Source organism: Nicotiana tabacum, chromosome 9 (genome assembly GCF_000715075.1).
Source record: "Nicotiana tabacum cultivar K326 chromosome 9, ASM71507v2, whole genome shotgun sequence".
Lineage (NCBI taxonomy): Eukaryota > Viridiplantae > Streptophyta > Magnoliopsida > Solanales > Solanaceae > Nicotiana > Nicotiana tabacum.
Genome location: NC_134088.1, coordinates 48,537,716 through 48,609,804, shown reverse-complemented (window position 1 = coordinate 48,609,804; position 72,089 = coordinate 48,537,716). Strand labels below are relative to the sequence as shown.

Sequence of the window (72,089 nt, the reverse complement as noted above, 5' to 3'; positions counted from 1 at the left end):
TATATATATATATATATATATATATATATATATATATATATATATATATATATATATATATATATATATATGGGTTATTGTGCAAAAATTTAAACATGATGCAAATTCACTTTGGACCATGAAGGTTGTCTTTGGATGATGAGGATGATATCCTTAGACCATGATGTCTTGGGCCCTGAAGCGTGTGATAAGGGATTCGCAGGCCACGAAATGGTGTCCTCGTGCCATGAGAATGATTCCTTCGGACTATGATGCCTTTGAATAATGATATGCAATTTCGAGAGATCCTCAGGCCATGGCATGGTGTCTTCAGGCTATGAGGATGATGCCTTCGGACTATGATGTCTTCAGACAATGTGGCGATGTTTCAGCCCATGAAATGCAAGTAAGTGGTAATATCAATTGTTTGATAGAGGAGACAGGTAATGCTCTGTTGCATGCGATAACTAGACAAGACAAAGCTTAGTCTTGTATATAAAGAATGGAGACAATGCTTAGCCTCATGCAAGGAATGAAGACAGTGCTTAGTCTCATGCAAGGAAAGGCGATGCTTATCCTTATGCAATAATGGAGACAGTGCTTAGTCTCATACAAAGAATGGAGATAGTGTCTAGTCTCATGTAAGAAAAGGCTATTCTTAGCCTTATGAAATAATGGAGACAGTGTTTAGCCTCATGCAAGGAATGGAGACAGTGTTTAATCTCATGCAAGGAAAGGCAATGCTTAGCCTTATGCAATAATGGAGGCAACGCTTAGCCTCATGCAAAGAATAGAGACTGTGTTTAGTCTCATGCAAGGAAAGGCAATGCTTAGCCTTATGCAATAATGGAGACAGTGCTTAGACTCATGCAAGGAATGGAGACAGTGTTTAGTCTCATGCAAGGAAAGGTAATGCTTATCCTTATGCAATAATGGAGGCAACGCATAGCCTCATGCAAAGAATGGAGATAGTGTTTAGTCTCATGCAGAGAAAGCAAGCATGTAGCCTTATACGATGATGAGGGAAGTGCTTAGCCCTATGCAAAAAGAGCAATGATTAAACGCTTAGCATCATGCAAAGAATGGAGACGGTGTTTAGTATCATGCAAGGAAAGGCAATGCTTAGCCTTATGCAATAATGGAGACATTGCTTAGTCTCATGCAAGAAATGGAGATAGTGTTTAGTCTCATGCAAGGAAAGGCAATGCTTAGCCTTATACAATAATGGAGGCAACGCTTAGCCTCATGCAAAGAATGGAGATAGTGTTTAGTCTCATGCAGAGAAAGGCAGCGTTTAGCCTTATGCGATGATGAGAGCAGTGCTTGGACCTATGCAAAAATAGCAATGATTAAATGCAAGTGGGAAAAGTATTTCTTAGCTTGATGTGTTTGCGTTTGGCGACTTCTGTCGGTGTGAAGATAGTGATCTTGTTGTATGTATATATTTGCAGACATTTCTATTATGTCCATTGTGCCTGCATCCAAAGAAAAATCATGGGTTTTAGAGAGGGGGAAAGGTTGGTTCGTGCTCTCGATTCCTTCCTTTGCTTTTGCTCTAGTCTTGAGGTCCTATTTGAGTCACCCCGGGTAACGTCTGGCTACTATAAAAAATGAAATTTTCAAAAAATATGTATTTGTGATAAATCGTTCATATAAAAATGTAGTTCTTTGAAATATGTGATAACGCATGAGAGCAAATAGTTTTGTCGAACTGGTGTCTGTGACATGCTTTTGAGACATTGCAACCTCCTTAACTCGGAATTTTGAGGATCCTCCTCAAAATTCCGCCCCAGTTTAAGTGCATACTTTTGGAGATGCCCGATGAGATCGGGCAAACTCGAGATCTTGCCCCCGTTTCTAACCATATGGGGGAATGAAGAATTTATTATGATGTGACCGAACCCACAAAGCTACCTACATATCCTATCTTAAATGGGAATCAGGTCAAGCGTAGTTCAGGTTGCATCAAATAGAAAGTGCAAACATAGTCTTAAATATAATATCTCTTGATTGCGTCCGAATTGATAGGTTTTGGCCAAATATCTCCATCCATCTCTGCAAGTATAAGTGCTCCTTCTATTAGTACTCGGTGAACTATGTAAGGGCCTTGCCAGTTGGGTGAGAATATCCCCTTTGCTTCATCCTGATGCGGAAAAATTCTTTTCATCACCAATTGCCCTGGTGTGAATTGCCTTGGTCTAACCTTCTTATTAAAAGCTCTTGCCATTCTGTTCTGGTAGAGTTGACCGTGACATACCATGTTCATTCTTTTACCATTAATGAGAGATAGTTGTTCATATCAGTTCCTTACCCATTCTGCGTCACTGAGCTCGGCCTCTTGTATGATTCTTAAGGAAGGAATCTCCACTTTGGCAGGGATAACGGCTTCGGTACCATAGACCAGTAAGTAGGGAGTTGCCCCAGTTGATGTATGAACGGTGGTTCGATATCCGAGCAAAGCAAATGGTAGATTCTCATACCATTGTTTATAGTTGTCCACCATTTTACTCCAGATCTTCTTGATGTTCTTGTTGGCGGCTTCTACGGCCCCATTCATTTGCGGCCTGTATGATGTAGAATTCCGATGCTTGATCTTGAATGTTTCACACATGGATTTCATCTATTCACTATTGACATTGGCGGCTTTGTCAGTAATGATTGACTGAGGTACTCCAAATCGATAAACAATGCGGTCTCGGACAAAATCTGCTATGACCTTCTTAGTTACAGCCTTAAAGGACACAACGTCAACCCATTTTGTGAAGTAGTCTATAGCCACCAAAATGAACTTGTGTCCGTTTGAAGCAGTGGGTTCAATTGGTCCGATAACATCCATGCCCCAAGCAAAGAAGGGCAAGGGTGAACGCATTGGATTGAGTTCGTTGGATGGCAATCGTATCATATCAGCATGTATCTGGCATTGGTGACACTTTTGAACATATTTAATGCAGTTTGTTTCCATAGTCATGCAGAAATACCCTGATCTTAATATCTTCTTGGCCAAAACGAAACCATTCATGTGATGTCCGCAAGTTCCGGCATGTATTTCTTCGAGCAATCTAGATGCCTCCTTGGCATCAACATATCACAACAGTCCCAAATCAGGAGTCCTTCTATACAGCATTCCTCCTCTTTGAAAGAAATGGTTGGCCAATCTTCGAAGCGTGCGTTTATGAGTGTCTGTAGCATTCTCTAGATATTCTCCCTTTTCCAAGTATTTTTGATATCGTGGAACCAAGGATTTCCGTCGAACTCTTCTACAATATGAGCACAATAAACTGGCTGCTTATCAATTCCTATTGGGATAGAATCGATGAAATTCTTGTTTGGATGTTGTATCATGGAAGACAAGGTAGCTAACGCATCACTCTGAATCCTTGGAACATGTTTGAATTCTATCTTTGTGAACCTCTTGATCAACTCCTGTACACAATGCAAGTATGGCAATATTTTGGTGTTCTTAGTAGCCCATTCTCTTAGTACCTGCTGTACCAATAAATCGGAATCTCCGATTACCAGCAACTCCTGAACGTTCATGTCGACGGCCAACTTGAGTCCCAAGATGCAGGCCTCATATACTGCCATATTGTTGGTGCACGGGAACCTAAGTATTGCGGATACCGGGTAATGTTGACCGGTTTCTGATACTAAGAAAGTTTTGATACCCGCTCCCTTGAAGTTTTCCTCTCCATCGAAGAACATCCTCCAACCTTCGTATTCTTTGGTAATATCTTCACCTAAAAACGACACCTCCTCATCGGGAAAATACCTCTTCAATGTTTCATATTCTCCATCTACAGGAATTTCCGACAAGTGATCGGCTGACGCTTGCCCCTTGACTGCCTTTTGAGTTACATTGATGATGTCGAACTCACTTAGAAATATCTTCCACTTTGCTAACTTGCCCGTAGGCATGGGTTTCTTTAAGATGTATTTTAGTGGATCCATCCTTGATATGAGATAGGTAGTGTACGTACATAAATAATGTTTTAACGTCTGGGCTATCCATGTCAAAGCATTGCAGGTGCATTCCGACAAAGAGTATCGGGCCTCGTAAGGCATGAACTTCTTGCTCAGGTAATATATCACTTGCTATTTCTTCCCAGTTTCATCATGTTGTCCCAAAACACAGCCAAAGGCTCCGTCCAATACTGATATATAAAGCAGCAGAGGTCTTCCTGATTCTAGCGGGACCAACACGGGTGGTTTAGATAAATGCTCTTTGATTTTATTGAAGGCTTTCTAGCATTCTTCAGTCCAGCTTATTGCGGCATCTTTCCTCAGCATCTTGAAGATCAGCTCACATATCACAGTTGATTGGGCTATAAAACGGCTGATATAATTGAGGCGTCCTAGAAAACTCATCACATCCTTCTTATTCTTTGGCGGTGGCAAATTCTGGATAACTTTGATTTTTGACGAGTCAAACTCAATACCCCGGCGGCTGACGATGAAACCTAGCAACATTCCAGCAGGGACTCCAAAGGCACATTTTACGGGGTTCAACTTCAAATTATATTTTCGAAGTCGGTCGAAAAACTTCTTCATGTCTGCTATGTGATCTGAGCTCCTTTTGGATTTGATGATAACATCATCCACGTACAACTCTATTTCCTTGTGATCATATCGTGGAAGATAGTCATCATGGCTCTCATGTAGGTTGACCCAACATTCTTCAAACCAAACAGCATCATTTTGTAACAATATATTCCCCATGGTGTGATAAAAGTGGTCTTTTCGGCATCCTCTTTGTCCATCAAGATCTGATGATATCTTACGAAATAATCCACAAAGGATTGGAGTTCATGCTTGGTACAATTGTCGATCAGTATGTGTATGTTAGGCAACGGGTAATCATCCTTGGGACTTGCTCTATTTAGTCGTTAATCGACACATACTCTAACTTTCCCATCCTTCTTCGAAACTGGCACAATGTTGGCTAACCAGGTCCGGTATTCAACCACTCGAAGAACCTTGGCTTTGATTTGCTTGGTGGCCTCCTTTTTTATCTTTAGACTCATATTTGGCATGAACTTTCTGAGCTTCTTCTTTACCGGTGGACATATGGGATTGGTAGGTAGCTTGTGAGCTACTATAGATATGCTTAACCCAGTCATGTCGTCGTAGGACCATGCGAAAATGTCCTCATTTTCTCTTAGGAACCTGATATACTCTTCTTTCTCTGAAAGTGATAGATGAATGCTTATACGAGTTTCCTTGACTGTTTCAAAATCCCCTAAGTTAATGGCCTCAGTTTCCTCCAGATTACACTTTGGTGTATTTTCAAAATTCTCTACTTCTTTAACAATTTCCTCAGGTATTATATCATCTTCTAGATCTTCCGAATCATTGTCCTTATGTTGCGTTGTCTCATTACATGTTACAGTCGTAGGTTCATCGGGATACGTAATAATTATGCTGAAAAGAATATAGAAAGATAATAATAAATACGAAAAGCAATAATGCATTAATAAAACTTTAAAATGTCAACAAGTAGGATTCGACGGCTTGAGTAATTATTCCAAAACAAAAGATTGAAAATGTCTTAAATGCTCAAAAAAATTTGAAAACAAGTCATGCTAATATGCCAGGCTATAAGGAACTCGGCGAGCCCGGGATGGTGCAGCGGTCCAGTTCTTGAGAACAACTCCTTCTTACATTGTCTGAATAGTAAGATCCCCCTCCCCCTCCTCAACAATTACACTACAATCCATGTCTTCTTCGTCCAGAAACAGCTTCCTCATACCGGCCAATATCTCATCTTCCTCGGATCTCCACCTTATGTCAGCCTGATGGAATGTCTGGTGCAGAGGTGGTATGGGTTATTCCAGCGGATAATAATGGGCGCGCCTTGGGGGTGTCCAATCCTGATTTTATTGTACGGTATATTTATACCCGAGTCCAAAGGTCTTGCCATGATACTGTGTTGTATGGGTTTAGTGATCCCCTTAAGCGTTTTGCTGAGACCCTTGCCTGGTTCATATCACGCCCACAGCAATATGATTTATATATTCTTGCTCCACCATCGATCCTTTTCAATTAAGTTAACCTACTCAATGTGATGATATGTTTCTCTGCCCAACTTCCTCCTGTTTTCGATGACTGGAACAGTCTGGTTGGTATAGATTGGGTTGCTTCCATCTCCATGAATGATCACCTCCTGATGATTCCACTTGAACTTCACAAACTGGTGTAGAGTAAAAGCCACTGCCCCAGCTACATGTATCCATGGTCGTCCCAACAATAGGTTGTAAGTAGCCGATATATCTAGCACTTGGAACTCAATATCAAACCAAATCGGACCCATCTGTAGATCAAGGTTTATTTCTCCGATAGTGGCTCTCTGAGATCCATCGAATGCTTTCACATTTATGCTTCCCATTCGTATCTCGTGCAGGCCTTTACCAATATTTTCAGAGTGGTCAGTGGGAATATGTTCAGGCTCAAACCTCCATCTATCAGGACCCTAGTAATGAACTTATCCTTAAATTGCACTATGATGTGCAACGCACTGTTGTGACTCAACCCTTCTGGCGGTAACTCATCTTCGTGGAAAGTAATTTTGCGACTCTCCAGTACATGTCCGACCATGTTATCCATGTCTCCACTAGTAATAACGGTGGTTACATAGGCTTCACTCAACACTTTCATCAAGGCATTCTTGTGTGCGTCTAAGTTTTGCAACAGTGATAAGATGGATATCTGAGCAGGAGTCTTGTTCAAGTGGTCAACAATTGAGTATTCCCTTGCTTTTATCTTCCTCCAAAGGTCGTCAGTGCCAGTCTCAACAACAGGCAGCTTAGGTGCAGCTTCTTTGCTCATTCCTCCCAGATTCTCAGGTGTGTACACTCTGCCAGTTCTAGTCATACCTTGCGCGGCACCTGTTTCTTCCATCTTGGCTTTTCCATTTCTTCTCACCTCCGCGACATAATCCCATGGGATGGTGTCATACTTGTAAGATGGTGTGGGAGCCACCATTACAGTGAAAGGTGTAGCTACCTCGACTTCAAATGGTGCTTGGGTTTGTACCACAACATGCGTAAGGGTGACCAGATATGTTTTAGGAGTGTCTCCTTCTCGAATGAGTCTGATGGACCCTTCCTGATCCCACTCTTCATCAATTTCTATTACGTTCACCCCCCACCCCTGTGATCCGAGAGAGGGTTATTACGGACATTCGGTGTACCTTTCTTTGCTTGTATAACCTTAGTATCGATCAGTGTTTGAATCTTGTCTTTCAACATACGGCACTCTTCAATGGTATGACCCTTAATGCCTGAATGATAGGCACATGTTTTGTTGGGATTGTTCTACTAGGAAGGATTTTTAACAGCAATAGGATGAATAGGGGTTACGTAACCAGCGGCCTTCAATCTCTCATATAGTTGGGCTATGGATTCAGCAATTGGGGTGTATTGTCTGGGGGTTCTGCGGTCAAAATTCAGACGTGGCTTTGGGTAGTTTTGGTGGGTGGGTGAAGGTGAATGGTAATATGCAGGTTGAGTGTTGTAGGTATGGTAGGTGGTGGAAGGGTATTTGTATTTTGGAGGGAGAAGAACATATGTGGGTGGAGGTGTTTGGTATGTGAGGGGAGACTTAGGGCCCTCGGCTACCATCACTGCACCCACTTCTTTCTTTTCCGAGATACCGCCTGATTGCAAGACTTTATTTGTGGCTTGCAGCGCATCGAAATTAGTCACCATCCCATTCTTGATTCCTTTTTCTATCCTCTCTCCTAGCTTAATAATGTCTGAGAACTTGTGATTCTCGATGACCATCAATCTTTCATAATACTGTGGATCTTGAGCTCTAACAAGGAATTTGTTCATTTGTTATTCTTCAAGTGTTGGCCTTACCTTTGCGGCTTCTGACCTCCAACGAGTACCATACCCGCGGAAGGTTTCTGTCGGATTCTTCTTGAGGTTTTCGATATAAAAAATGTCTAGCGCGTTCTCTGTGTTGAACCTAAATCTGTCCATGAAATGTGATGCCATACTTACCCTTCCCACTTCTTTGGGTTTTGACTAATATACCAAGACATGGCATCTCATGTAAGACTCCGCATGAACAGTTTCATACGGATTTGTTCATTGTTACCTACTCCCACAAGCTTGTCACAATAGGTTCTCAGATGCACCTTCGGATCACCAGTGCCATCAAACATTTCGAACTTGGGAGGTTTTGTAACCCTCTAGCAGTTCTGCATCTTGATGAATACACAAATCTTCATAATTCATACCTTCAACGCCCTTCCCACCTTTAACACTCTAGACTCTCCCTATAAGTTTCTTAAGTTCCTCTACCATGTTTCAAATGAGTAGGTCCTTCTTAGTCGGTTCAGGTATGTATAGGGTTTGCTGCGGGGTATGAGGTAAGGTTTCCACATATATCGGATTACTTTGATGAGTTCCTAGAACTTGGGTATATGGGTGATCGTTGGTTGAGTTTTAGGGATCGGGAGTAGGTTGTGGTACATTTTGGGGAGTGTGATAAGTAGTGGTTTGTGGGTATTGAGTTAGATGATGGTGATGTTGTTGAGGGGTTTGCACTGGCGGTGGGTTAAGGTCCTGGGGAGGTGCAGGATTATGATACTAGTGTGGTGCGGGAGGATTTGGAGCTATGGGTGGTGGATTCTGGTTTTGTGTGTTTTGTGGCGGTGTTTGGTTTTGGGTAGTTAGGTTTTGCTGGTTGATATCGAGGACATAGAGAGTAAGGGAATGGTTTGCCAGATTTTGGTCTTGCTCAAGCTCACCCTGTAACTCCAGGATTTTCTGCTCCAAACATAAGACCAAATCATTTTTCCCCTGGGTGCTTCTACCATCCAAAGTTTCAACATTTTCCGCCACAATAGCGTTATCTTTCCTGATACCACTTAAATCATCAATTTTCCCTTTGCCCTTTCCTTTGCTTTATGGGTCTCTAGGTGGAGGAGGAGGTGGAGGAACTATAGATCTAGTGTGGTATGCTGATGATGCCAGTATGCACGAACCAACCTTTGGAAGTGGGAATAAATAAAGAAATAAAAAACAAAAGGCAACCAAGTGAGTAAGCTGAAATAAAAGAGTGTTTGCAATATTTAAACATGTTTCACAAAGTCATGCAATAATTTGTGTCCTAATTTGGGGACCTCATTGCGCATGAGGTAGACCTAAGTGACACATAGACTTGGAGAAAATTGATGCCAAAATTTGCTTCATTTCATTAATGGGAAAATAAGCCAAAACAAACTTTCACTAAATCGACAATAATAATAAAGTCACTAATGGTATTAAGCCTTATTACATCGAAATCTAATCTAAGCTAGAAAGTAGTAAAGATCATCATCTCCTTATCTACTTGGTCCCTGAAGGACCTTCTCCATGCTTGACTCTCTTGACCCCATCAATCATGTTTCCAAGATCGCGCATGTCCAGCAACAAGTAAGCCTTTGCCATCTTTCCTCCTTCATCGTCGTCCATGCCTTGACAATCCCAAAGTCTCTTTCTCATCTTCCCTTCTAGCTCCATCAGTCCTTGCTCCAAGTATTCTAATCTTTTCGTTGACTTAGTGGCAATCTCCTTCCATTCCCTTATCGCCTCCATGTTAACTTTGTGCTACTCCAGATGCTTAGCTTCTAACTCGAACACCCTTTTGTGTAGCCTTTTGTACTTCACTTGTGCCTCAGCCACTTCATCTATGATCCTATCCTTCAAATTGACTCCTGGTTTGACGTCCCCCGTTATGTTGTCTTCCATCCATGATAGATAGTAGTACATATAACCGACGTGTTACCTATATGGATCAATGGTTTCTCCTTCCACGATGATCTTTTGGTTCCACATGTGTTGCGCTTCGAACTTGAACGGGATGACGTCTCCCTTGAAATTTGCCTTGTACTTAACCATGTTGGAAACCCGAGGTATGACTTGTTTTCTTCCAGCTTGTCTCATTACCCTTATAGGATCGTAAGGATAGATACCTCGCAGCCCGATTAGTACCAAATGAATAGTCCCTTTTGACCTGATGATGAACTCACTACTAGGAAACCATTCAAACATCTAATTCACCTCCTTGTCTGTCAGATTGCTGAAAAATGCACCCAACCTATATCATTTCCAGGCTTTGCAAACCTAACGGGAATAAATGTCATTTTCTTTGGGTGATGGTTGGCTATGTAGTCATTCAGTGGCCCTCCAAAAGCTGTTGACGATACTCACCCCTCTGAAAGTGTTCCAACAGCCAAACTTGTAGCAATAGATTGCAACCCTCAAAGTGTCTGAACCCATGCTTGCACCGATCTAGAGCACGTTACATCTCAGCTAAGATCATTGGGATGATAGTAAAAGTTTGTCCTTCGATGCCATCCATTAAGGTCCTGGCGACCATGGCTAAGCGAGTATGAATCCTTCCTCCTTGCATCGGAAAGACTAACAACCCCTAGAAGAAAACAATGAAAACATAAACCCGGCGATGCACCCATCCTAAAGAAGTAATGAATAGTTCATCATAGTGAAGGCGACATGATTTGCTATGCCTATAACGCTTTTAAAGAAACTCAAATGGATGTATGATTTATTTATACAGAGCAATTCATCATTCTTCTTACAATCCAGCATTTTTAGAAAACCGCAAGGAGTGCGATTTTCTAGCACTAGCAATCCCGTACTATCCCATGGTAACTTGGAGAAACCCCCTATTTCTTCCAGGAGATAAGTCCTTTCTATATTGCCAAATCAAAAAATCGCTCTTTTCTCGTCCCAGAACATGGTAGCAGCCTCAATCAATTCCCTATTTGGTCGAATGTTCACAAAGATGGCAGGTCACCAAGTACTCTCCTCACATGATTTTTATCACAAGGTGCGAGGTCATTCCACCAGTCAAGTATCAAAGGCGGGATATTCTGGGCCATACTGAACCTGGGGATTTCGTGCTTCATTTTCGGCAAACAAATAAGAGTTATCCCTTCCCCCTCCAGATTCGACTACTTACGCAATAATGATCAACATGTTGTCACATTTCCTCCAAGTAATGCACATAATATAATAGTGTCTATTGGGACGTCTCAATCCGTACTAGGTTCAACATAATGCACGTACATTTCAAATTGGAGTGTAGTTTCTAGAACGGTCTAGACTGGTACTCTCAAGTGGACAACTTGAGAGGGAAAGGCACAGGACCGTCGACTGCACCGTTAATCGACTAGTCTACCGCAAATAAGCCTTTTTGATTTAAAAGGGTGAATTCAAGAAAGCGCGAACACTCATCAAGCGCCGCTATGTTGATAATAGGCACGAGTGAAGTATGATGTCGAGCATGCTTTATGTAGAAATAATAACACACTGTCAAGTATTTTTATGATAAAAGTACGTAAAAAAATATCAGTTATGATAAAGATGAACAAGAGTAGAAACAAAAGAGAAAGAAAAGACAAAAAAAAGTAGTCAGTTTAACTCATGAAAACATGCAAGAATGTAATAAAGCAGGCAGGAAAATAGGGACGGGAGAGTCATGATATAGAAAATTTAGACCAGATGAAAAAAATGGAGAGGGCGTACATGTCATAGCAAATAAGGAGAATAAAGGAAGGGATTTGCATGTCATAGCAATTTAAACAAATATAGGGAAACAGGGAAAGGGATGTGCATGTCATAACAATTTAAGCAATATATAGAAAAACAAGGGAGATAATCCACATAAGTCAAGTTTGTTATGGTAAGAGCCTAAGTGTAAATCCCCAGCAGAGTCGCCATGCTGTTGCGCCCCGTTTTCTTGTAAAAGCAGGTTTCAACGTGTGACAACTCTTTTAAAGGAGGTATTAAAAGAGAAAGGTCACCACCTAATGATTTTTAAGGTGCGTTAGGGAACCTACTTGCAAATAACTCTGTTTGACTAGTCTACGTCACCAAAGATGGGGTAAGGGCTCAAATTACCTCAAAGAGAAGGTGTTAGGCACTCTTCGAGGTCCACAACTGTGGGTCCCGGCCGAATATTAAACTATGGGGATTATGTAATTAGGCTAGGTGATCAAATAAGCAAAGAAAAATATAGAAATTGAAGATTCTTATTATAACACATAAGAATAAATAATCGGTACAAATCTTTAATGATTACAAGTGTACAACCATATTGGTCTATATTAAATGACTAAGTGTAAATAACAAGCATATAAAGAAAGTGAGGGCTAAGTTATTTAGCCTAAAGGATCACCTCGTGCAACATAAATAATACTTCGCAACTCTCTTAAGGTAGGGGTTTCTCATACTATTCAGCAGGCACAGACTATCATCTCCTGCTACCCAATTACTATATTGAAGTTATTACTTAAAGGCGCTCTAATTCAATTCAAAAATGTATCCTATGCGTGCACTACTCGTCCCATACCTATGGTCCAGGAGGCTTTGGACCTACTATGAGGTGGTTCTAGACTCAACTTAGGTTGCTAAAAATGAGAAAGCTAGGCGACATTCAAAACAAATAGGACTTCATGTAAAGACAATTAAAGGCCCAAGTTAGCCTCCACACATAGACAACAAATGCACGCGGAAGAATAAGCAATAGATGATTTCAAAATTAAGACTTAGAGTCCTATAGGCATGGTTTCTAGGTGATTCTGAATTCCAGCATTGTCTATGCAACGTTATTGTTCTAAATGGCTTAGGCGAGGAGGCAGTAAACTGTTTGCAAACTCAGAATTATTAGCGCTGATTTTATAAATATGTGACTTAGGCGGGTGACAATGTCCTATAGGCATGAATTCTAGTAGTTGCATGATTAAGCAATGAAGCAAATTTGAGAATCCAGTATTAACAACGTTGATCTCATAAATAATTTTTTAAGCGAGTGACAATATCCTATAGACATAATTTCTAACCATTGGCAATCAGACTTGATTTTATAACGATGTACTCTTATAGGCATGTCATATAGGCATGGCAGTGTAATGAAAATAACAGAAGTAGTTGATTAAACGATTAATGTCCGATAGTCAGGATATCTAGATGGGCAGCACACTAAGAGTAATAGAGACCAATTGATTATTTGAAGTCCTATAGGCATGGTATCTATGATTAACAAAGCATATGTTATTACATCCTATAGGCATGCTATCTAAATGCACAATAGTAACATAGAATCGAGTATGGTAAATACTTGAACTAACGTGTTTGAACAGTATACAAGTGACATGTGCATGATTCCAATAAACATGATTTCTATTGATGTGCAGAAATAAAGTAAGTTATACAAAGTAGCACATAAAACATGTAGACCCTATAGGCATGTTTTCTATCCTTTCATGCAAATATTAGAATACCCCAATCCCCTTTTATTAATCTCCCCATTATTCGTTATCACAAATTGTTACATGCCCAAATGACATAGCATAGACCTAAATATGACTAGTTACAGGATGAAACAACTACAAGCCCAATAGAACAAACACAGGCCCAATGCAGAACAACCCAGGGATGTCCCCAGGCCTTCAATGGTCTTAATCTTCGTACAACAGTGAACCCATACACCGCTTACCATAGAAAGCTGAGTTCCATGCTCAAACCCAACATGTAAGGCCCAACACTAGGCCTAACGAATAACCTTACTTACCCAAACCATGCGAGAATCAGCCTTACATGTGACAGAATACTCATGGAATTAACTAAACAACTTAAATACTTAGTTCTTAGAGTTGTAATTAACAACAGCTCTAGCCAAGACCCAAACCATATCAGGTTACATTGCAAGGCACACAAGGCACGTATAAGGCAAGTTTATGCTTATAATGCTAGAAATAAAGTTTAAGAGTGACATGATAATAAACCATAGGATAGTAAATCATTCCCAAGAGTTACAAAATAAAGGATGATTCAGAATCAACCTAGGAAAACTTAGATGAAGGTGTAGCAGGATCAGACAAGAAACAAACAAAGCACAACCATCACATGAAAGTATCCATCAGGAAAAGCCCAATGAAAGGAACAACATAACAGAACAAACTCATGAACAAGCAATTGCTTAATCGATCAGGGAAAAAACTTTAACATGCTGAACATTAGTCACAATATAAAAGACATGTCAATTTTCAAAAGCAAGATAGGCTAGTATTGAACCTCATACTAGTTGGCCATATATGAGAGGAAAGACTAGTTATGAGGTTTCCTAAGGTCTCAAATAGTACAGAAGAGCTCAGGATTGCATAAGTACAAGCATACATTAGAACTTAAATGGCATGAAAGTAGGCTTTAGCTAATCAGTACATCATCAGGAACTTAGCGGGTTGGACATGAATGACTTAACAAGGTCTGAAACACATGAATTAATTTATCACAAAGATACAAGACAAGGCAGGGTACATGCATTAGTTTACATGTAGCAGGGAAAGCAGGTTTGGGCTACTAACATGATGAGGACTTAACTCTAGAGAAATATTAAGCTGCACATGAATGACTCAACAAGAATTAGAACAGGTTCTGGGCATGACTTGACTCATCACAAGAGTACAGAACAAAGTAAGAAGCTAAACTCAAAATAAGCAACAATGATAAGTATTCGAACATACATATTAGAGTAAACAGGCTTAAGAAAATACAATCAAGGCAACAAATAGGCAGATTCAATTACTAGAAGGCATAGAGCCTCAAGAAGAACTTTAGAGCATATAATAGTATGTTGAATCATAAGAATCTCAGAGACATAGATATGCAGAACTGGAACTCAAATGAAAAGAGAATGGAATTGCAAAGGTCATATGTACTTACCAGTTACAGATTAATGAACAAGTAAACAAGAGAAATAATTTTAGCAATACTCCAATGTCAATAGCAAAATAAACAGTAGAACCCAGGAATCTCATTGCGTCAGAGTTCCCAAGGGTTTTGAATGAATCCCGGGCAGTGCTCACACAGATAAAGGTTTGATAATCGAATTTCGGTGGCCTTGGCTTTCCGCCGGCAAAGAAATTGAGCTTCAGAGTAATATGAGATGAGTAAGAATAAGAGAGTAGTAGTAATTTTAGGGATTAAGGTCTTGTCTAAAGGGGAAGTTAGGGAGGGGTTATATAGTGGTAGAAATCGAACAAAGGAAACATGAAAAATAATTAATCAAACACAAATAAAGAAAAAAAATATCACATGCAATCGATAATGGAACCGGTAAAAAGGTAAAGTTGATATTTCAAACCTTTGTTCGACAGAAATCAATGAATCGACCAAAGATCTTGGTGATGCATATAGAAAAAAACCCGTCAAGATCTTGAGGGTCTGGAGATAATTGTGCTTGATTTAGGACCGCATACTTGCCAAAGATAGGAAAGTATTATGCGATACAAAAACCGTATAAATAATGGAGAGATCGAGCATATATGGAAGAAAAATCATGGCGAGATTCCATATTAGAAGTAGAGTTGGGAGGATAGAGGAGGTGGCTACTAGGGTTTGAGAGGAGAAGAGAGTAGAGAGGGTTCAAGGGAGGCCGTCTCAGCAGAATGAGGATATGGTTTGGGCGGATGTAATTAAAAAGGGTGGGGTTATCGTGGACCGTTGATCTTGAGAGATCAACGGTCTGGAATAAAGAATAGGCGGGGCAGGTCGTTTAAAGTGGGTCGCGACCGGGTTAGTCACATGGGTCGTTTGGATTGGGCTTCTAAAGGGTGGAATGCATGGGCCAGGTGCCTTGGGCTTGTTTTTGGTCCGAAAATTCACTTTAAAACTGGGCCATAATTAAAATAAACAAAATTATATCAAAAATAATTTATAAAAAGTAATTTACAAATAATAAAATATTATTTATGTAGTAAAGTATTTGAAAATAATAGCTTAATTTTATAAAAGATAAAAATGCTATTTGGGCACAAATAATTTAATAAAAATGTAATTATGCATAACGTATAGGTTATTATTGCAAAATTGTGTAAATAGCTAAAAATACAAATAATTATATCAAATGAAGTAAAATATTATGAAACATATATTGTGGATGCAAATCATAAATTTGAATGATTAAGTCCTCACAAAATAATTTAAAGGGGTAATTAATACATATTCAAGTAATTTAAATGTAAGAAAATTAATTTTAAAGCGCATAAAATTATGAAACATTATAGAAAATACTTATATGAACCATGTAAATTAGGTAATAATGCAAAAATGATATTTTGAAAGTATACATGACATTTATAAAAACATGAGGGCAAAATTAGGTATCAACAGTGTGTAATCCTTATAGGCATGATTTCTATTAGTATGCAACATGATAAACAAAATAACATATAAGTCATGCTGAACGAGATAGCAAACAAAACACGTAGATCCTATATGCATGTTTTCTACCCCTTTTATGCAAACATTAGAGTACCCCAACCCCCTTTCATTAATTTCTTCATTATTCGTTATTACAAGTTATTACAGCCCAAATAGAATAATACAAATCAAATATTAACAATTACAGAAAGAGACAACTATAGGCCTAATGATAGGCCCAATACAAAATAACTAGTGTTTTTTTGGGCCTTCGATAGCTCCCTTTCATACGACCAGTAGACCCAAATCCCCAGCTCATAGGACAAGTGTAGTAAGTCTGAATCCAACAGCCAAACCTAATAACATATAAAACCAAACAGTAGGCCCACATAAATGACTTACATTCCAATTAAATTTCAAACATTTACTAATTGACAAGCAATAAACTATTAATTAAACAGAGAAGGAAGTCCATCCACTTAGTTCTTAGGACTGTAAAACTAATTATCACTAAGACATATAGACAAATTCATGTGCATGCTGGCAGGGCACACATAAGGCAAGTATTTTAAAGGTTTAAGGGATATGATCGATCATCATAGGATAGCAGACTCTTTCAAAAGAAATTTCAAACACTAACATGGTCAAAAACAACTTAAGGCAATTTTCAAACAGGGCATCTACTCGTGAAAGCTAAGGGATCAACAGAGAACAGCCTTAATATAGTAGGTTTAACATAAGGAGTGACAATATAGGTTCATGGTCGAGTAATTACTTAACAGTAGAAAGTTATAATACTGAACATTAATCAAAGTATACGAGACAATATCAAACTTCAACAATAAGAGAAAAACAAGCATCACATCTGATACTATTTGTCCATGTGTGGTGAAAGAATATCAACTGTAAGATTTATTCCTAAAGTCTTAACTGAAACTAAGGAATGCACACAACAGAATCACAAATGCATTATAACTGGTACTCATAAATAGCAGGATCAGTTAAGCATGGACTGAATTAGTTCCTAAGCATGAATAACCCAGAACAGGGTAGAAGGCAAACTTATGATTGACAATAAACATCAACATAACATAGTAGACTAAACAGGCTTAGTAGGGCCAGAATTCACAATAGGCAAAGACATATTAAGAACTAGATTGTCACATAAAGGCTGGATGTTGCATTTAACCTTATAGACTATAAGTGGTATTAAATAACACAGGATTGACTTAAGTATAGAACACACATTAAAGCTCACAATTGGCTGACATCATAATTAGGAATTTGTCATATTAAAGTATCAGATACAGTAGAACATATGAGTTGGTCTGTCGTAAGGATGCAGAACAAAGTAGGTACAAATTCAAGGAGAATAGCAGGTAAAAAGCATTCGATCACACATTGGGGTAAACATGCTTGTGAGAGAGCCAGAGTCAAAGTTAAAAAATTAGGCAAGTTCAGATACCATGGAAGTATGGAGCTTAAATAATAACATCAAAACAGACAAGGATACGAGTAATAACATGTTGGTTCACAAAAGTTTCAAGGATATAGACATACAAAATAGGAACTCAAGCAAAAAAGAATGAAATTGCGAGGGCTAAAGGTACTTACCAGTTACTAATTAACAAGCAAGTGGACAAAATAACAATTTCAGCAATTTCTCGAATGTTAGTAGCAAGACGAACAGTAGAACCCAAAATCTTAGTGCGTCAGATTTTCCAAGGGTTTCGGATGAACCGTGGGCAGTGCTCGCACTGAGAGATGTCGAATAATTAAATTTCGGTGGCCTTGGCTTTCAACCGGCCAAGAGCTCAAGTTTCAGAATAGTATAGGGCGAGTAAGAGTGAGAATCCAGTGATTAAGGTCTGCCCCTAGGGTACTAGGGAAAAGGGGTTTATATAGTATTGAATCAGGCGAGTAAACAAGGAAAGAAATCAAGAAAACATAAACAAGAAGTAAAATATCACATGCAATCACTAGAGTAACCAGAAAGGAAAGAATTCAAACTCCAAACCCTAGTTAGGGTTCGATACTCTAGAATCGGCCAACTAGTATAAAGAATCAGGCCTTCCTTCATGTATATGGACGAAATTTTGTCCAAATCTCCAAGATTGAGGTTGATTCCAGTCCGAAATAGAGATGGCACTTGCAAAAATTGGGCAAGTACCTAAGTAATACCATAAACAAGTGACCAGTAGCGGAGAAACATAGATATGATAAGCAAATAATGGTGGAATCCCATTATCAATGGGATTAGGGAAGGGAATTAAGGGGGAGGCGGCTAGGGTTCTTCAGAATAGAGAAGAGGAGAGTTGAGGGGATTTGGGGCGGTTGTTAGGTGGGAAATGAGGTAGGGTTTCCGGGTTTGGTTAATTAAAAGAGCTTGGGTGAGCGAGGGTTGGGTCGTTTAAACGGGTACCGACTGGGTTTATTAAAGGGTCGTTTGGTTGGGGCCAAGGGTTTTGGGGTATCTGGGCTGCCTATTTGGTCCAAACATTGGCTTGGGGATTGGGCTAGATTTTTAAATACAAAACATTAAGGGAAAATAATTTAATAAAATAATTAAATCAATATAAAAATATTATTTATGCAACTTAACATTTTAAAATAATATATGAAGGATATATAAAAATATAAAAAATTATTTTGACCCTGAATTAAATGACAAAAAATGAAATTAATTATAAAGTATAGGCTATTATTGCGAAGAATGCATAAATAATTTTACAAATGCAGATGTTATTATATAAAATGAAGTAAAATATTATAAAGCATATATGTAAGTATGAACAATACATTTAGATTATTAAGTCATCACAAAAATAATTTGAAGGAGTAATTAATAAATATGTTCCATACTTGGTGACAAATGAAGTGTTTTCCTGGTCTTCCGGGTTCATTTGGATTTGATTATACCCGGAATAGGCATCAAAAAAAGTAAGGATCTCGTGGCCGGCCGTGGCATCGATCATGCGATCGATGTTGGGCAGTGAAAAGGAATCTTTGGGATGCTTTGTTCAAATCCTTATAATCTACACACATTCTAAGTTTGTTCCCTTTTTAGGCACTACAACTACATTGGCTAACCATTTAGGATATTTCACCTCCCGAATGGACCCTATTTTGAGAAGTTTGGTTACCTCGTCCTTTATGAACGCATCCAATTATTCGATCGTTGATTGGGTGGCATCAGAATCATCGGGAAGCACGAAGGACCGAGGAATCCTATGATCATCCTCTTTATCGATCTTCTGATTTTCTAGGTGGGTTAAAGCTGGTGTCTGTGATTGCTATTTGGCATCTTGTTCCCCTTTTAATCTCAATCCCTTTATTGGCGAAGGCGAGGATATCGGATTCGCTTCCTCGACGGCAAACATTTCTCTTGCGGCCGGTTGCTCTCTGTACACTGTTATGACCCCCCTCGATGTTGGGAATTTAAGAAACTGGTGTAGGGTCGAGGGTACAACTCTCATGTTATGGATCCATGGCCTTCCAAAAAGGGCATTGTACCTCATGTCGCCTTTGATTACGTAGAACTTCATTTCCTGGATGGTCCCGGCCACTTTTATCGGCCGAATTATCTCGCCTTTGGTGGTTTCACATGCCATATTGAATCCGTTTAGGACCAAGGTCGCGGTTACGAGCTGGTCCTGTAGACCGAGTTATTGTACGACCTTCAACCTAATGATGTTGGCGGAGCTCCCTGGATCAATTAACATACGCTTAACTTTAGTTTTATTCATAAGTACGGATATTACCAGTGCATCGTTATGAGGTTGTATGACTCCTTCTGCATCTTCATCATTGAAAGACAAAGTTCCTATGGGTGTGTAATCCTGATTTCGTGATCGCTTTTCTCTCAAAATCGTTGTCTTAGTGCGTTTAAGCACCGGCCCTTTAGGGGTATCGACACCGCCGATGATCATGTGAATGATGTGCTGTGGTTCTTTTTATTCGTTCTTCTTGCTGAAATCCCTGTTTTTGAGATGGTTCTTCGCCCTGTCGCTTAAAAAATCTCGAAGGTGCCCTTTATTGAATAGCCGGGCTACCTCCTCTCTTAGTTGCCTATAATCTTCCGTTCGGTGGCTATGGGTGCCATGATATTTGCATATTTGATTGGGATTCCTCTAGGCAGGATCGGTCTGCATGGGTCGAGGCCATTTAGTGTCTTTGATGTGTCCGATAGCCGACACGATGGCGGATGCATCAATGCTGAAGTTATACTCCGATAGCCCAGGCGCTTCCTTAGATCCGGTAGGCCTGTCGATTGCTTATGAGTATACGATACAATCTGTTTTACAAGTAATCAGACCCCCCTTTATATAGAAGTGGAGTCCTACATTAGGTACAACTCTATAAAAGGTAAACAATCTCTTGATTTCCTGATTACCGGTTCCTTATTGATACGTGCCGAGATTCTGCCGTAATATCCGGCCGGTCACAGATATTTCGGTCTTCTGTTATGCTAACAATGCTTCTTCGAGGTCGTTTGAGCCGGGACCGATTCCGGAGTCACGATCTCGGTGTTATCGAAGGCAGGTGTTTGGTCCCGGTTGCTAACCCGGTGGGGCTTGGGGCCGATCTTCTTCCTTTATTTCCATGTCTCGAGCCCGGCCTACCATGTCGGATATTAGGATATACTACGAGCTCGATTTTACCGGTATACACAATTATTTTTCTAAATTACTCGACTGATTCAAGCTACTCGTCCTTGGCTCGATCAAATCTTCGCAAACTAGAGTCGAACTTCGAATACGAACTGACATAGAGAAGTCCGTAGAGTAGGACATAGCCTACGGTGACGACGGCGTGGCCTACGTGTGGTTGTTGTGTCGCCTACGCCCAAGATGGTCTCAATTTGGTGGCTACTAGAAATGACTACTGTATACAGTCGAAATAGATTTTGGCCTTCGTACGATGATCGAGGTCGAAACATAATAGATCGAAGAAAAACTTCGAGATGGGTTCCGAAGATGGTACAAACAAGCTTCAGATTCCAGGTATAGGTCAAACACCGAGTTCGAAGTCATCATCGAGCTCGGGTCCGAATCGAACTGAGATGAGATGATTTCGAGCTTAAGGGGCAGAGGCCAACCGGGACCGAGTCCGAAGCATCACCTGATCCCGAGTCCATATCGAGCTCTAGAAGCACTACCGACCAACACCGAGGCCGATCGAGTTCGAGCTCACAGACAAAAGCCGTTGCAAACACACTAAGGGAGAGAATCTCGACGGAAATTAGGAAAAAACTGATTTATCATGGATTCTCCACTATGTAATTTTAATTATATCTAAAGTAGAATCCTCCACTATAAAGAGGATGGCTACATTTTTGGCTTACATTGTAATTCAAGCACCATATTCTCCTATATTCGAGAGTATTCTTTAAAGCTTCATTAATTGATTCATCTAGTATAGTCCTAAAAATCATCTTCTTTGCAACCTTGTTTACTTCGCATTCTTTGCAATCCATATTTGATATTTCTATTTGTCCTTACGATTTGTATTAAGCTATAAAACATATCCTTAGAACTACGTACAAATTCAAATCTATTCATTTTTTCGGGTAAACAGTTTGGCGCCCACCGTGGGGCTATGAATAATAGTGGTTATTTGATATGAATCTGCAAAAACTCACCGTTTTGCACTTGTTTTCGAAAGTATCTCGGATTTCAGATTAGCAATGACTAACTACCAATCAAATGGACTTACCTATCGACAACGAAGCTGGTCTTCAAGATGAGAACAACAAATTGACACCCAATACCGAAAGACCACTTGTCAACGCCGTTGGAGCTCGGATCGTAGTGCCGATAGATATCAATTCACATGTGGCCATTAAGGCGAACATACATTCTGAACCTGAAAATAGAATTCATGGTGGCACTCAGTCTGCTGCTCGAAACACCCATAATATTGAGGAAAAAAGCGTCAGCTTGGATATACTTTTTGAAATGTTACAAGCCGAATAGGTAGCGATAGCTGAGTTGCAGAGTAAAACCCAGCTACCAAGTAGGCCGGAGCCCAGTCCACCCCGAGAAATTGCCCACATAACGGAGCCAACCATAGTGAGGTCAAATGATCAAGAATCGGGGACTACTCCCGAAATCTCTAAAATACTCGAGGAACTCACAAAGTGGGTCGAAGCCAACGACAAGAAAATAGAAACATATAATTCCTGGGTCGACCAGATCCCGGGGGCTCCACCAATGATAAAAGGGTTGGATTCCAAAAATTTCGTGCAAAAGCCTTTCCTATCGAGCGCGGCCCCAAAACCAATACCCAAAAAATTCCGTATGCACGAAATTCCCAAATATAACAGAACGACCGATCCCAACGAACACATCACCTCTTACACGTGCGCCATCAAGGGTAATGATTTGGAGGACGATGAAATCGAATTTTTGTTGCTGAAAAACTTTAGATATAAGCGAGAGGTTGAACGCGAATGCGAAGAAGGATCTCGAGGTGGTCAGCAGTAACACTTCGCGAACGCGAAAGGCGCTTCGCGATCGCAAAGAAGGCCACCAGAAAATAGGAACAACATTTCAAAAATAGGGGAAAAGGACCCGTAGCCCACCCGAACACACCTGAGGCCCCCGGGACCCCATCTAAACATACTAACAAGTTCCATAACCTAACACGGACTCGCTCGGGGTCTCAAATCACATCAAACAACTTTGAAACTACGAATCACACTATGAATCGAACTTATGAACTTTCAAATCTTCCAACTTCTAAAACCCGTGCCGAAACCTATCAAATCAACCCGGAATGACGTCAAATTTTGCAGGCAAGTCCCAAATAACATAACGGAGTAGTTCCAACTCTCGGAATCACATTCCGACCCCGATATCAAAAAGTCCACTTCCAGTCAAAATCTCCAAAAAATTAACTTTCGCCATTTCAAGCCTAAATCAGCTACAGACCTCAAATTCACTTTCCGGGCACGCTCTTAAGGCCAAAATCAACCAACGGAGTTAACGGAACCGCCGGAACTCCATTCCGGAGTCGTCTTCACACAGTTCTAACTACGATCAAAATCCTAAAAATTAAGCTTCCGTTTTAGGGACTAAGTGTCCCAAATCACTCCGAATCATCCGGTAACTGAATTCAACCACGCATGCAAGTCAATACACATAATACAAAATTGCTCAGGGCCTTATGCCGCCGGCCGGGACCAAAATTCTCAAAAAGACCGGCCGGGTCATTACATCCTTCCCTTCTTAAACAAACGTTCATCCTCGAACGTGCCAAGAATCACCTCGAAGTCTTCAAATTACTGAAAGCACATATCCAACATACACCCGCAGGCAACCCTACGTCACCCCAATCCACATAAGCCTGAAGACACCATCTCAACTGTAATTTATCCCTTCTACCAACACCGATAAGCCTTAGAGCCAAAATTCTCACCTTCCATTCATCTCCAAAAGACCGGATTCTAAATCCATACTCGGAATCGGTCTTAACCAGCTGCAACAACTCATGTCTACACCCATAAGGTACGACCACCCAACATGACACACCACACATAGGCCCATAATAACATTTCTGATCATAATAGCTGCCCGTATTCAAAACCAGCACCGAAAATTAGCCTAATAACTGTTAGAACCCTATTTCAAACCTCCACAACACTGACAACGATGCAATAAACATGAAGACCTCTTAACTATACAATCGAATCAACAAGTCTCAACTAACACCACCGGGCACACACCCCGCAAGCTAAAACTCAAGAAGCACAGAACGAAAATGACTGAATGTAAGAGAAACACATAAGAGAAATATCAAACAAGCCCGACAGGCATAACTCTCTATTAGTACCATACTATGAATCAATTTAAAAGGAAAAATCAAAGTATATGAACAAATCACAAGGATATCATCCTGATATAACTTCCACCGCGGCATGTAGCCCGGCTCAAATATATCAAATCACATGGAATCGTGAGGGTCTAGCCCTCAACTCTGAATCACAAGTCGAATACACATCATACTAATGGAAATCTTCCACTTACTCAATTCTACCAATAAAATCACAACACTTACTAAACTCTCACCCCGGTAGGGTATCAAATCACAAATCGTAACCAAATTACTCAGGAATCACATCAACCTACCATGATAGACAACAGGAATTCACTTCTAGCCTCGAAACTCTCAATAATGAATAGAAACAAACGATAGACATGGGCTACCACCCACATAGTCTCCCAACAGGGGCAACCACATATACAGAATACTAAGTCATGAACTCACCCATAGGTGGAGCAACAAATAGATGACTCACCTTGATAAGAAGAACTAAAACAAAATATGAATGGTGCCCCTCTGTAACAAATCATAAGCATACCTGTATGGCATCATCTGGCATGATGGCTTCGAGCCTACAATATGAAACACATCAACATGCCGGGTCTTCCCCTCTTGGGTTCCCTCTACTCAAGTCTAGGATAATCTCTCACCCTGTGGCTGGTATCTCCAAACTCGAAGCAACCTCTCTACTGACGTGGCTGTGGGAACTGTGTGGTACGGGTACTCTGAGACCCATGAGCACCTGAAACACTGTGCGAAGCCAGAAATGCAAATTGAACTGGCTGACCCACAAAACCCCTACCATGTCGTACCCTGCCTCCAAAATAAGTACCAATAGATCTCTCTGGTCTACGAGGCCTCCTCGACTCCCTGTCCTCTGTCTCCTGACCTCGCCTGTCCTCTCTCTCATGGCCTCTCCTGTCTCCTCTCTCCTGATCCCACATGCCCTCTACTTGGCGAGCGATCCCTACTACCTACTGAAATGAAACATCCGGCTATAACTCTCAAACCATGCTGAACCGAATATCATGATTGAGCCCCTCAATAAATCTACAGACACGCTCTCTAACTGTAGCAACCAAAGGAGGTGCATGTCTAGCCAAATCACTGAATCTCATGGCATACTCTGATACTGACATAGTGCCCTGGCACAGCTGCTCAAACTCTGTGCGCCATGCATCTCGAAGGGACTGAGGTACAAACTCTCTCAGGAACATCTCTAAAAATTAAATCGATGTAAGTGAAGCTGACTCGGCGGGAATACCCAATTCATATGCCCGCCACCACTGATAAGCCACTCCCCTAAGCTGGAAGGTAGTAAAAGCAACCCCGCTCGTCTCCACAATACCCATAATACGAAGAATGCGGTGACACTCCTCCAGAAAACCCTGGGCATCCTCTGTCACCAATCCACTGAAGGTAGGAGGGTGGTACTTCTTGTACTTCTCAAGTCTAAGCTGCTCCTCCTCAGATGTTGCTGCCCTGACCACGGGCTGAACTGGAACCATAGGTTGTGTCGCCATGATACCTGGAACCTGACCAACATGAACTCACCGCTCTGTAGTGTGGGCAGTGGGAGTCTGGGTTCCTCCCCCAGTCTGCGAAGTAGCTGGTGCAACCGGAATCAACCCCGCCTGAGCCATTGTACCAAACATGCTCAGGAACTGTGCTAAGGTCTCCTGAAGTCCGGGGGTAATAGCAGGCACCTCCGCTGCTTGTCCCTCAACAGGAGCTACTGGCGGCTCCTCAACTGCTGCTCTAATGGATGCTCTAGCTGCGGCGCATGCTCCTCTTCAGCCTCTGCTTCTACCCCTAGAGACATCTGCTTCGGGGGCAGTGTCATCAGTAACTGCAGCTCGTGTTTTCACTATCTGTGAGAGAATGGAATGATAAAAGCTTCAAACTTTGAGATCAATAAACTCGCACGATAGCAATGAAGGAAGTGAAACTGTCCTAATACTTTCGTAGCCTCTCAAATCATAAGTACAGACGTCTCCGTACCAAACCGCAAGACTCTACTAAACTCGCTTATGACTCGTAGCACCTATAAACCTAGAGCTCTGATACCAACTTGTCACGACCCAATTTCCCCTCTGTTGGGTAACGTGATGGCACCTAGTCTTAGGAACTAGGTAAGCCTAACATTTACTGAATAACAACAATAAGAAATAACATCTAAAAACTTTTGAAATAGAAATCTCTATAAACTTACAATTCCCAAAACCGGTAGTACAAGTCATAAGCTCTACAGAGATTGCTACAAATTTCTACATACAGCTGGTTGGAAATAGGTAAAACAGTGTGAATATAAAATATGAAGGTGACTCTGAAGCCTGCGAATGCAGCAACAGGTTTACCTTGAGTCACCACAGCAACAATCCGCACAGCTAGCTAATGATCAACCAACTTCGAAATACCTAGATCTGCACAAAAATGTGCAAAAGTGTAGTATGAGTACACCACGACGGTACCCAACAAGTATCAAGACTACTCAGTGGAGTGGTGACGAGGAACAGTCAAGACACCTACTGGACTAAACAACCTGAACAAGTATAAGTATAGAAATAACAGAGTATAATAACTACATAAAGACTACGCGATATGACTAACAATATAGTAATTTCAATAGAAAAGGACAACAACAAGTATCAACGGAATACCATGATAATGACACAGAAGGGTGAACGTAAACACAACTTAAATTCAAAATCACAAATACAGCAAGGACAATTAATAACTCAGCAACAACAACCGCTTTCGCAGCAGATTTTAGTCTATAAACTCCACAAGGTACTGAACCTCGGGCTAATCACAATTCACGGGTCTCAATAACTGAACCCTAACACTTGGCATCCTGTGCCCTCATTACACTTCATAACCGCACTGACGACTCACGTGCCAAATAGATCCATTCTCACATAAAAGGCAAGTAAACAAGGGTGTGCATCTATACTCAACAATATCAAGAAAACCTCTTATCCGATAAAGGTGCTTAACTACGTGTATGTTTGTGCAAGTGTCCTAACATAGTTCATACCAACTAGTGAGCATAAGGAAAAGAACGGACAACATATAGAATATTTTTCTCACAACTTTCTCAAGATAAAGCTCACACAGATTAGTGTACCACTACATAAATATCAACAACAATAATGCCCCCAAGCCATCACAAATTATCGCAAATCAATCCCTGATATAGCCCACCTTGTCTCGCCACATGTGAAATAGTAAAATAAATGCCCGCCTTGTCTCGCCACACATACATAATAATGTTCCCACCTTGTCTCCCCACATGCGCAACCCACATATATATATCCCGCCTTGTCACGCCGCATGCGCAAATATCAATAGTAACAATAGCACAACAGAAAGTTCGTGCAACCCAATAACAAAGAGATGTCAACAAAGGGCACTCCCGAGATACCGTCTCGTAGTCCCAAAAGTAAATGCTCAACGGGGGATCTCCCGAGGTACCTCCTCGTAGTCCCAAAAGTAAATATGGAAGACATGAGGATCTCCCGAGGTACCGCCTCATAGTCCCAAAGTAAATATGCAAGACAAGGGGATCTTCCGAGGTACCGCCTCATAGTCCCAAAGTAAATATGCAAGAACAACTAGTACAATAGCAACAATAACACTAATACAAGGGTACGACAAATAAATCAACTCAAGAACCTTCGATCGTAAGAAATGGTAAAACTAGTGCGCAAGGAATACCCAAAATAAAGAATAATGGGCGTAATAAGAACAGCTCAACAGGGAAGAAAATAATATGTAACAATGATCCCACAATCTACGGTTCAACAACAAGAAAACTAACACGAGTCAAATAATTCCAAATAAGGGCAAGTCAACTAAGGCATATGATATCTAAGCTTCTTTTAAGTTTGGACAATTATGAAATAGATGCAACAAATTCAAATAAAGGTAGGCGGCGGAAAGATAACCATAACCTCAATTAAGGGTGAACATTTACACAAGGGATAACTATAACTTCAAATAAAGATAAACAGTTAGGGGAAAGATAACATGGCAATAGAAGAGATAACAATTACAGTTAAGGCACAGATGACTCAAATAAGTATCAAGGGCTGATCATGAAGTAATTAATTCTAATTAAAACAGGTAGAGGTAAAACTAGTAATTAATCAGTGGATACAAGGACTTAAGAACCCTAAAAGGCCAATTTTCCATAAGTAAGTCCGAGCACGTACTCGTCACCTCGCGTACGCGGACTACAAATAGCATAAAAGACTCAAATCCTAAGGGCTAGTTCCCCCGTACGAAGTTAGGCAAGATACTTACCTCAAAAAAGAAAGACCGATACTCTAAAATGAACTTCGCTGGTGAAATGACCTACGGGCGGCTCAAATCTAACCAAAATAACTTCAAAGCACAAATAAAACTCATAAGAAACTATTCCGGGTCATTAAGCCTCAATCTTTATCAAAATATAAAAATAGACCCAAAAGTCGACCCCCGGGCCCGCACCTCAAGACCCGACAAATTTCATAAAACCCGAACACCCATTCCGATACGAGTTCAACCATACTAAAATTATCAAATTCCGATACCAATTCGTCCTTCAAATCATGATTTTTCATTTTGAAATCTTTCTTCAAAAACCACCATTTTTCTCAACTCAAAACACAAATTAAATGTTAAAAATAAAGATAAAATCATAGAATATATTAAATTCTATGTGAAGAACACTTACCCAATCGTTTTTCTTGAAAAACTCACAAAGAATCGCTCAAAACCGAGCATGGAGAACGCGGAGAAAGGCTCGCGTTCGCGAAGAAGGAAAGTAAGGCTATCCAGAAAAACCCTTCACTAACGCGAGGGAAGGAGTGTGAACGCGAAGCACAAGGGACGGAACGTACGCAGAACGCGGGCGGCTAATCGCGAGCGCAATGAAGGGGAAAAGCAAACCTTCGCAAATGCGAGGGGTTGAACACGAATACGAAGAAGGATCTCGAGGTGGTCAGCAGTAACACTTCGCGAACACAAAAGGCGCTTCGCGATCGTGAAGAAAGACACCAGAAAACAGGAACAACAGTTCAAAAATAGGGGGAAAGGACTCGTAGCCCACCCAAAACACACCCGAGGCCCCCGGTACCCTGTCTAAATATACCAACAAGTTCCATAACCTAACACGGACCCGCTCGGGGTCTCAAATCACATCAAACAACGTCAAAACTACGAATCACACCATGAATCAAACTTATGATGTCAACTCAACCCGGAATGATGTCACATTTTGCAGGAAAGTCCCAAATAATATAACGGAGTTGTTTCAACTTTTAGAATCGCGTTCCCACCCCGATATCAAAAAGTCCACTTCCGGTCAAAATCTCCAAAAATTTGACTTTTGCCATTTCAAGCCTAAATCAGCTACAGACCTCAAATTCACCGTCCCAACACGCTCCTAAGTCCAAAATCACCCAACGGAGCTAACAGAACTGCCGGAACTCCATTCCGGAGTCGTCATCACAAAGTTCAAACTACGGTCAAAATTCTAAGACTTAAGCTTCCGTTTTAGGGACTAAGTTTCCCAAATCACTGTGAATTATCCGATAACTAAATTCAACCACGCACGCAAGTCAATACACATAATACGAAGCTTCTCAGGGCCTTATGCCGCCAATCAGGATTTAAATTCTCAAAGCGACAGGCCGGGTCGTTATAATTTCATTCTTCACCACTTTAGAAACTTGGGAGCTCGATTTTGAAGGGTTTCAACCTAGACCTTCCTCTACAAGCTTGGGTTAAGTGATTCTAACATATATCTATGAGATTTACATGAAAACAGCACTAGATTTAATATCAAAACATGGGATTTAACAAGAAAAATTGTGTAAAAATAAAAATTTGAACCCGGATTTGGAGTCGGTTTTAGATGAAACTTATATATTTGGACTCATATTCAAATGGGTGTTCGAGATTTGTGAGTTTGTTGGGTTCTGGGGTGCGGACTCGAGTTGAATTTTTTAGTTGACTTTGAGCATTTGATTAAAAATTCAACCTTTATCGTTTGGGTTCAATTCCTATGGCACTATATGATATTATTGAGTTAATTTTAGCTTGATTCTATCTGTTCGGTGGTCGATTCATGCAGGAAGATATTTTTACAGTATTGATTTGGCTTGTTTAAGGTAAGTATCTTGCCTAATCTTGTTTAGGGAATAACCCTTAGGATATGACTTTGTTTGTCTAATTGAAATGTGTGATACGCGACGTATATGCAAGCTGACGAGCGTATATACGGGTGCTATGTATGATTCATGACCGGAGTAGTCTTTAGGTTATACTATGCCTTGATTTGGATACTTTGCTTCTTGATATCATGCCTTATATGTTTGAATGACTACGTGAACTTCGTGAATCATGTTAGAGATCATGTGTAGGTATTTATTTCCTGTTGAGCATGATATTTGTCGTAGCGTGGTGTATCCACATGATTTGAGTTGTATTTGTATACTCGCACATGCATACACCTTAGCACACTATCTTTTTCAATCCACGAGTATGTGATTTGATATCCATTATTCGTATACATGAATTCTTCTATGCTTTCTGTGTTATGGACTGGATTGGCAGCACGTGAGTGGTCTGTGCAGGTTGTTATAATAGCACGCGAGTTGTCCGTGCAATTGAGATATGATATCACATGAGTTTTTCGTGTAGTTAAAATATGATAGCATGTGAGTTGTCCATGGGGTTGAGATATGATAGCATGTGAGATGTCCCTGTGGTTGATATATATGGCATGTGAGTTGTCTATGCAGCGTGTGGATAAAGATCCATCCCCCTAGGGCAACCCTCTCATGTTTCTCTCTTGATATTGTACATGCAGGTTGTGAGAAACTGACGGGTTTCTGGTATATGTAGATCTTGGTAAAGTTGATTACTTGTTGGACCATGCATCTCTTCTCTATTTACAAACTCCTTGGATGTATACATGATTTTTCATGCATATCTTTTCTATATGCACTTGCTGAAGGATTATCTGGTATTTCATGCATATCCTCTCTATATGCCACTGTGGAAGGACTATTTGATAATTTACGCATATATTTTTTATATGCAATTGGTGATATGTTATTTGTTATCAGAAGCATACTTTTTTTACATGTTTAACCGTTAAGAGACTTGCGCACATCTTCTCTATGTGCACTGAGTGGTACTTGTATTTCCTGTTTAGACTTGACACACACACACACACACACACACACACACACACACACACACACACACACACACACACACACACACACACACACACACACACACACACACACATATATATATATATATATATATATATATATATATATATATATATATATATATATATATATATATATATATATATACATATATCCTTGACCTGAAACCTCTTCATTACTTCACTGAGGTTAGTCAGGATACTGAGTACATGGGGTCGGTTGTACTCATACTACACTTCTGCACTTTCCGTGCAGATCTTGGAGCTGAGCTGTTATGAATGTCGGAAGCTGGCATTCAAGATGTACCTGCTTTTCAGATATAGTTACCACCTGTCCTTGGTAGCTTTGAATTCGTACTCCGTTTATGTATATTCCAAACAGATGTTGTATTTATTTTCGTACCAACTTTGTAAATCTAAATCTTAGTGGCTCACGACTTGTACTACCAGTCCTTGGGATAGATGTGTTGTAATCTTTTGCAGTTTTTATTTATAGTATTGATGATTTCTCATTTCAGTTATAGCTTATATTGTTTGGCTTACCTAATAGGTTGGGTTAGGTATCATCACGACTTGGTGGGTTTTGGATCATGACAAACCAGTAATTAGAATTTGAAATTTCTAGATCTAATAAAGTTTAGCTCAGCTTAGGCTCACGTTTATAGTCATAGATCCCTTAACCAAGAAGTTTCAGTCTTAAAATCTCAATACAAATTATTTTTAGCAGTTGTACGAGTAACAAAAATAAAACTTCAAAATTCTCATTTCAAACCTACCGATCAGCAACTAAAACATACAACTTATAAAAAATTGGAATACAAAATTATTATTGCATATAACTAATATACAACTTGCATACTATTATATTATTATATGTAGGGATGTTCATGGTTCAATTTTGGTTGGTTTTCCTCTTTAAAAAATCAAACAAATTAAGTCAATTTTTTAAATACTAGAACCAAACCAAACCAATTATAACAACAACAACATACCCAGTATATTCTCATATGTGGGGTGTGGAAGGATAGTGTATATGCAGACCTTACCCCTACCTAGTGAAGGTAGAGAGACTATCTCCAATATACCCTCGGCTCAGAAAGAGAAGGAGAGAAGAAAGAAAGAAAGAGAAAGCAGAAAGGGACAAAAGAATAAGTAGTACCAAAATATTAACAATAGGGAAATACGATAACTGAAATGAACTAAACAACATGACGTAATATAAATCTGAGAATAAGAAAGTACATGCATGCTGCTAATACTACTGGTAAGAAAGGGAAAAATTCTCAACTACCTACTAACTTTCTACCATAATCCTCGACCTCAACAACATCTTATCAAGGGTCATGTCCTCGGTAAGCTAAACCCGCTCCATATCCTAGCTAATCATTTCTCCCTAGTACTTCTTAGCTCTGCCTCGACCTCTTCTCAAACCCGACATGTCCAACCTCTCACACCTCCTAATAGGAGCGTCAGTGCTTATGCTCTTAACATGCCCGAACCATATCAGCCTCGTCTCCCGCATCTTGTCCTCCATGAAGGCCACTCCCACTTTGTTCCGAATAATTTCATTCCTAATCTTGTCTCTCCTGGTACACCCACACATCCATCTCAATATTCGCATTTCTGCTACTTTCATCTTCTGCACATGGAAACTCTTGACTGGCTAACACTCTGCCCCATACAACAGGGTTAGTCGAACCACTACTCTATAAAATTTACCCATACATTTTTGCGGCACATTCTTATCACATAAAACACCGAATGCAAACCTTCACTTCATTCATCCCGCTCCAATATGATGTGTGACATCCTCTTCAATCTCCACGTCACCCTGTATAATAGATCCGAGATACTTGAAAATACTTCTCTTGGGGATGACTTGATTATCGAGCTTCACATCCATGCCAGCTTCAAGAGTCCCGCCACCGAATTTGCATTCCAAGTACTCTATTTTGGTCCTGCTCAACTTGAAACCTTTAGACTCTATGGTGTGTCTCTAAACCTCCAACCTTGCATTAACCCCGCCTCGTGTCTCGTCGATCAACACTATATAATCGACAAATAACATGCACCATGGAACCTCTCTTTGGATGTGCCGCATCAGTACGTCCATGCCAAGGCAAAAAAGAACGGGCTAAGAGTCGATCCCTAGTGCAGCCCCATCACAACTAGAAAGTGTTCCGAGTATCTTCCCACAGTCCTTACCCAATTCTTAGCACCATCATGCATATCCTTAATAATCCTAGTGTACGCTACCAGGACAGAGCTAACCTTCAAGCACCTCCACAAAACCTCCTCTAGGACTTTATCGTACGCGTTTTGAAGAAAAATAAAAATCATATGCAAGTCCTTCTTTCTCTCCTATACTGCTCAACTAATCTCCTCACAAAATGGATAGATTCTGTCTTCAAATGCCCTAGCATGAATCTGAACTGGTTTTCAAAAATAGACACGCTCCTTCTCACCCTAACTTTCTCCACCCTCTCCCAAACCTTCATAGTGTGACTCAATAGCTTTATACCCCTGTAGTTATTGTAATTTTGAATATCGCCTTTGTTCTTGTACAATAGAACCATCATACTCGACCTCCATTCTTCAAGCATCTTCTTTGTCTTAAAAATAACATTAAACAACCCAACAAGCCACTCCAAGCCAGCTCAGCCCGCATTCTTCCGAAATTTCACTAGGATTTTGTCTGGTCCTATCTCTCAGCCCCCGCTCATCTTACACCTCGCCATCTCCACCTCCTCTACCTTAATACGCCTACAATACCCAAAATCACGCTGACTCTCGGAGTGCTTCAACTCACCCAGCACGATGCTTCTGTTCCCCTCCTCGTTCAACAATTTATGGGAGTATGTCTGCCATCTTTGTCTAGCATGTGCCTCGTCCCAAACCAAATCAATTATCCCGATTTTTATAGGTTCGATTTATGTCCGTTTTTGTCGATTTTTTGGTTATTTCGACTTTTTGTCGGTTTTTTTATCTTAAATATGACACATTTGTCAAGCAGATATTTTGCCGACTATATTTTAACATAACACTATTAAACTAATTATTCTTTAAAAGAGTCTTTCATTTACCAAGATATATTGATGATATATAATTAAATTAAATAGTGATGAGTAATTTAAGGTCTATATTAAAGACAAGTTATTTTTAACATGAAATAAATTTTTGGACTTAACGAAATAAAAGTACCATCAAACTAAAATGTAAAGTTTAATTATTATAATGGCAAAGAACTAGACTACCAACTAAGAGTGCAAAAAATTAAATATCCTTAAAAAATTATTAAAAAAATTATGTGTAATAAGAAAGTTTTAACAAAGTATTTCTATAGTCGGTTATGTTCAATTTTTCGATTATTTTTGCTTAAAACAAAAACTAAATCAAATTTGATTAGTTTTTAAAATTGAAAATCAAAACTAAATCAAACCAAAATATTATCGATTTTGTGTCGGTTTGATTCGATTTTTGATTTGGTTCGGATTTTGGTTTTTTATGCTCACCCCTAGTTGTATGTATTTTGTATACCATTTGTATGTATTTCATATGTCATATATATGTTACTATATGTTCAATGATTTAAGCATACAAATTACATGTAAAATACTTACAACTTATTTATACAACATTGTTCTTCTTCTCTTTGAGTTTCGATAGAAAATTCTAACCAAATCCAACTCTCATCTTTACCAAATTCTATAAAAATTAAGATATAAACTAAAAAATATTTCCAATCGTTTGTAATAACACCCAATCCAAACATATAATAATTTTATAAAAATCTATTTTTTAAATTCAAAGCTTCTAAGCTTATTACTGAATGTTAATGGAGTTTAAGCTCTTAAATAATCACATGATTTTGTTTATGTTGTACATAAGAACTAATTCAAATTCAAATCTTTAAATTTCAACTGAGTTTATACCGCAAAAGAAAATTCACTCAGTCTTTCACACTGTTAACATAAGAACTATGTCTTTAGTCCTTAACAACTCTAATTTCCTTTCTGCCCGTCATTTTACTCGTTGCCAATTCCTTTCCTCGACTCTAATAATGGATTTAGTTTTAATGGTGGAATTACTGAATTAGTATATTTATAATTAAATATATTTATGTAAAATTCAATTTAAAGATGGGGACAAAACTTCAAGATCCACTGTATGGGTCCATTCCTGTAACCAGGCGGGAGATGTGCACAGATAGCCAGTAATAACACATGTATTTACTTTTAAATCACTGTTTTAAATGTATTTAGTCTTTAGCCACTGCTTTAATAAACTTTTACCCGTTCAGACAAAAATACCCTTCTGCTATATAGGATTTTGCTGATACATACGCTCCTTATTTACGATCAGCAGCAGCTCAAACTTACGTGCAAACTTGCATGCAGAGAATTGTTGTGATCGTCAAAAATTACAGAAGCTTCTCTTCCGATTTCAAACTTCCAGTTTAAGTTCAGAATTCAACATTCTCGTCCAAAATTCACCATAAAATTACAGTAAGTTCTAAAGTTTCAGATATCTCTATATGCTTTTGTGTGTTTGTGTGGATTTATATTTCGTTACTGAAGAATAAGATGCTAGGAATTTGATTTTTTTTTCTTTTCTGTATTGATAACGTTAAGGACATCGCGTCCTTAACTCTATGATTGTTCAGTAAATATTGAGGACATAATGTTAAGGATTTGGTGTCCTTAACATGACTGTTGTTCTAAAATATATTAAGGACAAAGTGTCATGCGTTTTGCAACTTGTATTAATAAAGTTAAGGACACGATGTCCTTAACTTCATGACTGTTGTTCTAAATATTAAGGACACCATGTCTTTAATATTTTCACTGCACACATCAAAGTAAAGGACACCGTGTCCTTAACATTTTCACTGCACACATCAAAGTTAAAGATAGCTTGTCCTTAACATTTACACTGCACACATCAAAGTTAAGGACAACTTGTCCTTAAAATTTTCACTGCACACATCAAAGTTAAGGACAGCTTGTCCTTAACTATTACAATGCACACATCAAAGTTAAGGACACCATGTCCTTAACTTTTACAATGCACACATCTAAATTAAGGACACCATGTCCTTAACATTTTGACTGCACGTATCAAAGTTAAGGACATAGTGTCATGTTTTTGCAACTTCTACTGATAAAGTTTAGGACATGATGTCCTTAACTTTATGACTACTGTGTAAAAATTAAGGACATAGTGTCCTATTTTTGCAACTTGTACTAATAAAGTTTAGGACATGATGTCCTTAACTTCATGACTACTGTGTAAATATTAAAGACATAGTGTCATGTATTTGCAACTTGTATTGATAAAGTTTAGGACATGATATCCTTAACTTCATGACTGTTGTTCTAAATATTAAGGACATAGTGTCCTGTGTTTTGCAACTTGTATTGATAAAGTTTAGGACATCGTGTCCTTAACTTCATGATTGTTGTATAAATATGTCCTGAATTTCCCATTTTCTTGACTTGCAGGATGGATACAATATGTATTATAGTTGCTTTTAATGGTAGATAGACTGCAGACTATAAGTATCTTGATCATCAAACAGAGCTTGTTCTAGTACCTGAGGCAATTCGATTTGAAGATTTCATTAACCAGGTCATTGAATTTATTGAATTGGATAGAGACAAGTTTGAAGCAATAATATGGTTTGATATCAATCTGGGAACAAGCAAGGGAATGCTTGTATCCAAAGATTTAGATCTTCACATATGTATAGAGTTACTAAATAGTCATTCACTCTTCAAGGGTTGTCGTTTTATTGTTGATGTTTCGCAAAAGAGTTTTTGGTTCTACAAGCACCTTTGAACATGTCAATATAGAAACTCAATAAGACAATCAAGACAAATGCCAACAGATAATGGAAATAGATGTGGTTGAAGCTCAACCAATAACTAAAGAGGTGCTTCAAACATTTGATTCTATTCATGTGGAAGGACAAAGCATTATAGAGATTAACAACGAACAAGCTTTGGGTATTCAAGTCTTAGAGAGTGCACCGGTAATAGAAGAAGTTGCTGAAAAAACCTTTACTCAACTAACTAGACGAAGCTCAAATTCGAAACAAAAAGAATCCCAAACTACGATATTAAGAGAAAATGCTTCGTTGGATGAAATAAAAGTGGGATCAATATTTGACAAAAAGAAGAGTATAATTAACTGTTTTTTCCAATATAGCAATTAAAGGACATTTTGAATTCAAGGTTGTTAGATCAAGCTCAACAATATATTCGTTGAAATGCAATGATGATAGGTGTGGGTGGTATGTGCGTGCTTTCAAAATTAAAGATTCAACACTATTCAAGATAGTAAAGATTGAGAAAAATCATGACTGCTCAGTTAACACTATGAAAACTGATCAAAGGAATGCAACTTCAAAGTTGATTAGTGGTTACATTATCGATAATCTTCGAGACCCAAGGTTTGAAGTTACACTAGCCTTTGTCATGGAAGAAATGCAAAAATTGCATGGACTAGACATTGGTTATCACAAGGCATGGCATGCTATTCAATGTGCTTCAGCTTTAATAAGAGGAACTCCTGAAGAGAATTATGAATTATTGTATTCATACTTGTATATGATGAAAAGTAAAAATCCAAGAACATACACTAACATAAAGATAGACGACAACAATAGGTAAGCAATCAAAAAGGGTTTATTAGTCTGTTTTATAAACTTTAGGATATGGTGTCCTTAACTTGGATGTGTGCAATGAAAATGTTAAGGACATGGTGTCCTTAACTTTGATGTGTGCAGTGAAAAAGCTAAGGACATGGTGTCCTTAACTTGGATATGTGCAGTGAAAAAGTTAAGGACGTGGTGTCCTAAACTTTGATATGTGCAGTGAAAATGTTAAGAACATGGTGTCCTTAACTTTGATGTGTGTAGTGAAAATGTTAAGGACAAGTTGTCCTTAACTTTGATGTGTGCAGTGAAAATGTTAAGGACATGGTGTCCTTAACTTGGATGTGTGTAGTGAAAATATTAAGGACATGGTGTCCTTAACTTTGATGTGTGCATTGTAAAAGTTAAGGACATGGTGTCCTTAACTTTGATGTGTGCAATGAAAAAGTTAAGGACATGGTGTCCTTAACTTTGATGTATGCATTGTAAAAGTTAAGGACAAGCTGTCCTTAACTTGGATGTATGCATTGTAAAAGTTAAGGACATGGTGTCCTTAACTTTGATGTGTGCATTGTAAAGGTTAAGGACAAGTTGCCCTTAACTTTGATGTGTGCAGTAAAAATGTTAAGGACATGGTGTCCTTATCTTGGATGTGTGTAGTAAAAAACTTTAGGACATGGTGTCCTTAACATGGATTAGTGCAATGAAAATGTTAAGGACATGGTGTCCTTAACTTTGATGTGTTCAGTGAAAATTTAAGGACATTGTGTCCTTAACTTTGATGTGTGCAGTGAAAATGTTAAGGACATGGTGTCCTTAACTTTGATATGTGCAGTGAAAAAGTTAAGGACATGGTGTCCTTAACTTTGATGTGTGCAGTAAAAATATTAAGGACATGGTGTCCTTAACTTTGATGTGTGTAGTGAAAAAGTTAACGACATGATGTCCTTAACTTTGATGTGCAGAGTGAAAATGGTAAGGACATGGTGTCCTTAACTTTGATGTGTGCAGTGAAAATGATAAGGACATGGTGTCCTTAACTTTGATGTGTGCATTGTAAAAGTTAAGGACATGGTGTCCTTAACTTTGATGTGTGTAGTGAAAAAATTAAGGACATGGTGTCCTTAACTTTGATGTGTGCAGTGAAAAAGTTAAGGATTTGGTGTCCTGTATTTTTAACCTTATGTTAAACTGTATTTTCAGGTTTCTTTATATGTTTTATGCATATGGATCATCAATAGCTGGTTGGAATCATTGTAGACCAGTGATTGCTATTGATGCAACTTTTTTGAAGTTAAAATATCGTGGTGTTTTAATAATTTCAGTTTCAAAGGATGCAAATAACCAAATATTCCCACTAGCCTTTGGAATTGCAGAATCTGAAAATAACAACTCCTATAAGTGGTACTTTACTGAGCTTCACAATGAAATTGGGAGCCGTGATAATTTAATTTTTTTATCGGACAGGTATCAATCTATTGCATATAGCATTGCAAAGGTATATCCTTAAAGCCACCATGGGATTTGTATCTATCATTTGGAGCAGAACCTAAAGCGAAGGAAAGTAAAAAGTGAGGTCATAAAACTTTTCCAAAGTGCTGCAAGAGTATACAGGCGCAAAGAATTTGATCTATATATGTCAGATATAGCAAAAGTTGATAAGAAGACTTTTGATTACTTGATGGAAGAACCACCGGAAAGGTGGGCACGTTCTTGTAGTCCACGAAGAAGATATGACATGCTCACAACAAATATAGTTGAGTCAATGAATTATGTGCTATTAGAAGCAAGGGAGTTGCCTATATTAAGAATGATGGATTCCATCCAAGTGAAGCTACAACGTTGGTTTTATGAAAGAAGAAATGGAGCAGAAGGAACTTTTTATGACGTTTCGTGTTGGGTAGAAGAGGAATTGAAGAAAAAGATAGATTTAGCTTCTAATTTAAATGTAAGTATTATGTTCTTACTTTAGCTTATTATTTTAATGATAATTTAACATAATATACTAACTTATAGTTTTTCAACTTTGAAGGTCTTCCCTGTTGATTCATGGCATTCTAGAGTTGAGGAAGAAGGAATTAATTTGATTGTTTTCACTCTGGTGGACTTAAACAAAAGAACATGTGATTATTTTCAGTTTTAATTTGATGAATTATCATGTATACATACAATTGCAGTTATCGAGAAGAGAAACATCAAGAAGTCCAATTTCTGCTCGGACTGGTACTTAAAGAAATCTTGGCTGAAAACATATGAAAGACAAATACATCCTGTAGGACATATGGATTCTTGGATTGTACCAGAGAGTGTTAAGTCACAAATTATTAAACCTCCAGATTTCAAAGTCCCGCCAGGAAGAAGACAAAAGAAAAGGCATATTGCAGCTACCGAATCATCAAAAATAACATTCAAATGTGGTCGTTGCAGAAGAATTGGTCATAATAGAACATCTTGTATATATTCTCCGGCAGTCCATCCATTTTCAAGGAAGCATAGAGAATAATAGATATATCCACTTATGTTTATCTGCTCTTTTAAGTTTTTGCTATAAATTGGATTCATTTAGATTGTTTTTATTTGAGCAAGTAAACATTAGCAGATGTTTATATAAAAGATGTCCTGAATTTTCAAAGTTTCTTTATGCTTACATGTTCTTTGTTTCTTTTACTTTTTCTGGGAGTTCAATTTACCTTTGTCGAACCAATTATTGTTTATGGAATTTTATTCTTGCCGTAAGTAAACAAGAAAGTCCTTTTCTTTATATAATTTGATGCCTGCAGCTTGCTACATCTTTATTTTTAAAATTAGATTGGTACAAGTAAAACTTAAGGACATAATCTTTTAAAAGTCCTGAAAATTTCAAGTATGAATCTAATATTAAGGACATAAATTTCTAAAATGTCCTTAACTTCTGAAAATCTCAGATTATTATCTAGATTTCCAAAAGTTCAGGACATTTTAGAAAAATATGTCCTGAATATTATTTTCATCCTTCAACAGATCAGGACGTTTATGAACATAATGTCCTGAAGTTCTACAACAATCAATGTATCTTTTGCTATATCTCTACAGATTTAATAAGAAACTGGCAATTTAAAATGGACAAATTAGTAGTTATAAAACTTGACATCCACATCTTGCTAAACATAGTTTGCTACATCTTATTTTTAAAATACGATTGGTACAAGTAGACTTCAGGACATAATTTTTTGAAACGTCCTGAACATTTAAAGTATGAATCTAATATATAGGACATAAATTTCTAAAATGTCCTTAACTTATGGAAATCTCAGTTTATTGTCTATATTCCAGAAGTTTAGCATATTAAAAAAATGCCTTAAATATTATTTTCATCCTTCAACAAATAAGGATGTAGTTAACAGATTCTAAAGTTCTACAACAATCAATGTGTGTTGCTTTAAATTTCTAAAAACTTCAAGACAATTTAATCAAAGATTGGCCCTTTAAAACTGTGAAAAAATGGACAAATCAATAGTTAACAAAAAGAAAAAAATTAATAACACGATGCCTTTATATTACTGCTGAAACTGTAATTTAGCATAGCTGTGACCAAAAATATTATGCTATGCAAACAAAATAAAGTGCCTTATGACAATTTACAGGATATTTCAGAATTCATATGGATTTTTTACAGCAATTTTATACCAATTCCACTACAGCTGACTTTCTTTACAACTACATTACAGCTCCTTTGGGCAATAAGTTTTATGTTCACTATCATAGTCGTCGCCGACATTTTCTGGTGGTATATCATAACCAGAATTTCTTTTCCACTCTCCATGTGCCCAAAGATTTGCTGCAAGTTCTTTTCTGAAGTTTGATATGTCCTCAGGTTGGAATTTCTCCATATCATTTCCCATCATCAACAACTCCACATACTTGATTAGGAATGCACCACAATCAGTCCTAAGAAAAATGTAAGATATGGAATTAATTAAACAATATCTTTAATAAAATAAATCTAAAGTACATATAAATTATATAGCAAATGACAACACGTACGATCCATTTTGGTGTGGTGATCTTTGCCACTGAATATCAAATTTGTTGAATGCATTTCCAAAAGACTTGTGATTTTTCTCAAACTGTGAGAACTTTAGCAAGTGGGGGATCATGCGTGCATACATTTCAATGTGTTTCATTCCTTGTTCATATGGCTCACTATATATGGAATTGTACACATCAATATTTCTCTCATTCAAGTCCAATACCCCCAAAAGAAAATATGTTACAGCATCATTATCTTCTGAAGGAAGCCGACATGGAAAAAAAATTTGTCAACCTCTGTCCAAGCAATTTCACATCTACGATTGTCACCCCACACATATGGTGTGAGAACCAACTGATTATCATCACACCAAAATAAATCTGAAGCATCTTCATTGAAATCCTTATACACAATTAGCATATAGTTATCAAAAAGTATATCTGTAGTTGTGCAATGAAAAGGATGGGCGCAAGGGTGGTAGCATTCCTTCTTTCTCAAATAATACAGGGCAATGTCAATATGCTTCATAAAAAGGCAAAAAAGAAATAAAATCCATCAGTCATAAATAATTAAAAAATAATAAATTAAGAATAAAGAAAACAAATGCCTTGTGAATTATCAAACCTTATCATCAAGTACAAAGCTACTATCTGCAAGATCAAGGAAGAATATTTTGCTACTGATTTTTTGATGGTACAATTTATATGGATTCTTTCTCACACCATTATCCTCAGCATATATATCAGTTTGTCCCCTAAAAATTTTGAAAATATCAAAGTTAGAAAGTTTATAAGTTAGTCCTCAATTCCTAATTACGACACTTGGTCCTGAACTTACAGTAACAAGGTCATAAGTTTAGGACACTTGGTCCTGAAGTTAGAGTTGCAAATTTAAAATTTAAGGACAGGTAGTCCTTAACTTACAGTTACAAGTTCAAAAGTTAAGGACACTTGGTCCTGAACTTAGACTTACAAGCTCATAAATTAAAGTCCTGAACTTAGAGTAACAAGCTCATAAGTTAAGGACAATTGGTCCTGAAACTTAGAGTGGAAGTGCAAAAATTAAGGACACTTGGTCCTGAAGTTAGAGTTGCAAATTCAAAAATTAAGGACAGAATGTCCTTAACTTACAGTTACAAGTTCAAAAGTTAAGGACACTTGGTCCTGAACTTAGACTTACTAGCTCATAAATTAAAGGACAATTAGTCCTGAACTTAGAGTAACAAGCTCATAAGTTAAGGACAATTGGTCCTGAACTTAGAGTGGAAGTTCAAAAATTAAGGACACTTGATCCTGAAGTTAGAGTTGCAAATTCAAAACTTAAGGACAGGTAGTCCTTAACTTACAGTTACAAGTTCAAAAGTTAAGGACACTTGGTCCTGAACTTAGACGTACAAGCTCATAAATTAAAGTCCTGAACTTAGAGTAACAAGCTCATAAGTTAATAACAATTGGTCCTGAACTTAGAGTAGAAGTTCAAAAATTAAGGACACTTGGTCCTGAAGTTAGAGTTGCAAATTCAAAAATTAAGGACAGGTAGTCCTTAACTTACAGTTACAAGTTAAAAAGTTAAGAACACTTAGTCCTGAACTTAGACTTACAATCTCAAAAGTTAAGGACACTTAATCCTTAACTTAGAGTTACATGCTCAAAAATTTAGGACATTTAGTCATGAAGTTAGAGTTGGAATCTCAATACACTTAGTCCTGAATTTAAAATTACAAGTTCAAGACACAAATATAAGCAATTGAGAAATAATGAATGCATTTAGGGACTTACACTTTTTTGCGACCTTTCCTTTTCTCCTTGCCCAACCACCAATGAATTTCTTCAACAAGTTTTCATCATCTTTGGCACAATGAAAAATACATGTACGAGTATATTTTGATTTTATCCAGCCTGTATATTTTGGAGTATTTTCATTGTGCACCATCAATGTTCCTCTTTTTCTTTTCTGTTCAAAAGGAGATTTCAATTGCCAACTAAGCTTCTTATTCCTTTTCCCTCGACCAAGCTCTTCTTCAACATTTTCTTCAACCTCCATAGACAAACCCTCATCAATGCTCATTTGTGTAGTCGGAGGAGTAGGAGTAAGAATACCAAATGATGGACCATCAAAATCAATACTATCTCTCTTCCTTTTCCTAGTATATTGGTTAACGGCTTCATTTTTGTTTTGCTCTGCAAGCAACACTACATATACATTAGTTTGCTGCAAGTCATCAATTCTATGAATTGTCAAATGAAGAGACAAAAACTAAGGACATAATTTTTTAAAATGTCCTGACAATTTGAATTATGAATACAATATTAAGGACATAATCAATACATGTGTTGGCCAAGTTGCCTTCTTGTATTTCTTTAACAAACAATGGTGTTGACATATTACTTGCATTTTCTTTATCTTGCAACTGTTCTCCATGTTCTTCGATTGCAAGTTCACAAGATTCTACAAAATATTTACAGGAGCTAACACAATTAGTACTTGTTACTAATCTTTGATTAAAACAAACATGTATAAGATAAAAAAAACTCCGTCTAACCTTTTGCAACTGTCAAGATCATGCCAGTTAAATCATTATCTTGACTAGCATTCTTTTGGCTTCCAATATTGTCTGTAAGAGAGAGAGGTGTAGAGATATCATATGTTCCTTCTATATATTTGCAAACAATCTCACTTATGCTTGTTCCTTGGGTATTTTCTATGTCTTGAGATTGTCCTCCACTTCTCTCTTTTGAAATTTCATCATCTTGATAGTCCACTCCATCTTGTGTAGTCGGAGGAGTAGGAGTAACAATAACAAATGATGGACCATCAAAACTAATACTATCTCTCTTCCTTTTCCTAGTATATTGGTTAACGGCTTCATTTTTGTTTTGCTCTGCAAGCAACACTACATATACATTAGTTTGCTGCAAGTCGTCAATTCTATGACAAATTGTCAAATGAAGAGACAAAAACTAAGGACATAATTTTTGAAATGTCCTGACAATTTGAATTATGAAAACAATATTAAGGACACAATCAATACCTGTGTTGGCCACGCTGCCTTCTTGTATTTCTTTAACAGACAATGGAGCTGACATATTGATTGCATTTTCTTTATCTTGCAACTGTTCTCCATGTTCTTCGATTGCAAGTTCACAAGATTCTGCAAAATATTTACAAGAGCTAACACAATTAGTACTTGTTACTAATATTTGATTAAAACAAACATGTATAAGATGAAAAAAATCCGTCTAACCTTTTGCAACTGTCAAGATCATGCCAGTTAAATCATTATCTTGACTAGCATTTGTTTGGCTTTCAATATTGTCTGTAAGAGAGAGAGGTGTAGAGATAGCATATGTTCCTTCTATACATTTGCAAACAATCTCACTTATGCTTGTTCCTTGGGTATTTTCTATGTCTTGATATTGTCCTCCACTTCTCTCTTTTGAAATTTCATCATCTTGATAGTCCACTCCATCTTCTTTCCTTGCAGCTTCAAAAGATTCTGTAACATTTACAATTAATACTTGTTACTAATAGTTTACTAAAACTAACATTGAACATATCATGAAAATTCCATCTAACCTTGATTGGCATCATTTTGATTTCCAAATTTCTCTGTAAGTGAGAGAGGTGTAGATAGATCATATATTTCTTCAACACATTTGCATACAATCTCACTTATACTTGTTCCCATTGGATTTTCTAAATCCTGAGATTGCACTCCAGATTTAAAAATTATTTTTGTTACACTTGTCTCTTTTGGATTTTCTTGGTCTTGACATTCCATTCCATCTTGAACTTGCACTCTATCAAAAGATTCTACGCACATTTGTAATCACAAAAAAGTTTATATGTATTACGCTATTGAATATAAATTTCAATGATAACAAATTCAAAAACTGTATCTAACCTTTCCCAATTTCGATGCCAATATCAGTTTCATCTTCTAGATGCGCATCTCTATAATCGCTTTCATAATGATCTTCTACATGCACATCTATATCATCACATTGATCATCAACTCCATCTTTGCTAATTGGAACACTAGGTTCTCTCTCTATGGTCCTTTCATGAGGTTTGTCAAGAAGCTTCAATAAAGTATCAATCTTTGAGGTTTTTCTTTAAAGCCTGTGAGATAGTATTTAAAATAAGAATTAGAATGTGAGCTGCTTATAAGTTACGGACACTTGGTCCTTAACATAGAGGTACAAGATCACAAATTAAGGACAAGTGTTCCTTAACTTAGAGTTACAAGAATAGAAATTAAGGACATGTAGTCCTGAACTTAGAGTTACAAGTTAAAGAGTTATGGACAGGTAGTCCTAAACTTCAAGTTACAAGCTCACAAATTAAGGACACTTGGTCTTTAACTTAGAGTTACAAGCATAGAAATTAAGGACAGGTAGTCCTGAACTTAGAGTTCCAAGTTCAAAAAATAAGGACATGTAGTCCTAAACTTAGAGTTACAAGTTAAAAAGTTAAGGACATGTAGTCCTGAACTTAGAGTTACAAGTTAAAAAGTTAAGGGCAAGTAGTCCTAAATTTCAAGTTACAAGCACAGAAATTAAGGACAGGTAGTCCTGAACATAGAGTTCTAAGTTAAAAAAATAAGGACGTGTATTTCTGAACTTAGAGTTACAAGTTATAAAGTTAAGGACATGTAGTCCTGAACTTAGAGTTATAAGTTAAAAAGTTAAGGACGGGTAGTCCTAAACTTCAAGTTACAAGATTACAAATTAAGGACACTTGGTCCTTAACTTAGAGTTACAAGCACAGAAATTAATGACATGTAGTCCTGAACTTAGAGTTACAACTTAAAAAGTTAAGGACATGTAGTCCTGAACTTAGAGCTACAAGTTAAAAAGTTAAGGACATGTAGTCCTAAACTTAGAGTTACAAGTTAAAAAGTTAAGGACATGTAGTCCAAAACTTCAAGTTACAAGCTCACAAATTAAGGACACTTAGTCCTTAACTTAGAGTTACAAGCATAAAAATTAAGGACATGTAGTCCAAAACTTAGAGTTACAAGTTAAAAAGTTAAGGACATGTAGTCCTGAACTTAGAGTTACAAGTTAAAAAGTTAAGGACAGGTAGTCCTAAACTTCAAGTTACAAGCTCACAAATTAAGGACATTTGGTCTTTAACTTAGAGTTACAAGCACAGAAATTAAGGAAAGGTAGTCCTGAACTTAGAGTTCCAAGTTCAAAAAATAAGGATATGTAGTCCTAAACTTAGAGTTACAAGTTAAAAAGTTAAGGACATGTAGTCCTGAACTTAGAGTTACAAGTTAAAAAGTTAAGGACAGATAGTCCTAAACTTTAGGTTACAAGGTCACAAATTAAGGACACTCGGTCCTTAACTTAGAGTTACAAGCACAGAAATTAAGGACATTTAGTCCTTAACTTAGAGTTGCAAGTTCAATAAATAAAGACATGTAGTCCTGAACTTAGAGTTACAAGTTAAAAAGTTAAGGACATGTAGTCTTGAACTTAGAGTTACAAGTTCAAAAGTTAAGGATAGGAAGTCCTAAACTGAGAGTTACAAGCTCAAAAATTAAGGACACGGTGTCCTTAACTTAGAGTTACAAGCATAAAAATTAAGGATATTACATTGATGCCATTTTGAATCCTTTTTTCTGATAAAACTATTTTTTGATGTATTCTAGTACATTCTACCTCCATATCCTTTTTGAACTTCTCCGATAATCTCTGAATCAAAAATCATAAAAACAAAAAAGTCTCTTAAGCAAAAATAAGCAAATAAAAAACTAATGGTATTCAAAGACAGAAAACCTACGTTAACAATTTCCTTAAGCAAGACTTCATCAAATTGTGTTGAAGGCATTGAACTTTGATCTTGAGACAATGGCACATGCACACTAGCGGGCTCCGTATCTACTTCAGAAGAAAGAAATGGTACCATCTCGAGCAACTGATACAGCTATTATATAAGAAAAAAATGTAAGTATTCGGAACTAAAACACATGAACAAAAAAATAGCTAGTAATCCTGTTAACTTACTTTTTCATTATGGAAGTACTTTTTACATAGGGTGTCATAATGTGGAGATTTCATATCTGAATAACATAGCATCCGAGGGAACTCACATTCTCTGAAGTTCACAAATTATTTTTCCTAAAAAATTGGGAATACTTCCATAATCCAAACACAGAAGGCGAAAGGGAATCCAAGTATAGTATAACTGTCCTTCTCTTTATCTTTCTCTTTCTCTTTCTCATTCTCATTCTCATTCTCATTGTCTGAAGTATTTTGTTTGGGCTTCAAGCAACTCTTCAATGATTTTAGTAACTTTTCATAACAAAGAGAGATCCAATTGAAAGAAGAGCAAAGTTCATCGTCATCTACGATTTTCATTACCCGCTCAGACACATTCTGATTCTTGCGCTTCCCCATCAACACAGATTCAACAAAATAAATTGTTGCCAACTTCACCGCATCGTCATGGCTGCCTACAAATGATGCAGTTGTACCATATGGGTGACTAGTAATAAAATGCCACAAATCGCCTAACTCAATTCTATCCTTTCCAGGGAAGTAGACTTTCGAAAGCCTATTCTCTCTTTCACGTAATACTTTGAAGTCCACTGAAGAAGAACATTTCAACCTAGTAATTATCTGGAACGCTTCACGTGTAAACTTCACTTCATGATCAAAAACCTTGAATGTCATTGAATGCGAGTCATTGCTTACAATTTCTGAAAGCAACACACAATGAATAAGTCTACCACAGAACTTCACACCTTGTAATCGAAAAAAGTTACCGAAAACACCATCCCTTAACTTCTTCCATTGTGTGTTCGATAAGAAACTTTTTATTGTTTTCTTATACTGAAAATCTCCTTTCCAATAGCTCATCGAATTACGCCAATCATCAAACTCGAAAACACGATCTCCTTCCATTAGCACACTACAAAGAAGGAAATAGAACGTAAATATTAGGACTATTTTTCTGAAATGTCCTTAATAATTAAACTACAAAACTAAAATCCAGGACCTAGGTAGATGAATCTTTAATAGAAGAACAATAAACTAAAATTAGCTTACAAATTCTTAGGACTATATTTCTGAAATGTCCTTAATATTTAAACTAAAAAACTAAAATTCAGGACCTAATTAGATGCATCTTTAATAGAAGCACAATTAACTTAAATTAGCTTACAAATTCTTAGGACTATTTTTCTAAAATGTCCTTAATATTTAAACTAAAAAACTAAAATTCAGGACCTAATTAGATGCATCTTTAATGGAAGCACAATTAACTAAAATTAGCTTACAAATTCGTAGGACTATTTTTCTGAAATGTCATTAATATTTAAACTAAAAAACTAAAATCCAGGACCTAATTAGATGTATCTTTAATAGAAGCACAGTTAACTAAAATTCTTAAACACAGTTAGCTTATAAATTCTTAGGACTATTTTTCTGAAATGTCCTTACATAATCAATATATTGATTGAACCACAAACACATTTCAATACCAAAAGGTTCTCAATAATTTTCTCACAAAAATCCGCACCTTATTCCTCAGTGAATCAAGTTATAATCACTATTTTGGACATTTCATACATACTTGATGACAAACACAGCATTGATCACAATTAGAGATATACAAAAAGAAAAATGCATAAAAGCAAAATGGAAAGCATACCAGTACGCTGGTTCGCTGCAGAGAAGATAACAAAGGAGAAGAGATTAAGTTGGACAAAGTATATGCAGAGAATTGTTGTGGGCTGGGCAGGAACGATATTGAGGGAGCGAAATTTTGCTTATGAAATTTTGGCTCTGAACTTCAATCGAGAGAAGAGAGTTGCATGCAGGAACGATATTGAGGGAGCGAAAGTTTGCCTATGAAATTTTGGCTCTGAACTTAAATGAGAGAAGCGTATAAAGGAAGGGTTTGGGAATAAACGGAATAGAAGAAAGGGTAAAAATGTCTTTTCATATTAATTTTAATAGAGTAGTGGCTATTTTTGCTCAACATTAGAATTGGTGGATAAAAATTAAATACCACCTTATTTAGTGGCTACCACACGCCATTTTTACTAAATATCCCCAGTTATGGACTCTCAACTTGAGCTATGGGCTCGCGCGCTTGGACCACTTAAAATTAGAGATAAAAAAACTATCCAATTTAACTTTTCAGAGTAAAACTACTAGCAATATTAGCCAATTCAAAAAAATATTATCAATATTGGCCAACAATCATAAAATGCTATTAAAGTTGGCCCTAAATCCTATTTTTATTACATAGTTGTGTAGGGTAAAATAATCTATGCCACGTGGTTGCATAGGAGAGTGACACGTGAAGCCGAAAGCAGAGGATACTCAAAACCAAAGATAACTGTTTCATTTGTCACCGGAAAGAATGACGCTCATAAAGATGTAATAAATGGCTGCCACCCAGTAGCATTTAATGAAGAATATTCTACAGCACGTAATACACTGCTCGTTACAAAAGGATATGGCATTTATGCCTGCCGTTACACATTCTTCAATGGCCCTCATAATTGGCATTAAAGAGGGGCTTGATCCTAGGTCCTTATTCCCTAGGTGTAACTATAAATAGTGAGCTCTATTACCATTGTAAAGGGGACTTTTAGCTTAAAAACTCAGGCTATAATTGAACAAAACCTCTATACAATTTTACTTTCTTGTTCTTTAGTTTCATCATTGTTGTACCCGGAAGCTCTGGCCCCGGAATTATTGTTTCTACTATTTTGTTCTCATTTCAAGGCTAAGTATTGCATATTTCTTCAATTATTTCATTATCTCAGGATCGAACTAATTCACTTGTCTAGAAACCACGTATAAATTCAACAGTACCGTTTTACGATTAAACAGTTTGGCGCCCACCGTAGGGCCTGGACAATCGTGTAATTAAGTTTATCCTTGCCTCTTTTACTAACGTATTTTGATTATTTGTCTTAGAAAAAATCATAATAAATAGCAGATAACAGTGTTAACAACACACACAATCTGGAGGTTCGAGGAGACCAACCTCATTTCGAGGATTCAATCAGTGACACCTACAATGAGGGGAACGATGCCATGTCGGTCCAGGCGGTACCCGCGACATATTTGGGAGGAAACTCCCGATGATGCTGAAGAGGAGCATGTTGTTGTTGCGGTAAGGTTCCTACAAGAAACACAAGCGATCATTCTAGACCACCTCACACGGCAGGATAAGGTTATGACGGAGCTGAAGCAGGCGTTATCGGGGGGCTTCCAATAACGTGAATAGACGAGATCCGGTTCCTCCCGGCGCTCCCGCAAATCAAACAACGCAGAGGGTCGACAACAACACCCTGAGTGGCGAGGTTGGTTCCGATGGGGATGGGGGGGGAGCAGATCCGGCCCCAATAACGAAAACGATCCCTTCAAGAATGAACTCTTATGGATTATGAGAGAAGTGAACATCTGCATGGACCAAATCCCGGGCGCACCACCGGTGCTGAAAGGTCCAGATTCAAAGACTATACTCAGTTCCCGTACAAACCAAGTGCGACACCAGAATTAATCCCAAAGCATTTAAAATTGTCGGATGTTCCAGAGTATGATAGAACTTCAAACCCTCAGGAGCATATTACCACATATATAACGGCGGTGAAGGGGAATGATTTAGCTCCCCACGAGATTGAATCTGTTTTGCTGAAAATGTTTGGAGAGACTCTCACGAGGGGAACCTTGACATGGTATTCATTGTTATCGAGCATTCCATAGATTCCTTTGAGATGCTCGCAGATTCTTTTATTAAGGCCCATGCCGGGGCCAGAAAGGTGCAGACTCGAAAGGCCGACATATTAAGAATTGCACATGGAGAGTCCGAGTTGCTGCGGAGTTTGTTAACTAGTTCCAAAAGAAGAGGATGTTGCTCCCGGTTGTTCCGGATAAATGGGCAGCTGAAGCATTCTCCAAGGATCTGAATCCGAGAAGTCCAGACGCTTCTCGAAAACTGAAGGAAAGCTTGCTTGAGTTCCAAGAAACGACTTGGGTGGATGTCCATAACTAGTATGAGTCAAAGATAAGGATCGAGGATGATCAAGTTGGCTTCCCGTCATCGGCAAAAGGACGAGAGAAGAATAAAGAAAAATCAAAAGATGATTTTGACATGGACATACGGTCTTCGAGGGGCCGGCGTTGCCCTATGAACGGACTGAAGGCCGCGGTAGAGGGTTCCAGTCGGTAGACAGGTTCGCTACTATCAGAATGACTGATCATGGTCAGAACAGTAGATCATTACAGGACAACGAAGCGTGAGGTATGTGCGATCCTTCTTACTCCAGGATTTTAGAATACAATTTCAATATCAGTATAGTAGAATTGGTATCGGCTATGAGAAATATCAAAGAAGCACGATTCCCAAAGCTTATGAAATATGATCCCACCAGAGAGAGACAAACTTGTTTGGTGAATACCACGGGACGAATGGCCACCGAATTGGGGGCTGCTGATATCTCCGGGAAGAAGTGGCGACACAATTGAAGAAAGGTCATCTCAGATAATTCTTAAGTGACCGGGCCAAGAACAACTATGGTCACAACCGTGATAACGCGGAACCCTTGAAAGCAAGAGAAGATCCCCCACGCCAGACGATCAGCATGATCTTCGGGAGGAACGAGATCAACGGGGTCACCTTCTCGGCAGCAAAAAAAATACGAAAGTATCAATAACCCATAGCAAGAGACTCCGGGAAGTTGCTGAAGATGACATCACTTTCACGGAAGAGGATGAAGACGGATTGTTGCTACCTTACAACGAAGCACTAGTAATTTCTTTAAATATGCTAAACGTTAAAATCAAACGTGTTCTAGTGGATCCAGGGAGTTTAGCCAATATCATACAATGGAGAGTATTGGAGCAAGCTAAACTCACCGGAAGCATCATTTCGGCCACAAAACTCCTCGCCAAATTCAACCTCGCGAGCATGACAACTCGAGGAGAGATTTTATTGCCCATGAACGCTGAAGGAGTGATGAAAACGACTCTTTTTGAAGTAGTGGATGGTGATATGGGATATAATATTATTCTAGGAAGACCATGGTTACACGAGATGAGAGTTGTACCATCAACATATCATCAGTTGCTGAAATTTCCAACGCCCAAAGGAATGAAACAGATAGGATGAATGCAATTTCGGTCTCCAGTAGAAAAGGGAAGGAGCACGCGGCATAGCAACTATAGGAACCACCCACTCCCGAATCGAATGAAGTTAGCCCGGGGGTAGAAGCGTTGGAACCTTATCAGGTGCCAAGGTATTTTCGGGTACTAGAAGAGACGGATGCAACAAAATCCACGGCAAAAGAGGTCGAGCAAGTTGCATTGTTCGAAGAGTTCTTAGAAAGGAAATTCCACTTGGGGACAAGACTACACCCCGTACTCAGGTCTGACTTTATTGAATTTATTAAATCTAATGCCAATTGTTTTGCGTGGTCGCATGCGGACGTGACAGGTATCCTGATAGAGGTGGTCATACACAAGCTAAGTTTGGATCCTAGCATCCCTCTGGTAAGACAAAAGAAATGCCCTATTACGGAGGCCAGGAATAAATTCGTCAAAGAAGAGGTAACTTGCTTACTTGATATCGGTTCCATCCGAGAGGTAAAGTATCCAGACTGGCTAGCTAATGTAGTAGTAGTTCTGAAAAAGAACGATAAATTTTGCATGTGTGTAGCTTATAAGGACTTGAATAAAGCATGCCCGAAAGACTCGTTCCCAGTGCCAAACATCGATCAAATGATCGATGCAATGGCCGGCATGAGTTAATGAGTTTCCTCGATGCTTATTTCGGGTACAACCAAATTAAGATGAACCCGGAGGATCAGGAAAAGACTTTGTTCATAACAAATTTTGGCACATATTGCTATAATGTGATGCCCTTCGGGTTGAAGCACGTCGTAGACACTAATCAGCGGCTCGTAAACAAGATGGTTGAAAAACAAATAGGGAAAACTATGGAAGTTTATATAGACGACATGCTCGTTAAGTCTTTGAATGTAGGTGACCACCTTAAGCATCTGCAAGAAACCTTTGACATCCTAAGGAAGCATAAAATGAAGCTTAACCCCGAGAAACGCGCATTCGGGGTCAGCTCTGGCAAGTTACTAGGATTTTTGGTATCACAAAGGGGGGTTGAAGTAAACCCCGATAAGATCAAGGCCATCGAAGACATCCCGGACCAGCTGTCAAGCGTGAAAGAAGTCCAAAGGCTCACGGGAAAACTGACCGCTTTTGAGCAGGTACATTTCACGCTTGTTAGAGAAATGCCACCATTTCTTCGTACTGCTCAAAAATAAAAACAACTTCGAATGGACCCCAGATTGCCAACAGGATTTGAGAGATTTGAAAAGGTACTTGTCAAGCCCTCCGTTACTTTCAAAACCAAAGGAAGGCGAAACACTGTTGGTCTATCTCGCAGTCTCGGAAGTAGCAGTAAGTGCAGTTTTAGTCCATGAGGACGAAGGTACGCAATATCCCATTTATTACGTTAGTAAAATTTTAACAAGAGCAGAAACTCGCTACCCGCATTTGGAGAAGTTGGCCTTAGCTCTCCTAATCGCCGCTCGAAAACTGAGGCCCTACTTCCAATGTCACCCGATAGCCGTGGTGACCACATTTCCTCTACGGAACATCCTTCACAAACCTGAACTCTCGGGTAGGTTGGCCAAATGGGCTATCAAAATGAGTGAATTTGACATAGAATATAAACCAAGGACTACGATTAAGTCATAAGTCTTGGCTGATTTTGTGGCCGATTTCAGTCCGAGATTGCTGCCTCTAGCAACCAAGGAGGTAGTAATAGTATCAAAATCGACATTGGGAGTTTGGACCTTATTTACGGAGCCTCCAACGTAAAAGGGTTTGGGCTTGGCATAATATTAACCATGCCTTCGGGAGAAACCCTAAGGCAAGCCATCAGACTGGTCCTTTTAACTAACAATGAAACAGAGTATGAGGCTTTGATTGCAGGACTCGAACTGGCTCGGGGACTTAGACTACGAGGTCATAGAAATCAAGTGCGACTCACAAGTAGTGGTAAATCTGGTCTGCGAGATCTTCGATACCAAAGAGGTGCACATGCAACAATACGTGGTAAGGGTCCAGGCTCTGCTGGCCTGATTTTGGGAGTGGTCGATCACTCATATCCCGAGGGAAGAAAATGCAAAAGCAGATGCATTGGCTAACCTCGGTTCATTAACGGAGATGAAGGGATCAGAGTCTGAGATGGTAGTACAACTGATGCACTCGGTCCTGGATGCAAATAGCTACTACGAGGTAAATACGACTAATTTGGTCTGGGATTGGAGGAATGAGATCATCGATTATCTAGAGCACGGGAAATTGCCCGAAGATGCCAAGGCATCCCGGGCGCTGCATGTCAAAGAAGCACGGTATAGCTTCAAAAGAGGCCAATTGTACAGAAAATCTTTCCAAGGCCCGTTGCCCCGATGTTTGGGAGCATCCGAAGCTAATTACATTATGCGAGAAGTCCACGAAGGGATATGCGGAAACCATTTGGGCACAGATTATTTAGTGTTAAAACTGGTAAGAGCAGGATATTATTGGCCTCGCATGGAACAAGATGCCAAAGCTTTCATACAAAAATGCGATAAGTAACAATGCTACGCACTATTGGTACATCAACCGGAAAAACCACTACATTCGGTTCTGTCTCCATGGTCGTTCATCAAGTGGGGGATGGACATCGTCGGACCAATGTCGCCGGCTCCTGGTAAGGTAAGATTTCTTTTGATTTTAACTGACTATTTTTCTAAGTGGGTGGAAACAGGCCCTTATCAGAAGATCAGCGAATGCGAAATAGTGGATTTTTTGTGGGAAAATATAATCTGCAAGTTTGGAATACCAAAAGAGATAGCATGCGATAATGGGCCATAATTTATTAGTGCAAAGATCACAAAGTTCCTTGAAGATTTGAAAATAAAGAGAATCATATCTTCACCCTATCACCCGAGCGCAAGTGGTCAAGCGGAATCAACGAACAAAGTAATTATACAAAACCTCAAGAAAAAGTTGGAAGCGGCTAAAGGTAAATGGCCTGAGGAACTACCCGGAGTTTTATGGCCATACCTAACAACGGCCAAATCAAGCACAGGAGAAACTTCTTTTTCACTTGTGTATGGAGCAGAAGCCTTAATTCTGTTGGAAGTAGGGGAGCCCACCTTGAGGTACTTTCAAGCAAATAAAGAATCAAATAATGAAGCAATGTTAATCAACTTGGATCTACTCGATGAGCGCAGGAACTTGGCACATATAAGAATGGCAACCCAGAAGCAGAGAATGGAATGATATTATAATCGAAGAGCCAACCTCCATTATTTCAAAGTAGGAGACTTGGTCCTAAAGAAAGTAACTCAAAATACCCGTAAGCTCAACACAGGGAAGCTAGGTCCAACATGGGAAGGCCCCTACCGGGTTTCAGCTATCACCAGGAAAGGTTTATACAAGTTAGAAAATTAGAATGGAGAAAAGTTGCCCAGCAATTGGAATGTGGCACACCCGAAGAGATATTGTTGCTGACAAACATCATCTGTACTGAAAGTATGTGCTGAACTTTTTTTCCCTTCGTCCAGTTTTTGTCCCAATTGGGTTTTTCTAGCAAGGTTATTAACGAGATAGCAACAGAAAGCATACTACGAAGAAAGCTTCAACATTAGCAAAAAGACCTTCTTATAACAAGGCACACAAGAGAAAGAACCACGCGGATGGTTAGTTAATCTTTCGCTCGATAGCAAAAGTCCCACTGGAAAGTTAAGTTTTCTATCGAACAAAGTTACCCGACCGTTCGCAAGTTCACACCACTAGAGGGTTGTTAGATAGTCTTTCGTTTGATAGCATAAATTCCTAAGGGGAATCAAAGTGTGTTACCGGGTTAAGGATTATCTAGCAATTCATTAGTGGGGTCCTTGAAGGTGCAAAACTTCCAGTGTTCCAATTCGCATTCAAACACTAGGGGGATGATATGAGGATACGGCAACAATGACTACCACGCCGATCAGGAAACAAAAACCAGAAACATAGTTGTATCATCGGGACCAGGCACTGCACGGCCAGCCCCGTAGAAATAAGTTGTACAAGTTAGACACAAGTAATGGCAATTTCTTTTTAGCATAACGAATGCTTATGTACTTCTTGAAAATGGAAGGAATAAAGTGAAGTTCTTTTATTTCTATGTTGTTTCTTGTCTGAACGATGAATTGACTTTGTCATTTGAAAGTTAAACAAGTACTTCAAATGTTACTGTCGTAATGAACAGGAGACGTCCTCTTCAAGAGCACCGTAAACATAAGAGGGCCCTCTCTTATGAAAACCCTCACATTAAAGGGTTGATTTCGGAAGAACTTATGCCCGGAATCAAAATATTTTCGGGGAAAAAATACAATCTAAGCCTTGCACAAAAAGACGCAAAAATCAAACTTGCGCAAATACTTATGAAAACCGTCACGTTAATGGGTTGACTTCCAACGAATTTTTGTCTGAAGCCAAATGCTTTTGGGGGGGAAAATACACCCCAAGGCCTTACATAATCAGACGCAAACAGTAAAACTTGCGCAACACTTAGGCAAAAAAGAATGCAAAGGTTAAAATTTGCATAAATGTTCAAACAAAAGAATGCAAAAAGACTCATGCAATTCTTGAGCAAAGGATGTTTTTATTTATAATAAACGTGCCAAAACGGCACAGATACAAAAGTTGGAAAAATAAAGAAAAAGCTAAATTGTTGCATCTCCAGAGCCCGGAGGAAGAGAAGCTTCCGCACCCTCATGGGAAGTGAATAGATCCGCCGCCGGTTCGCTATCCTGGCCTTTATCATTTTGGCCCTCAGCATCATCACCTTCCGGTTCCTCTTCAGTTCCCGAAAATTCAGAACCGGAACCAGAAGAACCAAAAGCATCAGGCCCTGCCGAGAGACCACTTTTAGTAGCTAACTCAAGCTCACGGGCCTTAGCAATTTTAGCACCAAAGTCAATGATACTAGCTTTGGCCTCTTCTAAGGTTTTTCTCCTCATGCTTTACATAACGTAAGTTTTCTCAACAACGAGGGAAGCCGATCGGCGCTTAAGTTCTTCTTTGAGTTGGGTTACCTCGGCAGAAAGGTTTTCCTGGGCGGATCTAATGGAGTTAAGGCTAACGTCAAGTTCGCGGATAGCAGAGCTGAAAATTCTATTATGCTGAATGGTCTTCTTATACTTCTCCTCTAACTAGGCATATTTCATCCCTGCAGCAGCAAGCTCTTCAATCTTGGAATTCAAGGCTGCCTCTAAATTGATCAATCTTTCAACAGAGGCAGCCTCACGATCGGATGCAGCAAGAACGACATTATGAACTTCAACCCATTTGGCCTTAGCCTCTTCAAATTAAACCCTCAACGGGGCGATCTCTTGGCTAAGGGTCTCTACTTCTTGATCGCTTTGCTGCAAATGAGCTTCTAACACAACAGCTCAGCAATTTTGGTTTCCAGTTCCGAGAGGCGAGTAATGGCTTGATCCTGCTCAACCAAAAGTTGATCCCGCTCGGAGGTAAGTTCCTCCTTTTCCAAAATCAACCTCTGAAGGCCCTCGGAAGCAAGAAAGTTGGACTACAAAATAAGAGGGGCAAATTCAGGATATTTTCAGGCAAAAATAGAAGAAATAGCAAAGGAAGTAAAGAATGTACCGCTGCAGCGTTGTGCATGGAATTGTTAAATAAGCACTCGCCCGAGAGATCCTGTGTCTTTTCCCAATCTTTCTCTAAATCCAAATGCTTCAGATAGTTAGCAAGTTCCACTGGCCAGGATAGCAAACTACATCTAGAGGAGACCGAGAAAGTAACGCTCCTCCTCCTTTGCGGATCTTCTGAGGGGGCACCATAATTTTGCCCCAAATTCCCATGAACTGGGGACTGGGGAAGAGGAACATCTTCTTCTCGGGCGGACGCGGCCGGTGGAGATGAAGTAGCAGTTGTTGGCGGAATAGTTGGTGAAGAAAGTGATGAAGTTGGACGTTGAAAGATGAGAAGCAGCTGCGGCGAATATAGTGCTAGTTGTTGGTTGCTCATCAACCGAAGATGGCAAGGGCCCGATGCACAGCTTCACGGCACCGGGCATAGCGACTGCGATCAGGCAACGAGAGTTGACATTTTCCACCATTTCAAACTCCCCCCAGAGCGCCGAGACATCATCCTCGGTTGGTGTAACTAACTCAACAGGTTGAGAATCCTGTTGATATGATAATGATCATCGTCTTCTATGTAGAGAAGCTCCCTCATCACTAGCTTTTCCATCATCATCGATCATCACGGTGTCTATGACCGGCCCAGGTGGAGGGCTCATCACCACGACTTCCGGAGATGACTCGGGCATTTTTTTCCCTCTTATTCTTTCCCCGACCACAGATGAACACTTTCTCCTTGGTTGTTTGTTCTCCGGTCGGGGGCTCCGTGAAGAAACATTTGTACCCGAAGCAGGCCCGGAGACACCTGTTCGAGTAAGCGCCTCCTGAAGCAGCCTCGCTGAATCAGCAGGATCAGCCAAAACGTCCTCCTCGGGGATGACAACCAAGCCCGCGGGTAGACCTGATTTCAGATAAAAGGGAGAAGGGATCAATCAAATTTCCTCACGTAAAAAGCAGAAACAAGATGAATCTAAGTTACCATGATTTTTGGCCTTCCACCCGTATTTGAGAGCCAGTTCTTTCCACGTGCAGGTTACGGGCGTTGTGACGTCCAAGATCTTCTGGACCCACTAATACAAGCCTTCAACCCTAGGTGGAACCCATCAATTTGCTGAAACAAATGAAGGACGGATGATCAATACGGATATGAAAACATTTCTAATGAAAGAAATATTAAACAAGGAACTTACGAGTACGGTTCTATGATTCCGAAAAGGATAAAGCCATTGCCGGAATGATATCATTGGTGGAAACTACAATGAATCATTCCATCCACCCACGGTCATTGTTATCATCCATGCTAGATAATAGAGCATAGTGGTTACGTTTGCTAAAGTTTACCATTCCCCCGCGGAAGACTTTGGGGGAATAGAGATTCATCACATGAGCTAAAGATAGCTGCTCTCCTGTCTTGTGGCACAAACACCGAAGACAAGCAATCGTCCTCCACACAGAAGGACTTACTTGTGCCAAACACACTTGGTAACAGAGGCAAAACTCCACAATAATGGAGTCAAGCTCTCCACTCAAAGAAAACGCTCCCAAAGTAAAGGAATACGTGTAAAAGTATGTAAAACCCTCATTGGGTAGGGTTACTCGCTCTGATAGATCAGGAGCAATAATGTCTAAATCATGACAGCGGCAATCTTCCTTTACAATAGAAATACTGGAAGGACGGATGGAAGAAGGGTATCTGCCAACGGCCCATGTGCGAGGATTAGCCGAAAGGAATTTCTCTTCGAAGTCTTTTATTGTAACAAGACTTCTAGGGATGATGGAACCCACAAATGGAGGAGTAGCATCCTCGACTTTGTTTTTGTTCTTCGAGGAATTGGTATTTTTTGAAGAAGAAGCCATTGTATGTTATGAAAGAAGGGAAAGCTTTTCTCGTTTGAAGAGAGTTAAAGAAACGTTGAAGAACAGAATACAAGTTGAATGAAGAGAGTTTGAGGGAGTTTGGAGAATTATGAAGTATAATAAAGGAAGTTAATGCGTATAAGTGAAGGTATAAGCGGTTAAATTCGTGGCCATAATTTTCTCTATATCCGATAAAACTTATGTTAAAATATGGGATGACGCGTGTTCGGAGCATTAAATGCGGAAAGACGTGCGTCTAATCAACTGTCAGAAGCTTTTCAGATGGGATCAGAGAAATTTCTGCCAAAAAGAATATTTCTACTAACTTCCCGGTAATACAAAGTTATGTCACCGGAAAGTAGGGGGACTATCTGTATAGGGTAAAATATGCTATGCCACGTGGTTATCTTTCACATCTGCATAGGAAGACTAGAACATATTTAATAAGCCTTAGTCAACCTCTGGAGGACAACAATTTTCTTTTCCAATCTGAGATTCTCTTTTTCATTTTCTCGATTAGATAAGAGAGTGATATTTGGAGCCCGAAGGCAGAGGATACTCAAATCGAAGACAAGTGTTCATTTGTCACCGGAAAGAATGACGCTCATAAAAATGCAATAAATGTCTGTCACCCGGTAGCATTTAATGAAGAATATTCTACAATACTTAATACATTGCCCGTTACAAAAGGATATGGCATTCATGCCTACCGTTACACATTCTTCAACGGCCCTCATAATTGGCATTGAAGAGGGGCTTGATCCTAGGTCCTTATTCTCTAGGTGTAACTATAAATAATGAGCTCTATTACCATTGTAAGGGGACTTTTGGCTGAAAAACTCAGGCTATAATTGATCAAAAGCTTTATACAATTTTACTTTCTTGTTCTTTGATTTCATCATTGTTGTGCCCGGAAGTTCGGCCCCGGAATTACTGTTTTTGCTATTTTGTTCTCATTTCAAGGCTAAGTATTGCATATTTCTTCAATTATTTCATTATCTCAGGATCGAATTAATTCACTTGTTTAGAAACCACGTATAAATTCAATTGTACCGTTTTATGGTTAAACAATAGTGGCTAAAAATCCTCCTTGCTCCTTCTCTACTTCATTCTTTGCTTTTCCATGCCTCTTGATGCCTTTTGATACAATTCCTGCTCCGTGGGGATGTGCATTATTAATTGATGATGATCTTCCTCAGTTCATTGCAAAGCACCATTGGCTTAAAATATACGAACGGAATAACGGCAATTGCAAACAACCTGATCAGCACAATTAATTTATAAACTACGAACAAAGAAGACTTTATTTATGCCTTGACGTTTTGTATAATTGGCGGGGACTTTTCATTTACATTAAAACTCAACCTCTTAAAACTTGAGTAAAACTTTATTGGAAACCGTTGAAGTTATCTTAGGCTTGAGTTTGAAAGTTTGAATTTCTGAAATTGAAATACATTTCGAGCAGGTGTTGTTGGAGTAAATTAAGTACGTCTTAAGACGTTTGAATCTCAATTTTGAGACGATTTAAGGAAGATTTGACATGGTTTGAATTTAAAATTCAACGTAGAAGATAGCAAGGAAGAATGTGTGTTCCCTCTATATCATTCATGTATCCCCTATGTATCAAATGAGTATCCCATATGTATTTCATGTATATTGATGTATACCTATACATACAAGCTTCGTGTGTCTTTTAAAAAAATTTGAACTGGATTTCAATTATAAATTTTAACTCCGAACCAATTCAAATCACCTTCAATCGTTCTCAAATTTCGTATATTGTCTGCTATGCGTTCTAAAAAAATTTCAACCACCCATTGAATTTATTTTTTTTTTGGCCTAGATTATTTGCATATTGTACCCAGATTACCTTCAATCTTCCTCAAAATTTGTATAATTTTAACCTCCAAATAGTTCAAATCGCCTTTAAACTTCCTCAAATTTTATATAATGCATCACATAGTATTTTGAACATAGTATTTGAACAGATTCAATCCTACCCACTAAAGAACTCTTTTTGCCTAATTTTGTTTTGAATTTTGTTTTGAATTTTGTATGCCATTAATAACCTTTTTTATTATTTTTATACTGTGACTCAATAGCTAATTATTAGTAAATTTTTTGCCTAAATATTTTTTGAATTTTGTATGCCATTAATAACTTTTTTTTTAACTATTTTAATACCATGACTCAATAGCTAATTGTTGGTAAATAATATCAATTTTTGGCTTATTTCTGCAGTTCCCCCTATTCAATATTCTTTTCTAAGTGAATTAACTAATGCGACCCTCAAAAAACGAAGCAACAGAGGTTCGGTTTTACTTCACTCCATCAGTTCGTTGAATGTCCAAAGTTGTTCGCGAAGAGTTTGAAATTTTCATAAGAAACCCATTTTATATGACGATTTCTGTTGGAAAGCCTTTGAACATAGCTGAACCATCACGTCTAGGATCATTTGGTGTTATTCCAAATGCAAAAAATTCCAGTTATATCCCAAATGCCACCTCGAGTGGATGATCATGACGTCGAACATGCCATACTCTTTATTAACAAAAATAAGAGAGCACTTTAAGAAGAAAAAAACAATAAAAGATGAGAAACTTGTTTCAAGAGATCCATGGTTCAGAACATCACAATAGCAATAACTTTTACAATGATTTTTGCTAAAAGAAATATCAAATACCTTCATTTTTACACTTAACAAAAGTCAAATTCCTATACATCCAATATCATTTACTGACACAATCATGCCATAGCGTCGCTGATATTTTGAAGCATTCAATGGATACAGCGGTAAAAGCCATGCACCCATCCGAGTAGGATATGTACTTTCTTTATATGATCAAATTAGAAGCTGGAGTGACACGAGTTAGCTGCGTCATAGTTCATCGGTTACCTATCTTTTAACCATTTTAGGCAATAGAGATTAGCATCTAAGTCCAGTCTATGTGCTACCTGTGCTTGATAATATGATGAATGCACACACCACCGAGAGCGAGAACACAGAGATCCAAGTATTCTCTGTGTACATCTCCATGGCATCTGTGAACGAAAACCGTGTTCGGTTTTCAGCCCAGTTACGGAGTCGATCTGCCTCTGCAGCATACAGTGCTCTTCCCTGAATATGTATGACAACTAATAATTAGGAACTTACTAAAAAACATATCATTGACTCAGTTAGTTTCAAATCATGAAAGTAATAACACTGGAAACTGTCGCTTGCACAAGGATGAACACTGAAGACTATTATCATATTGGCAGATGATTTGAGTAAAATTATCCAACTATTTCCTACTACGGTGCAACTTCAAAATTTTTTTTGCTTCTATCAAATAGTAATACTGAGGACAAACATAACACAAACAAATAATTACAGACTATTCCATGATATATTAGTGCACGAGCTGAATTTTACCATATTGACAAAAAAATCATAAAGCATCAAAGTATGGCAACACAGAGAGCCCCACATGCATCCATACATGTAGAAGGTTACCTGATCATCAAACCATCGGCCCCGTCTTAACCATGCGGTTACTAAGGCAATTAAGATCCTTGGCGGAGTCAAATAATTGATGGCTCTTCCACTTCCTTTTACAACCCGCATCCTTGGTACTAGTGTTCTAGCAACTGTCTCTGGATGTTCGCAAATGATGTTAAACATTTGTCTATTTTGGATAGTTGAGCCACTGCAGGAAAAGCTCATTGTCAGTTAAGCAAGCTATAAAATAATTTGATATGGTATTAATGAAAATCCAAAAGAAAAGTTTACTCTACAGGTCTGAAAAGCTTAAATAGTCTGAAAAAGCAGGGAGAGAAAACCCAACACTTTCTGTTCTGGAACAAAGAGAATCTAATTAAGAATATCAATTTCAATATTAACCTTCTCCATGCCTGCCTTTTGCAGTTTTGCTAGATCAGCTCTGCGTTTTCCCTTTTAAACTTCTCTTTTAGTCGTTGGCAGAGTAAGGAAGGGGGAAGGTGAGGTAGGAGGCTGGAGGAGAGAAATGGACAGGTATATGGGCTTGTAGCCTGTAGGCATTGGAGGAGATTGAGTTCTAAAGGGAGACCACTAAATTAGGCTCAATTTTCACCTGGTGGCAAGAATGCAAAAGGTGGTCACAATCGATCACTACTAACAAAATAAAAGTTGAAACTTTTCATCTATCCATAAGAACCAGAAAAGAGAACCATCTCAAAGGTAAGAATCTCTGGTCTAATATTTCAGTAGTCCTACTTGGTGGCACTACCAGATAGAATAGGACCCAAAACAGGGCAGAGTTATCCTTCTCCAGCAGTACACTGTTCATGAAAGCGATTCAAACGACATTTGAGTGCAAAGCTCTGACGAGCCTCCTCACATACCTCAGCAAAAGGTCAGTTAGGACCATGCCCGGAGAGGCCGTATGCACCCCAACTTTTGACCGCTTGCACTCCTTCTGAAGGGATGATTGAAGCTGCCTGAGACCACATTTTGTTGATCCATAGCTGCAGAACATTGAAGATGATAGCACCGATATCAATATCCATCAGAAATGTATTAGATGAATACATGGAAAACATCTTCAATACACAATAACATAACTTAGTACTGCAACCACAACAATCAACTTACACAGCCGTTAGAGGGGTGCTAGATCCACCAGAACCTGCACCATCCATGTTAAAGACATGTCCACCTTTGCTTTGGGTTCTCATGATTTGGATGGCTTCTTTAGTGCATAGTATAGAACCAATCAGGTTTGTGGAGACAATCTGTACAAAATGAATTTAGTCAGCAATGCTCCATAAATAATAACTGGAACATTAGGTGACACAACGTGCAAGGACAGAGCAGATAGTTCATTATGTACACACATAAAGTTTAACTTGAAGACTCGACAAGTACGAACTTTGCCATGCATAAGAAGATGAAGGATTTGTCTAGCAGTAGTTATCAGAAAACAATAAGATATGGGGATATATTGCTATATAATTACAGGAAAAAATGAATAGTTAGAACGAGTGACTTATGATTGTAATACTAGGTATATATAGGTATACAAAGTATACAAACCACATATACATATTGGTGGGAAGGGGGAATATTTAGTATTTATGTGGAAGAGAATACCATCAATTTGTTACCAAATTTCTACTAGTGAATAGTTAGAAAACCTACGGTTCAAACCCCACCCACAGAGAGAGAGAAAGAGTAGAGAGTGAAACTCTGGCTTGTCAATTCAATATACCCCACTCTAGTGAAAGTGCCCCATCTATTAACGATCCATCTGCTATGGCATATGCATCCTCGAAAACAAAATTTTTGCAGAGTCTAGAATTGGAAGAAGTTAGATAAATTGTATGAAGATTATCCACCAGATGCATACCTCTTGGATATCATTGTTGGTAAATTGCAGCAAGGGTCTAAAACCTTTGTTTGTCCCAGCGTTGTTTACCTATAAAAAAAAGTCAATCTTTAGAAGCATGAAAATGAGAAAGCAAACCAGGAAAGTCTTTTTTCCTCATAAGTCTTCTGAGATGCAGAAGACCCTATATATGTACTTCACTTTCTTTTGCTGTCGAAGCAAAAAATGTAAACAAAAGAAAATTACTAACCCAGATGTCAATGTAACCAAGTTCATCTGCAGCAAACTTGCCCAGCTTTCTAACGTCAAGAGGTTCAGAGACATCACAAGCCATACCAACAACTTTTGCGTGTGCCAATTTTTTCCTAGCAGAACCAGTGGCAGCATTCACAGCTTGCTTCAGATTTTCCTCAAGCTCCTTGATAGTCAAATCGACAGATTCAGGGCTGTCTTCAGGAAACTGTGCATTAACAAGAGTTCCTAAACTACAATTACAAGTGGCTTCCATAACCTAAGGAATTACCTGCGAGAGGTAACAACGACACGGTCTCCAGAAAGTAAAAATTCGCGGGCAAGAGCTTTCCCTAGTCCCCTTGTACTGCACCAAACAATAATCAGGTAATTACATCTATACACCATCTTCAGAGTCCAAATTGATATACCTATAATCTCTCTCTCTTTTTGTCGTAAAATTCATGAGGAGAAAAGAAAGACACTTATCCAGAAGAGAGAGCTTCCCTTGTTGATGAAAAGAGAAACCAATTGAATGAGACGCTTAAAGTTTGAAAGTTAAGTATCATCTTCAAAGATGAAAATGCATTTTCAACAAATAAATTGTTAAAGTTGAGTTGTTATTTCTACAACCAGGAATGCTCTAGCAAGACTACAATGTGCCCTTCATAATTCAACACAATTTCGAAATGCAGATGATTAAACAAGCATAAAATAAGTTAACAAAAATAACTTATAATCAAGTTGCCTTTTGTTCCAAATGAAGTTATGAATTTGCATAATAATGAAGTGCTATACCTTCCAGTTATCACGACATTACGCGGCCCAGCTCGAGCAACTTCATCCAAAACCAAATTGGAGCCTATCATAGTCCCGATAATAACTCCCCCAAGCCAGCTATACCATATCAACTCATTCATCTGGCTATCTCCACCTGTTACATTAGCAATTAGAGAACAGTTACATCTATATTGAATGTCATTAGTGTGTAAAAGCTTTCACACGTTCACAACTTCAATTATTTGGTGCATGAATTTGCTAACCTGACAACTGAAATCCAATGAACATGACAACACCTGTGCTCATCATCGTAATAATATATCTTCCAACATATAACGCCAACTGCCAAATTAAGACAAAGGATCTACATCAGCAACAATAGGGAACATACCACTCCATCAACATTCAACAGCAAACCTTAAAAAGATTATCCCAATTCACTCATAGCCTATATATAGTACTGATAACCTCTTAGAAATCTTAAATCTTATTCAGGTCAGATTCCTCGGAAAAAATGAAAAAAGAAACGAAAGGACAAAAAGTAACAGTGGAGCTCAAATCGGGTGTACAAAAATTATTACCGACAAAAATACATGCCAGAAAGTACATATGCACAAATCAAATGGACATACCAAAAATAATCTCTCCTCCAACTTCTCAATAGCTTCTCTAAACTTATTTTCGGTTCTCAAACTTGGCTTCGAACAACTCCACACAGCAGACCTAATAGCTCCAACCAATTTGTTTACAGGTTTCTTCGTTTCACTTCCCTTCACATATTCATCCTCAGACTTAAAACTCCTGCATGGTTGTAGAACAATTCTACGACGACCCTTTACAATCAAAGGGTCCCACGTAGTCACAACTCGCGGGAGAACATTCCCGGACAGCGGTGGGTGGCCGCTGCCACGGTGGTAGTAGTGGTGGCACTCTAGTGTTGACACGTGTACCTTTGCCACCATAGCCATTTATCAGATAAAACAATTGGTGCACTTTTTCTTTCTTTGCTACTGTTTTGTTTACAAAGGTTTGTATGATTTCATGAAATATGTATCCAATTTTTTCGGGGTTTGGATTTGGACTGTGTGACGTGAAATTTTCAGGGTAGAAATATCTAGAGAATTGGAATTGATTTTGTAGATCAAAGCCAAAGCGAAGCAGCCAAGGAACTTAAAGTGTGATGACCACACGTTACAACTACTCTTTATCTACACGCCTGAACTTTTACGTGGCATTGTGGTGTTACGCGTCTAATTTGCCATCGAGGTTACAATTCTCTCTTTTGGGTAGTGTGATTTAGGGCCTAGCATATATAGGGTATATAGCCCGAACCGATAAAAAGATATTGGGTTATTTATCGAGTTATTGGGTAAATGGTTCAATAACGATTTAATGTTATTTGATTATTGGGTTATCAGTCCGGGTCACGGTTTGCCCAATTTTATTAACGGTTTAACCGATAGCCCATTAAGCTTTAACAAAATTATAATTTTACCCACTAAGTATATAAAGCCACCTTATGGCTTCATTCTCTCATGCTCTCATTCTCTCAATTCTCTCGGCAGTTACTCTTCATCTTCAGACCTTAATCGTTAGAGTAAGTTTTAAACTTTTCTGAATTTCTCATCTCAATTTGTCACGACCCAAATTCTCCATCCGTGAATCGTCGAAACGGCACCTAGTCTCTACGACTAGGTAAGCCTAACACATGCGAAAATAGAATGAAAAATATGAAAATAGCAACTAGCAGTAACAGACATTTTTTAATAAGCAATTGAGATGTCGCTCGGCATATACAATAATCAACTCTCGAAATGTACATAACACTCCCAAGACCCAAAACACCGTAAGTCACAAGCTTCTACGAAGTTCTAATTGTTCTATACATCAGTGTCTATAGAAATAAGGGAAGAATCAACATAAGGGGTAGAGGGGAACTCCGAGGATCTGCGGGAGCGGGCAGATGTACCTTGAAGATCTCCGAAAAACAGCAGCGACTACAACTAAGGACGAGGCTGGTAAAAGGAACCTGGATCTACACACGAAAAATATGTGCATGAAAGGGCGTGAGTACACTACAGCGGTACCCAATAAGTGCCAAGCCTAACCTCGGCCGAGTAGTGACGAGGTCAGGTCAAGGCTCTACTGGTATTTAATAAATAAGCAGGAGAGTATAATAATATAATAAGAGACTGGAATTTAAACAAGGAGAACATAGCAAAGTAGCAACATAGAACACAGGGATAAACAGCAGGGGATCTTCCAAGATACCGTCTTGTAGTCGCAAATAAAAGTGCAAAGAGATGTCCCGAGGTATCGCCTCGTAGTCTCAAAAGTAAATATACAGGGAGAACTCCCGAGGAACCGCCTCGTAGTCTCAAAAATAAATGTGCATGGAGAACTCCCGGGGAACCTAGTCTCAAAAGTAAATATGTAGGGGGATCTCCCGGGATACCGTCCCAAAGTAAATACGCAGCTCAAGCAAATGAATATAACAGTTACAGCAAGAAACCTATAATTTAGACTATGTAATCAAGAAAGAAGCAGGATTTACTAAACATGCTGCAAAGAGTTCAAATAGGCAATTAGGACACGTAGACATGCTATTCTAGGCTAACATGATAACTACACATGCTAGTATATTTAGATAAGATGAAAACAGGTTATTACTCGGTAAAAATCAGATTTTTCCACAAATATCCCTTGTACGCACTAGTCACCTCGCGTACGCGGCGCTCACATATCACAACAACACCAAATCCTAAGGGGATTTCCCCCACACAAGGTTAGGCAAGCCACTTACCTCGAACCAAGCTCAATCAATCCGTAACAATGCTCTTTCCACGACAATCCGATTCCAAATGGCCCAAATCTGACCAAAATTAATTACATATTATAAATATAACTACAAGGAACTAATCTAGCTACTGAAATTAAAGCTAAAACAAGAAATGGGAAAATCGCCCTAAAAAGTCTACCCTGACCCACGTCTCAGAATCGGGTAAAAGTCACAAAATATGAACACCCATTCACTCACGAGTTCACTCGTACAAAAATCATCCAAATCTGATGTCAAAATCCAAATCAAAAACCAAAATCTTAGTTGAAGAACTTCTACCATTTTTTCCTAAATTTCTTAATTAGATGATGAAATCAATCATAGATTAGAGGAATATAACCATAAAGGAGTTAAGAATCGTTACCCACAAGTTTCCTCTGAAAATCCTTCGAATTATCGCCTTAATCCGAGCTCTCAAAGTCCCAAAAATTGAAATGAGATAAAACCCTCGATTTGGTCCTTTTTCTGCCAGGAAACTCGCATCCGCGAGCCTTCAACCGCACCTGCGGAAATACCATCGCAGGTGCGAAAAATCACTAAAGGGGCTGGGTCCGCATCCACGGCAAGGGGCCGCACCTGCGCGTCCGTTGGTGCGAAAAATATGGGCGCACCTGCGAAAACGACTAACTCTGTCTGCCTCCGCTTCTGCGACCACTGGTCCGCATCTGCTCTATTGCAGGTGCGGAGAAACCATCGCACCTATGACCTCTACTGATCTCCACCCTTTCCGCACCTGCGCTCAACCTGCCGCACATGCAGCATCGCACTTGCGACTAATACCCCTCGCAGGTGCGATCATACCAGCAAAAGGCCAAACTTCAGAAATTTCTCAACTTCCATTCCAAGTCCGTTAACCACCAGAAACTCACCCGAGGCCCCCGGGTCCTCAACCAAATATACCAACCAATCCTAAAACACCATACTAACTTAATTGAGCCCTCAAACCATATCAAACAATGCTAAAATCACAAATCATCCTCCGATTCAAACTTAAATAACTCGAAACTTCCAAATTAGACAACTGATGCTGAAACCAAACAAACCACGTCCGATTGACCCCACATTTTGCACACAAGTCATATTTAACCCTACGGACCTACTCCAACTTCCGGAATTGGAATCCGACCTCGATATCAAAAAGTTCACTACCAGTCAAAATCTCCAAAACTTCGACTTTCGTCATTTCAAGCCTAAATGAGTTACACACCTCCAAAATACAATCCGGACACGCCCCTAAGTCCAAAATCACCTAACGGAGCTAACGAAACTGACGAAACTCCATTCTGGAGTCGTTTTCACATAGTTTCGACTATGGTCCAAATCCTAAGGCTTAAATTTCTATTTAGTGACTAAGTGTCCCAAAATACTCCAAAAACCAAAACGAAACCTCCCGGCAAGTCACAATAGCAGAAATAGATATGGGAGAAGCAGTTAATAGGGGATCGGGGCTATAACTCTCAAAAATGACCTGCCGGGTCGTTACATCCTTCCCTTTTTAAAATAATCATTCGTCCTCGAACGAGCATAGAGACATACCTGAAGTGGTGAAACGATGAGGGTAATGGCTGCACATAACATGCTCGGTCTCCCAAGTCGCCTCCTCGACTAACTGACCCCTACACTGTACCTTCGCGGAAGCAATATTCTTTAACCTCAGCTTTCGAACCTGTCTGTCCAAAATAGCCACTGGCTCCTCGACATAAGATAGATCCTTGTCCAAATGGACTGAGCTGAAATCCAACACATGAGCCGGATCACCGTGATACGTCCGGAGCATAGAAACATGGAATACTGGATGGACCCCTGCAAGACTGTGAGGCAAGGCAAGCTCATAAGCAACCTCCCCAATATATCGCAACACCTCAAACGGGACGATAAACCGTGGGCTCAGCTTTCCCTTCTTCCCGAACCTCATAACGCCCTTCATAGGCGAAATCCGGAGCAAGACCCGCTTTCCAACCATGAATGCAACATCAGGAACCTTTCGATCCGCATAACTCTTCTGTCTGGACTGGGCTGTGCGAAGTCGATCCTGAATCACCTTCACCTTATCCAGGGCATCCTGAACTAAGTCTGTACCCAATAATCTAGCCTCGCCCGGCTTGAACCAACCCACTGGAGACCGACACCGCCTACCATACAGAGTCTCATACGTGGCTATCTGAATGCTCGACTGATCACTATTGTTGTAGGCAAACTCCTCAAGTGGCAAGAACTGATCCCAAGCACCCCCAAAATCTATCACACAAGCGTTGAGCATATCCTCAATTATCTGAATAGTACGCTCAGACTGTCCATCCGTCTGAGGGTGAAATGTTGTGCTCAACTCAATCCGAGTACCCAGCTCCTGCTGTACAGCCCTCCAGAACCGTGATGTAAATGCGTACCCTGGTCAAAGATGATAGATACCGGTACGCCGTGAAGCCTGACAATCTCGCAGATATAAA

At 38.9% G+C, this 72,089-nt stretch overlaps 2 protein-coding genes across 2 annotated transcripts; one reads left to right on the top strand and one right to left on the bottom strand.

Moving 5' to 3' along the window:
• Positions 1–35,381: 35,381 nt before the first annotated feature.
• LOC107763166 (uncharacterized) lies at positions 35,382–40,400 on the top strand. Its single transcript, XM_075221038.1, has 9 exons — positions 35,382–35,455; positions 36,744–36,778; positions 36,821–36,957; positions 37,130–37,273; positions 37,476–37,909; positions 39,101–39,395; positions 39,444–39,845; positions 39,930–40,020; positions 40,075–40,400. Exons 1-9 carry the CDS (start codon positions 35,382–35,384, stop codon positions 40,398–40,400), a joined length of 1,938 nt encoding a protein of 645 aa, XP_075077139.1.
• Positions 40,401–63,212: 22,812 nt separating this feature from the next.
• LOC107819263 (probable chlorophyll(ide) b reductase NYC1, chloroplastic) lies at positions 63,213–67,777 on the bottom strand (the record flags this gene model as incomplete). The annotated part of the gene is given in 11 exon segments (NM_001326040.1): positions 63,213–63,562; positions 63,941–64,133; positions 64,810–64,932; positions 65,060–65,199; positions 65,814–65,882; positions 66,043–66,238; positions 66,316–66,390; positions 66,822–66,957; positions 67,067–67,145; positions 67,436–67,770; positions 67,773–67,777. Coding segments are annotated over 10 exon segments (1,520 nt in total), but the record flags the coding sequence as incomplete, so codon positions are not given.
• Positions 67,778–72,089: the final 4,312 nt, after the last annotated feature.

Excerpts from the sequence above, each read along its gene's own strand:
- LOC107763166 (XM_075221038.1), top strand. The coding sequence starts at position 35,382 with ATGGGGACAAAACTTCAAGATCCACTGTATGGGTCCATTCCTGTAACC. Across the intron at positions 37,274-37,475 it reads AAGTCTTAGAGAGTGCACCG|GTTGTTAGATCAAGCTCAAC; the intron begins GTAATAGAAGAA and ends TTTGAATTCAAG. Across the intron at positions 37,910-39,100 it reads AAGATAGACGACAACAATAG|GTTTCTTTATATGTTTTATG; the intron begins GTAAGCAATCAA and ends CTGTATTTTCAG.